This window comes from Peromyscus maniculatus, chromosome 8 (assembly GCF_049852395.1).
Source record: "Peromyscus maniculatus bairdii isolate BWxNUB_F1_BW_parent chromosome 8, HU_Pman_BW_mat_3.1, whole genome shotgun sequence".
NCBI lineage: Eukaryota > Metazoa > Chordata > Mammalia > Rodentia > Cricetidae > Peromyscus > Peromyscus maniculatus.
Genome location: NC_134859.1, coordinates 45,313,089 through 45,384,720, shown reverse-complemented (window position 1 = coordinate 45,384,720; position 71,632 = coordinate 45,313,089). Strand labels below are relative to the sequence as shown.

Here is a 71,632-nt window from a genome sequence, read left to right as displayed (position 1 = left end):
ACAAGGAATTAGGGCAATTTTACATTAATGCTAAGACTTGCTTTGTATGATCTAGTTTGGAGAAAGTTCCACAGATTGGTAAGAAAAATGTGTTCTGCAGGAATTGGATGGAATGCTCTATTGATGGTTGTTAAGTCCATTTCATCTATGATGTCATTCAATTCTAATATTTCCCATTTGGTTTCCATTGGTGAGAGCAGGGTTTGGAAGTCATCCACTGCCATTGTGTTGGAGTTAATTTGTGGTTTTACATTTCATAGTATTTGTTTTGTGAAATTGGGTGAACGCCTTTAGTCCCAGCACTTGGGAGGCAGAAGCAGGTAGATTCCTATGACTGTGAGTTCAAGGCCAGCCTGGTCCACAGAGTGAGTTCCAGGACAGCCAGGACTGTTTCACAGAGAAACCTTGTCTCAGAAAAAGAAGAGAGAGAGAGAGAGAGAGAGAGAGAGAGAGAGAGAGAGAGAGAGAGAGAGAGAGAGAGGAAGAGAAGGGAAATGTGGCGGATAAAGATAAGGATTAAATATTAGATTGAGTTGGGGGGGAAATCTAGTAGATAATAAAAGAGCTTGAAGGGGAAAGCTGGGATGCAGTGAGGGTTCGCAAAGTTTAGGAATTGTTAATTAAAAAGTAAAATCAAGAGGGGACAAGTATAAGAGAGCTAAGGAAAAACAGAAATCAGAGGGGAGCACACGCGCGAGCTATGGTTGGCGTACAGTAAAGAATGCTTCATGGTAAACTGGGTGAAGAAACAGAAGCTACGGTCTTCAACCTGCCCGAGCAGCGTGCAATGAGAGGCAAACCCCATCAAAGCCGGGTGTGGTGGGGTACTCCTTCAGTCCCAGCACTGAGGAGGCAGAGCCAGATCTCCATGAGTTCACAACCAGCCTGACCTCCAGAGTGAGTTCGAGGGCAGCCAGGGCTACACAGAGAAACCCTGTCTTGAAAAAACAAAACAAACAAACAAAAAAAGAAAGAAAGTAAAACCACTGTGAGACGTACATGAAGAGAGGAGGTTAGATAACAGGAAATAAGAAATAAAAATAATACTGACGGAGAAAATTGCCGGCATTGCTGTCCAAAGGTGAAAGGCTAAGGTCTGGATCCCTCTGGCTCTATGTGGCAGACTAGGTGTTCTTGGGGCTCTGGTGTGGTGAAGGGAGGCTCCAGGCTATTTTTCTCTGGGACCCCGGTAGTCAGCCGGGGCCTCTCCAGTGCTGCAGCTCAGGGCTCCGACAGCACGTCCTCTGTTGCTGCTGCCTTTTTTTTTTTAATTTATTTATTTTGGTGGTTGTGGTTTTTCAAGACAATGTTTCTCTGTGTAACAGCCCTGGCTGTTCTGGAACTCACTCTATAGACCAGGCTGGCCTTGAACTCAGAGATCCGCCTGCCTCTGCTTCCCGAGCACTGATGCCTTTTTTTTTTTTTTTAACATGGCTGTTAGTGTACATCAGCACAAGAACCCCACAGCTCTCATCTCAAATGGAATAAGAGTTCCTTCTGGAGCTGTTTTGAGTTACCATGGCCAGGGAACACAGACTTAGGTCACCCCAAATTCCACGTTCCAACATGGAAGCAGTTTCGGGTAGATTTATAGTTTTACAGACTAAAGTCATAAGTCAAGGAAAGTTTAAAGTATGTGAATGGGAACACCAGTACGGTGGCTATCGCGAGAAGGGAGGGGCGTTTCTATTGGTCCAAGATGCCATCTAATGGCATTCTTAGCTTTGGGGTTGGTGAAAGCTAGTGGTCCACTAAGTTTCAAAGGGTTTTTTTTTTTTTTCTTTCTATTATTCACAAGATTTAGTTCGAACACAGTGAGCAAGAAATGGCTGTCTTGAAGGGCTAGAACTAGACACGGTAACTAGCCTCTGGACCTGCAACATTCCAATCTCCCCACAGGACTGAAGTTCTAATCAGTCAGTGAGTCTCCACAGACACAGCTTCTTCTCAGTTTTCCTTCACAGACTTCAGGCCTGCCAGAGAAACTCACAAGTGAACACACCCTCTCTGTCCTGGCTCTTCTTAGGTGACCTACACCTTGCTCTTGGGAAGGTATTGCTGTTTGCCATTTTTTAACATGCTGCACGTGACCTTGAACTGAGCATGCTCGGCACTGTGCCCACCTCGGCTTGTGAGGAGTCTTCTCTACCAGACTTTGTGAGTGCCACCAAGGTCCTTGTTTGGTCAGGGACGGCAGTGCTTTGAGAATTGTCCCCTCACTTCTGGCAGCAAACCTGTCTGGAATCATCTGAGTTTCGCTCCTTTGGACTCCCTCACTTGGGGTTTGGAGAACACGGTGAAAGATCAAGCCAGCATCTCCTCCCCCAAACCTACCAGTCCTGCAGCCACGTTTGCAATGAGAACGACCTAGCTGAACCCAGGACAGAGGACAACCATCAACTTCATCAAAGAATTCCAACAGTTTAAAAATAGCACACACAGCCTCGTGAAATTATGGAGAAAGAACATAAGGAGAATAAATGACTGACCAAGGCCCAAGAAAACAAAAGCATACGGCTGATGGAAATGAGGCAGACAGGGCGCGATGTGAGGCCAGAATTCAATAAGGAAACAGAAACACTGGAGAAGACTCAAGAATTGAAAAACCCAATAGCTCAACTAGAAAACTCAAGTAGAATGAAAAAGCAAAAGATAGAAGATTGGGACCCAAAGATAAAGCAGAGGATCTAGACCAAATAAGCAAGGAATATAAAAAAAAAAAAAATTAAAAGAAAGGAAAGGTACACACTGGAAATGTGGGACACCATGAAAAGACTAAACCTTCGATTATAGGCAGAGATGAGGGAGAATAGCCCCAGGTCAATGGCATAGACCAAATTTTCAGCAAGATCATAGAAAAAAACTTCTTTAAAAATTAATAAATGTAGCGGGGCAGTGGTGGTGCACGCCTTTAATCCCAGCACTTGGGAGGCAGAGCCAGGCAGATCTCTGTGAGTTCGAGGCCAGCCTGGTCTACAGAGTGGGTTCCAGGACAGTCAGGGCTACACAGAGAAATCCTGTCTCAAAAAACCAAATAAATAAATAAATAAATAAATAAATAAATAAATAAATAAATAAATAAATAAATAAATAAATAAATGTATTTAATGTAATGGGTGTTTTGCTGAATGAATGTTTGTCTGCCACATGCATGCCTAGTGCCTGTGGAAGCCAGAAGAGGCATTGGATCTCATAAAACTGGAGTTCTAGACGGTTGTAAACTGCCATGTGGATATTGGGAGTTGAACCTGAGTCTCTGGAGCAGCAGCCAATGTAGACACGCTAATGAGGACGGGGAAAAGTCCAGGAGGCTTCGACTCTGCGCAAAGAGCTACAAGCAAGGAAAGGAATGCTGAGAGATGAAGAGATAGTCTTCCCCAGGGACGAGCACAACCATTGCTTATCCAATGCCAAGTGATCAGCCTGAAAACACACATACAAGTAACATTGTAGGGATGGTTAGAATCAGAAATACATTTGTATATACATATATGCGTATTACAACAATTAGTGGAAGAAGAGGTCATAAATTTGAAAGAAAGCAAGGAGGGGTATATGGGAGGGCTTAGAGGGAGGAAGGGAAAGGGGAAATTATTTAACAATATTATACTCAAAAAATAAAAGAAATAATTTTTAAAAACAAATAAAGGTATAAAAATGAATAAATAAAGGTTTATCTCAAAACAAAGAGCTGACACATCCGGCAATGTTTCAAGCTGTGCTCACTCAGACTCTACAGAGTGATGACTGTGTGGATAATACTCCTAAAAAAAAGTGACAAAATTAGGTAAAATGAAATGTGTGCATCGAAATGCACATGATCGTAAAACTTAAAATCAATTGTGGACAGGTAACAAACAAGACAAGGAAATCTTTTAACCTATAAATGATGCACTTACGGCATGACATCATGTGAATGGCCGAAATGTCAATGGTACAAACTCACATTGAGAACTCCTTCAAGAAAAACTGCAGTCCTGGGAACGAACCAAGCACTCCAGCACTGAGCCAAATGCCCAGCTCCCCCGTCTCAGCCTGTGCTAACAGACCCAGCTCTTAAAGGTACTGAGTGATGATTTTATTCTGTGGAAATGACAGGATACTAAAACACAACTTGAAAAAAACTCCTCTTTTGTAAATGTTCTTTTAATTTTCTATTAATCAGACAATGGTAACACTTTAAAAACCAGTGTCTCATATCAATTTATATAAACATGATGAGGAACTTAGAAAGAGCACCATTAGCATGTTTTTAAATTTTGTATTTGTGTGTAAGTGTGTGCCTGATTGTATGTACAGCATGTACATGCAGACGCTCTTGGAGGCCACATCACCAGATCTCCTGGAGCTGAAATTAGAGGTAGTTGCAAGTCACCATGTGAGTGCTGAGAACAGAGCCTGGATTCTCTGCAAGAGCAGTCAGTACTGATCTCTTTCCAGCCCCATCAACATGTTATTTAAATATAATAGTTTATCACATGCTAACATGTTAGTAATAATGTAATATTCTCTTATTGGAATTTAAATTTCTACTTAAGGTGTTAAAAAGCAATTCATAATTTTTACCTTAGCAAAATAGAACTTGTGTATTTTAATAATTGTTTCATAGCTTAGTGTTCATGAAAGTACAGATAATACAAATAAAGTTTGTGAGATTTTAATTTATACTTTTTATATACACATAGTTCAACACTAATAGGATCCTTAATTATCATTATAATTCTGTGATGATCATTTAGCATTATATTTTCTAAAATTATTTTATGTTTATTATTTTATATTTATTTTGTGCATTAGTGTTTTTCCTGAATGTACATCTACGCACCACATCCATGCCTAGCACAAACAGAGGCCAGAAGAGGGTGTTGAATGCCCTGGAATTGGAGTTTTGAGTAGTTGTGAGCTGCCATATGAGTGCTGAGAATTAGACTCAGGCCCTCTACCAGAGCAACAGGTGCTCTAACCACTGAACCAACTCTCCAGTCTCACACTTCTGTTTTAATATTACATGATTTTAGCACCTGTCAGTTCTGTCCAAATCGTCTCCTTGCTGTTCTGAATTTGGGGGCATGATCATAATCAACCTCTCACTGAGTCTTCTGTTCTAACCTCTGAGCATTCTCCTGGGCTGGGTGCCGCTAGAAGACATGTAATGGGATTTTTATCTCAGTCATATTTTATTTAAAATGCTTTAGTTGAAAGAGTCTTTTAGCTGAGTGGTGGTGGCGCACACCTTTAATCCCAGCACTCAGGAGGCAGAGGCAGGTGGACCTCTGTGAGTTTGAGGCCAGGCTGGTCTACAGAGGGAGTTCCAGGACAGGCACAAAGCTACACAGAGAAACCCTGTCTCGGAAAAACCCAAAAACCATATATATATATATATATATATATATATATATATATATATATATATATATATATATATATATAAAATAAAAACTATAAAAAAATTTCTTGTGAGTGTTGTTTTGGTTTTGATACTGGGTGTGGAGGCTCATATCTTTGATCCTAGCACTTGGGAGGTACAGACAGGTGGATCTCTGTGAGTTCAAGGCCAACCTGGTCCACATAGTTCCAGACCACCCAGAGCTAGTGACATAGTGAGACCTTCTCCCAAAATAAAAAACAAACAAAATAAGGTCTCACTATGTTGCCCAGGCTGGTCTCAAACACTTGGGCTCTCTTCACCCCCCTATGTTGTTCTTTGGGAAAATGGGAAGTTTTTAAAATATAAAATCTCCAGACCGACTCATTTCTTTAAATATAGTGGAAAGGGTGCAGATTCAGTACAGTCTCCTCTTCAGCTCAGGAATGCTTCTCAGAGCTGTTCTGGAAACTTTATCCCATGGGAAATTCATTCGGCAGCCACAGCTGGAAGTGAGCTATGTAAGAACTTCAGGAGCCAGGCGCTGGTGGCACACGCCTTTAATCCCAGCACTCGGGAGGCAGAGCCAGGCAGATCTCTGTGAGTTCGAGGCCAGCCTGGTCTACAGAGCGAGATCCAGGAAAGGCGCAAAGCTACACAGAGAAACCCTGTCTCGAAAAACAAAAAACAAAAACAAACAAACAAAAGCTTAAAAAAAAAAAAAAGAACTTCAGGAATGGATCTGAGATGGAGACCTGGAACTGAACCTCCACAGCAGGAGCCCAGCAGGGCCCAGTCTGCCTGCTCCTTCAGGGCCTGGCCTGGCAGACACCTTAGTCACACCTCACACTCTGCTCCCATAGCCTACTATAACACCTCCCATTCCCAACCCCTCACCCCCAGGAAGAGAAAGAGAGTTAATCACATGAAATGATTTACTTATGAATACAGTCACTGGAGGGGGAAAAAGGTATTTAAAGTCACTTTCCAATCACTCTTCCAGATCAGTTCCTTGAGGGGAATGAACGCTGCCAGCAGGGGGCAAGATGTACAAGGCTGTGCTGATTTCATGCAGCCAGAATGGAGCAGGAGTCTGAACTGTATTTTAACTGCAAACGGAAAGGCTAGTTTAAATTAAATATCAAATTTCAATGCAATTTTTATAGAGTACTAAAATCTCTTGGTTACCAGATGAATTGGGGTGCATTCATCTCACCAGAACACAGCCTGACTTCTGGCAACCTTATGTCTACCAACCTGAAAACACATCTAAGATTGGATAGTCTGTCCAATTTATTCAACTGTATGAAATGTGAAGAAGCTCCCTTTGTCTCACTGTGCCTGTCCCCTCCTCAGCTACTCTAACTGTCTTGGTGCCCTGCAGTGGGGCATGCTGGGACAGACCCCGGCATCTGTGGGACTCACGTTCCAGGTTTTCTATGAAAGGCCTATAAACCGATGGAGTTTCCTTTGTGTTGCAGAAGGTGTCACTGAGTCGTGCAGTTTTGTCAGCTTGCCAGAAATGAGCATTCGGGGGGTTGTCTGCCATGCCTCAGTCTTCCCCCAAATCCTAAGACATACCCAGTGTGAACTCACATAGTATGAAAAGTCTGTGAATGAAAACTCAGTGCTGTTGTGTTGGGCACCAAGTCCCCAGCATACCCAAACCACAGCCAAGGGCACCAAATACAAACGAGACAGAAGCTGGCAAAGAGCAGCGGCCACAGCAGAGGAGCCTGGAACAGCACCTCCACTCAAGGCCTAGCTAGGAAGCCGTGGCCTGTATCCATCCCAGGACGCCCTGAAGTGCCCCTTCCTGATGAAACTGGTAGTGTCAAGTCTGCCCATCCTTGTTAGTAGTAGAAGCAGAAGTACAGACCGGGGGGGGGGGGGGGGGGGGGGGGCTGTGAACTCCGGCCCCAGGGCTGACTGCTCTACTGCACCAGACCCATACGGTCCACTCGTATTGATCTAGTCATGCTAGAAAATCACAATTTCCCCCCATGTCATAAGACTCTTCAGAAGGAAAAAATGACAAATGGAACAATATCGCCTTGAAGAAAGGTCACATGACAGCACACATTTCATTGCTTCGGAATACTTTGGGACCCTATACGAGACAGAAGACTGGAGCACAAAGGGATCAAATCATCTCTAAATTCATGGTAATTTGCATCTGTTTTTTTTTTTTTTTTTCTGATGGTGACTTTGATAGCAAGACTAAATGAGCTATCATCTCAGCTGGGTTCTGGGGAGAAGTGTGCCGCGCTGAGCGGTTGACTTCACAATGAGCAAATGGCCACATTCGCCAACTCATTGACTTCCCAAGCCCTTACTTTAGCAAGTCGTTAATGAGTTGTAAAGCATTTCATATCTGGCTGGGATGGTTTCTAAAGCCACTGGCGATCACAGAATTAATCGTCTCATCTTGCTTCTCAATCCTGAGAAGGATTGTCGCTTGCTGCCTCCTAATATATGGGATATTTACTTGTGAATCTTCGCATGTCACCTGCATCCCAAAGGCACATTGAGCTACAAAATGAGAGTGAGATCCATAAAGGAACCACGAACAAGAGCACCAAGCAAACACAGGCCTGATGAGCAGGATCAGGACATCTACTCACAATGTGCCTTGCCATCCCATAGCCCAGGAGAGGAGAGCAAGAGCTGGCCGGTGGGATTGCATGAGATTAAAAGTCTACGAAAGGAGCAATCAGCAGAGTGGAGAGGTCCTACAGAACAAGAGGGAGTCCTTCTTTGCCAGTGATACATCTGACTGGAGTTTAATATCTAGAATCTATAAAGAACTAAAGAACTAAAACGCCAAAATCAAACCCATAAATCACCTAATCGATAAATGGGTAAATGAATTGGACAGTTCTCAGAAGTAATAAAATGGGCCAATGGATATATAAAAAGATGTTCATTTTATTCCTGCATCCATTAGGAAAATGCAAGTCAAAATTACGTTGAGGTTTCATTGTACCCCAATGGTATGGCTATCATCTGGAAAACAAGCAGCGAACCCTAGTAAGGACAGAGGAGCGAGGAATGCTTACCCATTGCTGGGAGGAACACAGCGCAGTGCTGGCTTGGCCACTGTGGAAGAAGCTAACGACAGAGCTACCAGAGCAGTGCCACCCCTGGATATACAGCTGAAGAATATGAGGGTTGCTACACAGCTCTCTCCCATGTCCTTTACTGGACTTCATACTTAATGCCAATGTTTGGGATCAAGTCAGCTATGACAATACCTGAGCATCTTTCTGTAGACCTGAGTGGCTTGCTATGCCATGGATACTCTGGGAATCCCAAGTCCCTTCTAGGAAACTCTCCTGTCCTACTGGGGACAAAAAGTGGCCTCTGGAGTTTGGCTGGTTCACAGGACCCAGGTGCTTACACATAGGGCTTGGAAAGACTGTGATCAGAGCCCACATTACCTGGTAGCCTCAGGGTGGTCAGACTTGTCGCACAGGTATACATGCCTTCCCTAAGAGCGCTCTGAGGATTTATTAGGTGGCCTACATGATATGTGCTGGGCAGTCCAACAATGGCTATCTACATGCTGGAGAGGATAAGAGCCCAGTAGATACTCAGTCCTAAGGCTGGATGCTTCAGTAGTATCAGTAAAGGCCTGGAGGATTCCAGAGAGTCACTGCTCTTCAGTCCACTTTGGAAAAAAAGCTGATAGAGGCATCAGTAATAGGATAGATGGCCTCATTTGCAAGAAGGAAAGGTCAATAAGCGGGCCCCATTGCTTTCCTGACCTCTTCAGATCTGGACCACTGCCAGAAGATGCTGTCCATGCTATGGAAGGATCTCCTGCCTCCCCAAGGTAATCTTTCCTGGAAGCCCAGGGTCACGCCTCTCAGTTGATTCCAGATGGCAATTAAGATAAACTATCCTACAAGGCCTGGAGCCACAGGGATTTTGTTGGTTTGTTTTGTCTTTTTTTGTTTTTAGTAGGTTCTTACTGTGTAGCTCTGGCTGCCCTAGAACTGGCTATATAGACCAGACTGGCTTCTAACTCACAGAGATCCATCTGCCTCTGCTTCCCAAGTGTTGGGATTAAAAGAGTGTCTCACCACATCCAGAGTGACACATATTTATGATCCCAGCTACTTAGGAAGCTGAGGCAAGAGGCTACGGATTTGAGGCCAACCTGAGTTGTGGAGAGCTCAAGGCTAGCCTGGGCTACTTGCTGAGACTCTATCTCAAAATAAAAGGTGGAAAGAAACTGAGAGAGAATATTTACAATATGGAAGTAGAGGGTAAGCCGTGTAATATTTTAAAAGCTCCTAAAACAGACAGAAAATATAAAAAGTAAGTACGGTGGTTATCAGAATCTCTTTGAGTAGTCACAACTCTGGTGTGGGGTGAGTAGGGAGAGATGGACACTGGGAAGCCTGGTGGAATCTAGTCAGCCACAGAGGAAGCTACTTATTGCCACGGTCTTCATGACAGCTGAGTTATGAAAACAGTGACGTCCCCACCAACAGGCAAGTGGGCAAGAGAAAATGGAGGTCTATTTCAATGGAGTTTGTTTCAAAAGAAAAAGAAAACATTCAGGAAAAGAGAAGGGGACTGGACAACATCATAGTGAGTGAAACCAAAAGACAAGTAAGTTGTATCTTCTCTCCCATGTGGGCCTAGCGGGAAGACAGGGAGGGCACGTACAGCAGACCACGTGCTTGAGTGAAATTACCATTGTAAAACCCATCATGTTGCAGGAGGAAAGTATGCTAGTTAAAAAACAAAACAAAACGAAACTGAAGCACAGGCTGGTCTGAAACTTACTAGGTAGCCCATGCTAGCCTTGAACTCATGGCAATCCTCCTGTCGCAGGCCCTCAAGTGATAAGATTATAGGCAAGAGTCACCCCTACCCAGCTTATAATCTTTTTTTTTTTTTAACACACACACAAACATATTGTCTTAAGTACCAGAGGCCTGTCCAAAGTCTGTTGGCTGAAATCCACATGTTAGAAGCATGTCTCTCAGTAGAGACTGTGTAGAATTCGGTCCTTGCTCTCTCAGCTGCTGGTGGCTGCTGTCTTTCCTTACTTGACTCACCTCCTTCTCTGTCTGCCTCCATCTTAGAAAAACACCTTTGACGGTGCTTAGCTGACCCAGGAACTCACTCACCCTCATCTGAAGAGCATTAGCATTTGGTCACACCCACAAAGTCCCTTTTCCATGGCTGGACACCCACAGGGAGGAGGGCCTGTAGACTTGGACAGCAGTTCTGCAGCTGACCACAACATGTCTTCTCGGACCTTACTTGACTGTGTTGGTGAGGCCTCTTCGCTGATCAGACATGTGTCAATGCTCAAGTGCCGATATGGCGATCCTGAGAAAGTTACAATCGAGAAAAGGCTGCATGGTTTCTGTTCTTTTTCTTTTTTTTTCTTTCTTTCTTTTTTTTTTTTTTTTTTTTTTTTTTTTTGGTTTTTCGAGACAGGGTTTCTCTGTGTAGCTTTGCGCCTTTCCTGGAACTCACTTGGTAGCCCAGGCTGGCCTCAAACTCACAGAGATCCTCCTGCCTCTGCCTCCCAAGTGCTGGGATTAAAGGCGTGCGCCACCGCCGCCCGGCCTTTTTATTTTTTTTCAAATAGAGTAAACTCTCCACCTACTTCTCTCAGGTGGCTTCTTTGAGAACCTGGGGCCTGGCAATACCAGCACATTCCATTTGTGCTGCCCCTTCCCCACCCCCACCCCCAGACAGTGGCTCCCAGTCAGCACTGCTGGGAGGGACACTCAGGTTCATCGGTAGGTCAAAGCTGGTAATTCATGGACACATTATGAGTAGGAAATATAAAGTAGTGTCTCTCCCAGTGGGAACATCTTTCCTCTCTATCCCGGAAGTGATATGAACATGATTAATTTCCCCCCAGGGACCCCAGCTGGGCCTCCAGGAAATGGCATTTCATTAGCTTACAGATGGTATCTGTGGCATCTTCTTCTGTCTACACATGGTCATCCCTCTGTCTGTCATCGTCCCAATCTCATCTGATCTCACTTCACCTTAATCATCTCTTTAAATACTCCAAATACTGAGTTAACACTCTGTGATAACAGGAGGTCATGAACTTGGAGGACACAGTTCAGCCTCCATCCTGAAGCTCTGATGGGCCAGCTCAGGAAAAGCTGGGTGGAAAAGTCCTTGGTTATATAGGTGATAATTTGGATGACGAGAACAGAAAACACAGTGCCAGAAGTCAGGTTCAGGCACAGTCCTGCGATCTAGATGTTCTGGAAAATGACAGTCTGGCACCCGACTCTGTGACCTCAACTTCTGTCCTTCTCACTCAGGACCTCCAAGTGTCAATCCCCAGTCACCATCTCCTGCTCCCCCACACTCTCTCCTTATCTGTCAGCCCCTCTGGTCTCCACGTCTTCTGCTCCACGGTAGACTTGCAGCCCATTATTCAGCCACCATCATCAGAACCCCAGCCCAGTCCTCCTCCAGCAGCCTCTCCTGATGAAAGCTCCAGTTTCTGTCTGATGAGCCTTTACTAGCAGGAGGTTGGGACTCGCTGAAGAAACTCCCACAGGAATGGAGACTGCTGCCAGACTTCAAGTCCCTAGTCAGTCCCAACATCACATACTGATCATTCTTCCATGCACTCATCGGCCTATCCATCCACCCACCCACACATCCATCTATCCCATCCTCCCACCCACACATCCATCTATCCCATCCACCCACCCACACATCCATCTATCCCATCCACCCACCCACACATCCATCTATCCCATCCACCCACCCACACATCCATCTATCCCATCCACCCACTCACACATCATCTATTCCATCCACCCACACATCATCTATTCCACCCACCCACACATCATCTATCCCATCCACCCACCCACACATCATCTATTCCATCCACCCACCCACACATCCATCTATCCCATCCACCCACCCACACATCCATCTATCCCATCCTCCCACCCACACATCCATCTATCCCATCCACCCACACATCCATCTATCCCATCCACCCACACATCCATCTATCCCATCCACCCACCCACACATCCATCTATCCCATCCACCCACACATCCATCTATCCCATCCACCCACCCACCCATCCATCTATCCCATCCTCCCACCCACACATCCATCTATCCCACCCACCCACACATCCATCTATCCCACCCACCCACACATCCATCTATCCCATCCACCCACACATCCATCTATCCCATCCACCCACACATCCATCTATCCCATCCACCCACACATCATCTATCCCACCCACCCACCCACACATCCATCTATCCCATCCACCCACACATCCATCTATCCCATCCACTTACCCACACATCTATCTATCCCATCCACCCACACATCCATCTATCTCATCCACCTACCCTATCCATCCATCTAGCCATTTAGCCATGGACGGCCACTCATTAATTACATATAAGTTTAGTAAGTGCCTTCCACATTAGTCAGAATGCATCAGTGTACAAAATAGATGAAGCCGGCTGCTTCTCGGAGCTCACATCAGAGGCTATGTAAATGTTTTCTATAAACAATGAGATATTAAATATTTTAGGGTTTGCAGCCCATATGGTCTCTCACAAATACTAAATTCTGCCATAGCTGTACAAAGGCAGTCATCTATCCATGGATGAATGAGCATGATTCTATTCTAAAAGACATTAGCATTGAGATTTTGTATCATTTTTATACACCATGATTATGTTTTATTAAAACAGCAGAAAAGGTGGCTGTCCTACCCCCAAGGAATCATGTTATCTACACATCACAAATGCTTTGATTCCAGCCCTTTGTCCCTGAGCCTTCAGGAGTGTTTCAGCACACGAAATAAAGCTATTACCTCATCTCAGTATAAATGTGACTTGTGTTTTCTCTTGCTTAGAAAAAAAAATATGGTGGATCTGACTCCTCTGGTGCCAATCTATTCCCATTTAATTTAGATTCTTAAAAAGAATCTTAAAAAGGCTGTGTTCACACACACACACATACACATACACACACACACACATACACATACACACACACACACACACACACACACACACACACACACACACGCAGGTGGCAGTTTCAATTTTCCATGTTGGATGTTAATGAACTGACTCCAGCAGTTGAAGGAGCCATGTTGCTGATGACGTTGCCAACGGTCGTGACGAGTCGAGACAGCTTCATCACTCGCATTCCAACTCCTTTCCCTTTGATCGGCAAATGTATTTTTGTGAACTCTACCCCAGCAGGTAACGCATACAAAGGAGGAAAAGGCAAACAAAATTGGCAATCCTGATGGAATATTCAATTTTTTATTGGGTCCTTCTACAGAAATTAAAGTTAATCTTTGTATTTTTCCACTGTAACTTGAGTAACCATCCTGTGTCCCCTGCTACCTCATTGCAGAAAAGCTATTTGGACTTGTGCATGCTGGTTAAGGCAGAAGACTTAGCTGTTCTCTTTAAGGGTGTTTATCGGTCCAGGTGCCAAGAACCAAAGACACCACTTGTACATAGTCTTGTACACATTCCAACAACTAGGGGGTTTCAACCCTCTACTGGTTCCAATGGTTCCAAGTGAAATATTTATTTATTTAGGGGTGTGTATGTGTGTGTGTGTGTGTGTGTGTGTGTGTGTGTGTGTGTGTGAGAGAGAGAGAGAGAGAGAGAGAGAGAGAGAGAGAGAGAGAGAGAGAACAAGCTGGGGGGCTGAAAGTGCACATATACAAGGTCAGAGGTCAATATTGGAAGTCTTCCTCAATCTCCCCTCACCTCTTTAGAGAGAGGGTCTGTTGGTGAACCCAGAGCTCACTGATTCATCTAAACTGCCCGGGTGTCGTGTCTCCAACTCCCTGGCATGGGAATTTCAGGTGCCTGCTGCTATGCCCAGCTTTTACATGGGCTGTGGGGATCCGAACTCTGGTCTGCATGCTTGTTTGGCCAACACTTTACTGACTGGACCATCTTTCCTGCCCAACAACTGTACCCCTATGAGTAGAATTTCCACGCATTTCCCCTTAAAAACAAAATAAGCAAAAATAAAACAATGAAGAGTATGAAAAGCTGGTGTGGCTCTTAGCCAAAGAGCCAAAATCCTGATTCCACGTAAGACGTCACTGAAGGTCATTGAAATTGTAAAGCTTTGCCCAGAATTTAGATTCCCAGTAGAGTTCAATAATGATGACACTTGGGAAGGTTGTCCGCCATGCCATTTTCTAAACAGAGGGCCTCATCTCCTAGCCCTTGCAGAGAATGCTCTGTGAAGGCCGAGAACACCATGCACCACCGTCCAAACATAAGTCAACCCGACGTCGACGTCAGCTTTCCCATGCCTTTCATTTGGTGAGTGATCCCAGTTGGCTCCAGGATTTCCCCCGCTGAGGCCAGGAAGCTTTCAAACTGGAAAACATAGACATATGAACATCCAGAGAAACAAACGCACAGATGCACACGTGGAGAAGCAAAGGAACACACACACACACACACACACACACACACGTGCACACAGAAACACACATGTATGAATGACATTGCACAACTTCAGGACCAGTTACCCTGTACTCTTTTGAACTGATGTCATCTGTCGTCCTTGAATGATAACATGCCATCACCTGCCAGCTCTGACTTTTTGAGACCTCTCTGCTGAGACGCTGCTGCTCTGTGCAGCAGGCCCACACATGACCTCTGCACTGTATAACCTCCCTAGGGGAGTGACCCAAGAAGGATGGGGCCCGGGATCTAGGAGTCTATTCTAAATGCTTCTTCTTGTAAATGGCAGGTGCCCAGCCCCTCACTAGTTAATGTCTCTACACAGTAACATAGTGTCGAGAGCCATGGCATTTCAGCCAAGGGCTTTTCCACAGCTGCCGGAGATAAGAATGTTAGTCTTTCTCCATGGCAAAGTTCAACACTTAGAAATCAACGGAGTCTTAAAGAGAAGAGACACTGTTGTGGGGCGGGGCGGGGGAAGCATTTTGTTCATCTTTGTGGGAACACGCTTGCAGGTCTTCCCCAGTGAGGTGTGACACTACCCCCCCCCACACACACACACACTTCCCACTCCAGACGAGTACAACCAGCTCCAGACACTGCTGATTTGATTTGCACACACACCACCTGAGGGGGACGGTGTGTCTAGCTCTGGAGGGTAGAGGATGCTTGCCCACTGCTCTCCTGGGACCGGGACCGGTGAAGGGAAAGGGAGAGACAGGTGTTTGGTCCAGGGAGCCCTATGAGGAACACACTGCAGCCCTGAAGAGGAAATCAGTCTGCATCAGACAACACAAACCAAAACCCTGAGGAAAACCTCAGGACATGGTTTTTACTCTCTCAAGGACATCCGTCCTTTCCAGTTGTCTCCCCTCACCTGTCTTGGCCTCACCCATAACCACCCCTACAACCGTAACACCACCCTACCCAGCCTCCAGACACCGTACGGGCTATGGTTTTCATACTTCTGGTAGATGTATGTAGAAGGCGGGCATGAGGTGAAGGCTCCAGATAGGTAGCTGCTATGACCCAAAACCCTCTCCCCCAAATGCTCCACTGGCTTCCTGCCATTGAGCGGCAGACCCTCACACACTCACACACTCACACCCTCACACCCTCACACACTGTTCACTGCCTCCTCATCAGCCTCCTTACTGACCCCGCTGTGCCTGCCTTCCTTCCTTCCTTCCTTCCTTTCTTCCTTCCTTCCTTCCTTCCTTCCTTCCTTCCTTCCTTCCTTCCTTCCTTCCTTCCTTCCTTCCTTTCTTCTTTTAAAGATAGGAACTCATTATGTAGTCCAGATGGTCTGGAACTCACAGAAAATCCTCCTGCCTCAGCCTTCGAAGTTCTGATATTACCAGCTCAAGCCACTGTGCTCAGGATCTTAATGGGGCCTTTACCTCCGCTGGGCATTCAGCTCCATCCACACCTTTGTCTCGCTAGTCTCCACCCTCACACCTGCTCTCCGGTCTGAAATCCACACCCTGGTGCCTCTACGTGCCAGTTCCATTGGTTCCTTTTTTTTTTTTTTTTTTCTTTCCCCTTTTAAAAAAATCAGGTGCAATTTGCATACGCCCAGTCTTGTGAGCTTCGAAGCATCCACAGACACCCCCTGCACCTCCCCACCTCCTCCTGCACACAAACATATCCTCCGTACCCCAGGCCCTTCCCTACACCTGTGCTCTGAGCCTGGGGCTTTGTATTCTTCAGAATGTCACTTGACGGTCATGTGATGGCACACAGCAGGAAGCCCATTGGGTCTGGCTTCTTTCATTCCACTTTATGGCGTCAAGAACATCCTGTGGTGCCCATTTTTTATTGTTACTCAATAAGATCCCATCATGCAGTGGGCCATGGTCTAGTTAGCCAGGAAGCAGTTAGGGACATGCCAGGGTAAAATACACACATCAACCTGATATGCTAAAAAACATCAAGAAGCTGTAATTATGGAAGATGACCCTGTGCCTTACCTATCCCTATACGCAGGCCAAAGACTCCCTTAACTTTAAGGAAGATGGTGCCTTCCTCCTACCAGGGGAGAGAAGCAATCTTAGGCCCCAAGTCTGGGCCCTGGGGCTGTGTTGGACCTATAGAAACATCCCTCGGCCTCTGCCCACACGCCTCTGGTGAACGACTGTCCTGGAACCCACTGACCCACACCCGCAGTGCAAATTCCATCGTTTTAGACAATTCATCACTATCTGTCTAGAAAGGGGGTATCTTAGTCAGCCTGGGATCCATCCCTAGCTCTACGGAATTACTCAAATGAATTTAAAATGCTGATGCTTTTCTCTTGTAAATCTGTCTTTTGCATATTTGGTTTCTAGAGCCAGAGATGCCACTTCAGGTCACAGATACATAAGGGTCATTATTAGTATCCTCTGTGACTGCTCATCAGCTGAGGGGCTCACCTTACCTCCTAGTCAAAATAGAGCTACCTACCCTAACACCAGCTCAGGCTTGTGTATGGGCATAGCGTTGTTTCTCTTTTCTCTTCAGTAGCCACGGCTCATGGAAAGGCTGAGATGATTTGAAAAGTCAGCCTATGTCTATCTAGATTTATTAAGAAACTGCTGGATTTGGGACATTTTTGCCACATTCATTCTCTCCTGAGCAAGCAGGAGGCTCTGTCGTGGCTGCCGTCACAGGGAGGATGCTGGATGCCCCTGAAGCTGGAAATGGGGTCAGTATCATCTGAGAACACAGCTGTGGACTTCACCTGTCAAGAGTGGCAGGACCTTAGAGGAACCTCTGCAAGGATGTGATGCTGGACACCTACAGCAGCCTGCTGCTCTTGGAGCACCCCACAGTCAAACCTGAGGTGGTCTTCAGGTAGGAGCATGGATTTGAACCATGGAGTGCAGCAGAAGCTTAAGTGTTGAGCCTCTGAGGTTGACAAGACTCCCAAGGTCAAGAGCTAGCCTGAGAAACTCATCAAGATGTCACATTTAAAAAAAAAAAAAAAAAAAAGGAGCCAAGCTTTCTAGTTGAAGTGTGCCTTGTGTGACATCCAAACCCACATCAGTGCAAAACCCGACGAGTGAAGACAGCCACCTCCTAGCTGAGCCTGACATGGCACCAAAAGCCAATAAAGGTCATCAGGCTGAGGAGCACACTGTAGTAAAACAGACTGCTATAGTTCTCCTGACTCTGTGCCAAGATCCACTAAGAAATCCCACAGACCCACATTAGCAGGCATCAAATAACTTACGACAGTGGGAGCTCGCTTGAAATTTAAAAATAAATTGGGCTCAGGATGTGGCACAGTGGCAGTGTGCTTTCAATATTTGTGTCGTGTGTGTACATTTATAAATTCTTCATGTTATCTTTATCTTGGGGATACATACCCATGGGTGATTGTTTGTAAATATAATCAGTCATGGAGAAACTGTAGCCAATTTAGAATTCTCCTTGGGCAAGGACATTTGTTCGATCATGGTGAGTTGAAAAAAAAAAAAAACACTTTGCTAAGAAACAAAGTGCTGATGGGTAACGTACAGTCTTTGAACTCACACTGTTGCTCCAGCCTCACACTGTGGCCCTGGCTGCTGTTAATCTCCATCTTCCTTCATCCTCTTGACTGACTGGATTATGGCCACATGTTACCACACCCAGCCTTAAATTTGTGAAGAATTTTGTTATAACATTGAAATTTAAAATTTTATACCTCAGGATTTCTTTTTAAGCAAAATGTTCATATATGTAAGTCTAATGTTAATTTTAAAATGGAATTATTATTGGACAGTAAAGTAGTCCAACTATAGGCAAATAAAGAAACATAATATAGAAAAAAAACAGAAGGGGGCTGGAGAGATGGCTCAGAGGTTAAGAACACTGGCTGTTCTTCCAGAGGTCCTGAGTTCAATTCCCAGTGCCCACATGGTGGCTCACAACCATCTGTAATGAGATCTGACTCCCTCTTCTGGCCTGCAGGGATACATGCAAACAGAACATCGTATGCATAATAAATAAATAAATCTTTTAAAAAAAAAAAAAAAAGAAAAAAAAAGAAAAAAAACAGAAGGAAGGAAGGAAGGAAGGAAGGAAGGAAGGAAGGAAGGAAGGGAGGGAGGGAGGGAGGAAGGAAGGAAGGAAGGAAGGTCAAGCCAGATGTGGGTGTGGTTCAGTGATAGGGCATGTGTTTAATATGAGCAGGCCTCAGGTTCCACCCCAGAAAGGGAAGGGAAGGGAGGAGAGTAAAAAGAATGGGAGAGGGAAGGGGGGAAGGGAAAGAGGGGAGGGGGCTGTCAAACTGACTTCCAAGGTGGCTGTGCCATTTTTTAATGTCTTAAAATGTCCATCAGATGCCATCATTCTGGCCAAGCCTAGTCCTCATCCACCGGCTCTCAAGCCATTCAGCAGGCAGCCAGACCCTTCAGGACCCCTGGACCCAGCTCCTTAAAATCCCAGCCCCAGGCCCTGTCTACTGCCTCTTAGTCTGGGCCTTGTTGCTGGCTCTCAGTAGTTCAGCTCAGTTGGCCTTCTCTCTGCTCCTCAAACTCACTGAGCACCACCTCAAGGCCACCCTGCCAGGGACATTGGAGCCTGTGCTTAACGAAGTCCTGCGGGTGCTGGGCACTGTTTACCAGCAGTATCTCTGAGTCAGGGCAGGTCACTCTTGAGAGATCTTCACAAGCTGTGTTCTGATCGTCAGCTCCATTTCACAGAGAAGAAGACTGAGGTAGAGAGAAGCTCACTCCCTGGCCTAGGGCACCAGACAGAGGCACTGATGGCAGTGGTACCTTCAATTCTGTCATCCACAGAGCAGAGAGCACACCGATGCCCTGGGCCTTCTTGGGATGCTTCCGAAGAGTGGCTGCATTTGCTGAGGAAGGCAAAGGCCAGTGTGGCAGGCCCTGCTGGCCAACGGTTAGTGAAGAGGTGCAGCTCACCACAAACGGATTCATCAGATGCTGAAACCGTGTTCCAGTAACGTGGGTTTCCCTTGAAAGCCTGGGTACTCTTTTTGACGTAATGTCCTTCAAAGTGTTATTCTAAAAGGATGACACAGGACACAGGACATTTTTAAAGCATTCAGCAGTGAGTTCCTAAACTGGGTCTAGCGATTACCATGCAGCCTGCTCCCCTCCCCTCTACCTCCAGGGCAGCTCCACAAAAGCCTCCTGGCTCTCCAAGGGTCTCATCCTCCCTGCCCCCCATCACGGATGTTCCCCTCCCACCCAGCTAGGAACAACAGCCCACCTCTTCTTCCTGTGGTTCTTTTATATCTCTTATGGGGCACCTTCTGGGTAAAAGGTTTGCTTTCCTGAGTGCTGAGGCACAGCCATGAGTAGGGAGAAGAGAAGCTCCTGCTTTCAAGAGCAACGGCATTCTAGAGAGGTCAAAGCAACCGTGGTATGTGGAGAGCTGAAAGAGACTGAGTACCGGGAATGAAGGTTGGGCCCAGCATGGCGCCCTCACCCTCGGCATCCTGTGTCCTATATAGTATTGATGGAGGCTTGTGGAGTGCCCTCAGGAACCTGAGTGGTATGCATGGGGCCCTGTGGGATACCTTGTGCGGTATCCACAGGGTCCATCTGGGGCCCTCTGGGCCCCTGGTCACCCGCCCTAACCCAGCCCAGCAATCCTGCTTCCTTTTATTCTCTCCTATATGCTCTGGTTTGTGCCCGAGATCCTCCTGGGAATCCCCTCCCCATGCAGTTCAGTCCTCAGCCCTCAGAGGAAGTGTCACTTCCCTGGAGAGGCCTATCTTGGTTCCTCTAACTAGCTAGGCCTCCCTGTTTATGCCCCGACCCCCTAACCTTGCATCGCATTATACTGCACTGCTCTACCCCAGAACACCGGCCCCAGCTGCCCTTCTCAGGAAACCCACCCTAAGTGGACAGGAACCACCATGCTCAGAAACAGAACTCTTGAGGTAGCTATAGCCAAGGGCTGACTATGAAGGTTACAAACCCCAGTGCCCTTGAAGGTGGGATGGCTCCTGGTGACCTTCATACTCTAGAGAGGAGTTGTCAAGCCAGACTTCTCTGGCTGCTGCTGGCCACACACTGCTCTCCTAGTGCCTTCCTACCAATACTGTGTACCTCTTTCCCTGAATCAGAATCCTCACTGCTAGGGGACCTGGACCAGGACGCTAACTCAGCATCTATCTCCTAGATCCCATGAATGGATGATCTGGACAGCAGGAGCTGGACCTGGCTGGTTTCCTGATAGAGATTGGCAGCTTACAAACACTTGTAGGAAGGATGACCGGGACTCTTCACTACTTGTATAGAGAGAACAATGGGCAGAGTGGCAGGTGGACTACAGGACAGAGCCCAGAATCTGGGCTTCTGAGTCCTCATCAGCTTAGAATGAGCCCCTTCTGCATTTCCTGAGGATGAGAATAGATCAAGAGTCCAGAGGCTTCCTAAATCCAAACTCCACCTAGCACAAAGCCTACGCATCCCACCCCAAGCCTACCCTCTGGTTCTGGCTCCAGATTTCAGCCACCTCTGGCCTCAGGCAAGGCCATTCCCTTCTCTAGGTGGCTGGTGGGCAAGCTTGGTCCAGGCTGGGTCCCAAGAGGGGCTGCAGAGCCCTCTCTGTAGATGGGAAGCCTGCAGGTCTCGTGCTCCATCCATTCATGTACAGTAGAGGTGTACTGTACCCACCCCTAGCCCCAGGGACCCAGGGAGAACAAGAGACAAACAATCCGCACCCTGACCAACTTAATAGCCCCAGGAAGGACAGTGAACAAGCCCAGGTATTATAGGGATTAACATGCTCAGAGGCCATTGAGGATGAACCCCACCTCCTGGTCTACTTTAGGATTCACATCCCATTTCTCTGGGAATTCTAGAAGGACAATCAGCTTTGCCACCTTTTAGGATTTAGATTGCCATATGAAAAGGTGAACATATTTGGATTTTGTTGAGGCCCATTAAGGCGAAACTCTTTCCTCCTGTTCAGAAGAATAGAATCTAAATTCTGCGTCTGGCCTAGTGTGGAGACCTGGCAATCTAAGCCTCCCTAAACATCATATACTATGGTTTTCTCCCTTAGGAGTCAATCCAACTGGGCTTGTCAATCACCTAGGCAGGAGTCCACCCAGCCCAAGCCCAGGAAATCTGATTCACCTGGAGACACCTAAGAGAAGGGAAGGACTAATGATCCCCTGATGAGATCACGTCTTTTTCCCTCCCAGAAAGCCCTCCCTAGTGCAAGCTCACAGAGCTTCCACCCTGTAGCACCATGGAGCCCAACAACTTTTGAGGGTTGTTCAGGAAAGCATACCTTTTCTTTTTCCTTCTTTTCTATCTCTTTCTTTCAGATGATGGCCAAAGCCTGGGTGTGCTTTTTCTGGCACTCTGGGCCTCCTCACTCATTCTGGGGAGCTCTTCCCCAACCTCTTTCCCATCATGCATCTGACGATCCACCACGTGACTGCTCCCTGATCTCCACCACTGAACATGCGACCCTCATTTACACAGCATGGCTTCTTCTCCTTCTCCCTTCTCCCGGAGGCTTCTGGCCTTGCACACCCTGTTGCTATTCTCTCAAAATGCTCATAAAATAATCCTCAAGTTCCTTCTGAATCCATTTCTAGTCTAAGAACTGGAAGGCAGGAACCCTAATCTCCCCAGTAACACAGGGAAAGATGGCTGAACAGGGCTGCCAGAGAGGGAGGCTCTGCTGTCTATCATCACTGCTGGGGGAAAAAAGAGGAGGAACTTCACTCACTTGCCAAGATGAGAAAGGGGGGCCAGCCAAGACACTGCCCACCAACTCTGACAACCTGGGCTTTATCTCGTGACCCGGTCATGATGGAAGGAGAGAACTGATCTCTCAAGCTGTCTGTTGACCTCAACACACACACAATGGCAAGTGCATGCACACCACACACACACACACCCACACACATAAATAAATAAATGTAATTTTGAAGTGCTTTAAAAAGAAATCTGAAAAGGAAGCAGTTCATGCAAAGGTCTAATGAACGACAGAGAGGTGAGAAGTCTGGGGCAGATGGGCAGGAGAAGGAGGGAGAGCTGAACGGGAACAGGAAGCAGGGGCCATGCAGGACAAGGTAGAGGGGACCAATTGAGACTTTCCATTCAGTGTGGCAGGAAGCCGGGAGGAGACCACGGTGGGACTGGGTGGAGGGTATATTGCAGTGGAATGGGGTGTGTTCTCAGAGGCCCCTTGTTGTTAAGGAATAAGTGAGAGGCTCTGACGTGGCCCCTCGTGCCGAGGAAGCACCCATGCACAGATCCCTCAAGTCCCAGAGGCCTCCCCCACAGAAGACAGGTGACTTTAGGGCAGACTACTCACCAGGCTGTTCATCGGATGACAAACTTTACTTCCCTGGCCGACAGCAGACCAAGTGTGGAGTGTCTGGGCTGATTGACCCAACATGAAGACAGCTTGGGCTTGAGGCTTAGCTGGATCCCATCTCAAAATAACAGCCCTCCAATGACCTTGGTCAAGTCCTAATCCTCTTGACAAACTTCCTCTAACTCCGAGAAATGATGCCTCTTGGTTGGCCTGCCAGGGCATGGCTGGTATCAACAGAGACTTCCAGGCACTACACTTGAATTCAATAGGTACTCTGTCCTCCTTCATGACCGAGTGCCAGCTACTGCAGTCCCACTTGTCTGAATACAAATCCCAAGGTGGCCCATTTCATCCCTGATAGGACAGGAAAATGAGTTGTCCCTTGACCACAATATTTGGGTACAGCTGTTGTACCTACCTGCTCTGAGCATAGGGCCCAGAGCCCCAGCATAAACCAAAGCCCTTAATGTGAAGCAATGGTTCTTCCCACCTCCCACTCAGTATGTTTGCAAGCTGGCCATTAGCGGTGCCTTTTTAACCGATGGTGAGACTGAAGGTACCTGAGTGCCCTGGCAGTCAAGTGGCCTGAAATCTGACCTAAGGCCCTCCAGGATGCCAAGAAACTGCAAACTCAGAGGACATCAAATGCAAGTGGTATGTAGCAGCCAGGACCAATTGTGAAGCACACCCACAGGCAGGGCCTAGACCTGCTGGCCAGTACTGCTTGTGTAGAGACTGAGGTCACAATCTCTGGCCCCGGCTGGCTTAGATCCTGGTGGAAGAGTTCCTAGCAGAGCTCCAGGGCTACGTGCCTTACCAGACCAAGCCAGCAGCTCTAGAGCCCTGCCCTCCACCCGACTCCTGCAGACTGCGCCATAGGGAAGCGCTGCTGGAATTCCCCATGACCACTGAACCAGGAGCTAGAGAATGCATCGCTCTTCTGCTTACCTGGTACCATCTACACCTGCAGGATGAAGAACTCCTGGGTCTGCGCTGGGGCAGGAGGTTAGAGATCTAGCCACTCATAGAAGCAGTTTGGACAAAAGAAAGGATCCCCTCTGCACAGGCTTTGGCCATGGAGATCCCAGAGTCTGGGCCCTTGGCACTTTCCAGAAAACAAACCGTCAGGGGTCCCACCAACAGCATTTGTCCGCACTCGGTTCTCAGCTCCCAGGCCTCACTTGTGCTGGGGAAGGGCTCCTTTTAGTCCCCACCCCCTCCCTTCCTGCAGAGGAAACAAGGTGGTTGCCCATCTCAGGGCCAGGCTTCCTCTATCCAAAGGAGCTCTGGGAGGGTCCTGGACACACCTGTAGGGATGGAGGGCAGGGCAGTAAGAGCCACAGAATGAGGCAGAGGCAGTGTGTGGAGGGGGTGGGAACTGCCCATGGAAAAGGCTGAAATCCTATCCTGGGGTCTGAGAGGAGGCCACGCTGTCTCTTCTCAGCAACATTGCTGCCATGTCCCACTCTGTCCCTGAAGACGAGCTCCCGCCCCAGGGAGTGCTATGGTCCAGCCTGCAGGGGCCAGAAGATGTGTGAAGGCTCGGCATGTGGCAGAGGCAGGCAGAGGACAATGAGACACACATCTCAACACAGTAGCATTCAAAGAGATCAAAATGCATTTAATGTGGTCTAGTCTCATTGCCTACATCTTTAGATACCACCATGTATTGAAAATAACATGAAAATTCTCCAGTTTCACCATTTAAAATAGATTTAACATTCTGTGACCTCACACAGGGCAGACACCCATACAGGGGCCTCCCCATGGTGTGTCCTTCTGCCCCCAGGCCCTCAGCTGGCAAGGGCCAGGTGGCACAGCACCAGCATGGGCTCAGGGCAGCCGCTTCATTCTGTGCCGCTCTCCCACGGCTGCGCGCAGCAACCACCCCACTGACATTCACAGACACGCACCCTGGGACCTCCACGCACTCACGCAGGTTCGCATGCACAGACGCACCCATGGCCTCCATCAGGACCTGGTGCAGAGGCTTACACCATCAGACTCCTCAAACTGCTGCACACACTTCGTACAGCCTGCAGATCCAGGGCAGGGCAGGGACTCCCGTCGGACTGTGGTTATGTCTGTGGCCAGCACCCAACCTGAGTCGTTCAGGTTAGTGAGCACCAAACCCACCTTACCCCAATAAAATAAAAAACAAACACAAGCACACACATACCTGTGGGCAGACACACACAGACTACCTGTATACAAACACCTGTGTATACCATATCTCTGTATACCAAGACTCACACACAAGGAGACAATCATGTGAGCGCGTCTGTACATGCTTGCACACACACCCTGGCTTCCCTCCTCATGCGCTCCCCAGGGTCCAAGCTTTCCTGCTCGGCACAGGCACACGGCTCCCCCCTCAGTGGCCTCCCCCACTAGGGTGCACTGAAGGGAGTGACTAGTTTGGTCTTTAGCACAAGCAATAAATAAATACAGGGACAGAGAAAAAAAGAGGGCAGGAGAATTGGGAAATGCAGCATCTGCCTGCCTTTGGCAGAGATGAAAGGCAGCCTGAGCTGCTCTCCAGCAGGGCCCAGGGACTGGACCATTCTGGCAGGCCTGGACCTGGGAGGAGGATGGGCCAGAATGAGGAATTGCTTCAGGCCACTGAGATGAGCTAGGAGCAGGCCTCATGGGGCCAGGAGCCCCTCAGACGCTACTCTGGATGCAGGCCCATCTGCTCGGGAATAGCAAAAGATGCCTAGGCTCCCACGGCGGTAGACAGTGGCCAGGACCTGCCCTCCTTCCCTCCCCAACCTTCAGCCTGACAACTGGACAGAGGTGGGTTGAGAGCCAAGCACTCCCATGCTGAACGCACCCTCAGGCCCTAGGGCCAAGGCTAGAAAAGTCAATGATAGTTGAGGGCAGAGGCCAGGCTAAGAACACAAAGGAGCCGAGGCCTCTGGGGCAATCTAGGCAGAATCTTCTAGCCTAGAAATTAGCATGAAATCTTAAGCTGGATGTCTGGAAGCAAGCCCACCTCAGGTCTCCCTGACTGGGCACTGTGGGGAAGACTCCATGGCTTGGGGCCTAGGGGGGAGGAACATCTCCATCACGGGCCCCTAAAGGCTAAACAGAAATTCTTTGTTTTATGACATTTCTCTGGTCATCTCTATGGTGGCCGGGGTCAGGTGGAGGCTGAGGGGTCTTCATCTCTTTCCAGCAGCAGATAACTGGCTGGGGCTGGCTGGGCTACCTCATTCCACCCCAGGAGTGTGGGAGAAAGGGAGGTAGGAACATGGGAACCATGGGACAGGTGGAGCACAGCATCCTGGGAGGGGCTTGTGAGGGCTTCGGGAGTGGAGTTAGGGGCAGCGGGGAAGGATTAGACAAGTCTGATAAACCAAAAATGACTGAAGCCAGACAACCAGAGTGTCTAAGGCACAACTCGAGCTGTGAATCCAGCAGGTGTGGGGCTGACCCACTTCCTGGGAATGTGGGAACTGGACCCCATGCTAATTTCCTGAGTGTCCTTTCCTAAGAAGCACCCACTCTGGTGTTTCCTACTGCCCCTCACTGCAGGGCGTGGAGACCTGGGGCAGAGAGGGAGTGGAGGACAGGGGTGCACACGAAAGGGGGCCTCCCCTGGGTCCTAAAGCCAGCCCTGATGCAGCTGAGGTGCAAAGTCAATCACAAAAGATCAAGCCAGATTCATCCTAGTGGGCCCCCACCCCCAGAGACATCCAGACACTTTATTAGGATCATTAACATGGTCACAAGCCTGATTCATCCTTAAGCATGACAACCTGCAGGGCCCTGGCACACGTGAGGGAGAGACACCAGACCTCCCAGAACCTTCGGGGCACCCCATCCAGCTGCTCTGCCTGGCAGCACTGAGTAGAATTCTAACTGTCCCCACACCACGAAATTTTAAAAATTCAACCACATGTTAGTGTTGTCTTGTGTTTGTTGTTGGTGTTGTTTGTTTGTAAACAGTCTTATCCGAGTTAGAAACCAATGAAGTGTGCATACACAGCTTTCCCCACAGGGCTGGGACCTCTCCTGAGCTGCTTCCGAGGCCTCCAGCAGAGTCCCCCACTCCTGTGGTTCACCTTACCCCCAGAGGACACCCCCTTGCCCATGCATGTCCATCTGAGGCCATGGGCTGTTCATTCTGGTCACCCACTCTCCCTCCAACCTCCCCAAGCTATTGCGAGAAAACATGAGAAGACTAAAGATGCTACTGAGTCTGTGACCCGCAAGGCGTCCGGCTTGCGCTGCTCCAGCCCAGGCCCCCGAGGGACGTGGGACCTAGCGTGGTCAGGATGGTGCCGCACCAAAGTCAAGAGCACTCAGATCTCCGACTCCCGTCTGTAGGGCCGCTGCTCAAGGGCGCCACTGCTGGCCTGCAGCCTGTCAAAGTCATGCTCCGGCTGAGGGCTGCGGCCATCCCGGTCCGTAGCCACCTCGTCCTCCTCATCTCGGCTCAGGAAGGCCAGCTCATTCTCATAGCAGAAAGAGTTGGCACTGGGCAGGAGGAACTTGTTCTCCACCAGGTCCTTAGCGCTGCAGCGGGGCGTAGAGGGCACCTCATAGGTCTTGTGGAAGTGTGAGTAGTCAATCTTGTACTGGTTCTTCTCCTCGAAGAGCACTGGCTCAAAGCGGTGGCCCCACAGGATCTCGTTAGCCAGGTAGGAACTGCGAGCCTGTGTGGTCATGGCTGTGGCCTCGACCATGCCTTCTAGGATGACCACAATCTCAAAGTCATCCGTCTCGAGGTCCTGACGGCTAATGCCGAACAGTGGGCTGGCCTCATCAATCTCGTGCAAGATGGTGATGGGCGACACCAGGAAGATACGGTCCAGGCCCTTGTCGAAGCCCACATCGATGTCAATCTGGTCTAGCGGGATGTACTCACCCTCCTCTGTGACCCTGGGCTTGATGAGCTGGGCCCGTACATGGGCCTCTACGATGTGGCTCTTGCGAAGGTTGCCCACACGCCACATCAGGCAGAGCTTACCATCCCTCAGAGCCACCACAGCGTTATGGCTGAAAAGCAGAGTCTGCGCTCGCTTCTTGGGGCGTGCCATCTTGGCCATGATGGCACCAATCATGAAGGAGTCAATGATACAGCCTACAATGGACTGTGCCACCACCATGAAGACAGCCACCGGGCACTCCTCAGTCACACAGCGGAGCCCGTAGCCAATGGTGGTCTGCGTCTCGATGGAGAAAAGAAAGGCTGCCATGAAGCCGTGGACCTGCAGCACACAGGGTGTACGGCCACGGCCCTCGGAGGGTTCCAGGTCTCCATGGGCAACAGCAATGACCCAGAAGATAATGCCAAACAGCAACCAGGAGGCAAGGAAGGCCAGAGAGAAGATGAGCAGCATGTAGCGCCAGCGGATATCCACACACGTGGTAAACATGTCAGCCAGGTAGCGCTGGGACTTCTCATCCATGTTGGCAAACTCAATGTTGCATTGGCCGTTCTTCTTGACAAAACGGTTGCGGCACCGGCGCCGTGTGTGCACCTTGCCATTGCCAAAACCGTTGGCGCCTGACATGGTAACCAGGTGCAGCCCGTCCTCCTCTGATGACACGATGCTGTAGGGGTTGGCCCGGCTGGCTGCGGTCATCCCGGGGTCTGGTGGACCCTGGCCTGCCCCCAGGCTGACTCCGGGCAGGGGCACTTCTGCAAAAGAGAGGACAGTAGGTCTGTGTGGGCAGGCAGCCAGGGCCCGTGACAGTAACTGGCAGACACAGCCCCCATTTAGTCTCCACAGATCCCCTGTCTCCCCCCACCTCCTTTAAAGCCTGCCCCTCGATCTACCTTCTCAGCTTAGAAAAAAGTGTTCCGGGGCTCCCAGCAGCTCCAGCCAGAAGCCTTGGCTTCCTCGCATCTCTTTTTACTCCTATACCAAGGGCTCTGTTTCCAAATATATTTAAATTTCTCCCACCCTCATAACCCAAGTCCTGGTCACCTCCAGCCTGGACCAAGGCAGGGGCCACCTCACCAACCTCACTTCATCCCAGTTTCCATGGTGAGCACCAGGAGCCTGAAAGGCACCAAGATGAATCCCATCCTTCCTCTACTCACAGCCAGTGAACGAACCCTAGGATCTACAAGGCCTATACAGGAAGTCCCACGGCCTCATTGCCCAGTTGAACACAAACACATATCCCACACACACTACACACATACATGTGTGCATGTGTGTGCTATCCCCTCCATATGCCCCCAACTCACACACTCACACACTCCCCCCCATGCTCCCCTAAGCTCCCCTTCCGACACACAAACATCCTCACATACACACACACACACACACACACACACACACACACACACACTCCCCCATGCTCCCCTAAGCTCCCCCTCCGACACACAAACACACACACACACACACACACACACACACACACACACACACACACAGCAGTGCAACTGTACATCAGACTGCTCCCATACTGTCATGACTGGCCTCCTCATGCCCTAGAAGCAATGCCCACATGATTCTGACCCACACACTGCACACCCCAGCACAGACCCTCATGTAGAATATCAATAGCAACAATCATAATAGCCATGGCACTGGCCTGTTTTTCCCACCAAGACCATCAGCTCCCTCACAGCAGGCCATGTATATCCCTCACTGTCTTATCCCAGGTCTAGAACAGGCAACTTCCCCCATCCCTGCTGAGGACTACGGGTGCACAGACATCACAAATGTCACAAGTGTCACTTGCTTCCATGGCCATCTTTGGCCTCCTGTAGGGAATACTGTATCTCCAGGCCAGCCTAGCACACACTCCTCCCAGAGAAGGCCTGAAGAATGGTACCATAGCCATCAAAGCAAACCCATTTCTCAGGCCCAGGCTTTGCGCATCTCCCATTGATCCACAAGGGCCAGTGCCAGGCTAAGTAAGCCAGGGGCCACAGCACTGCCTGCCCCTGGAGACTCCAGCCTGTCTCAGCTGGGCTGAGCTGAAAGTGGGTGTCCTCTGGTATAGCAGAACATTGATGAGCGGGACATGCTGTACCTCCCCATCACAGGGATACCATGCACCCAAGACCTACCCAATCACACCACAGTTTAGAGCCCAACAAAGCTTTGGAGCCCTCAATCACCAAATGTCCCTAGGAAGACAGAGATCCCAGAAGAAAGGCAGCTGGACACCTAGGGCAGGCTAGATGCTATCAGAGCTTCCTGCCCTTGGACCCTTGAGGGTGGATCTACCCATTTTTCAGACAAGGAGGCTCAGAACAGGAAGACACTTGCCCAGTGCCTGTAGGCAGAGGTAGAAATGCTGGAATTCGACCTCATCCAGACAGCACAACCCTGGCCACATCTACATCAGAGGCTCAGAAGGACGCGGCCTGCAGACTCTGCTACCAAAATAGAGGATTGGGTGGAGAGCATTAGAGGGGCCGATCAGGAGGCACTCCTAGGGTCTACGCCATAAGCCACAGTGCTGCTGAGTCCTGAAGCCTGGCAGACACCAGACACAGCCATGAAGCCTGAGAACCACAGAAAGCCTACTGGGCACGGGGTGACACATATCCAAGACCCTCAAGTCAAGCTCTAACAGCCTTGAAGGTTTCAAAGAGGTGAAGGAACTCCTAACCAAGACATACGGCCATCAGGCAGGAGAGCTGAGATCCAAACCTTGTGTCGAATGCAAAGTTTCCTACCACGTGACCTTAGGCTCTATAGGGCCACCAGCCCTCACTCTGACATCCTCCCCTACAGCTGTTTCAGTCGGCCACCTCACCATGGGTCTGTGTAGCTGAGGCTCGGGGCTGTAATGGTGGATGCTGTTTCTGTCTGGGCCAGGAGGCAGAGAGTTGGCGGGGCTGGGGAACCCGGGGACCATTCTGAGAAGACAGCTCAGTCCCAGATTTCTGAGCCTTCCAGGGGAAGGTGGCCAAGGTTGGGGTACTCAGACGCCGGGGGGAGGCTGCCAGATCCCAGGAGCCAGGCTTGTGTGGCCTAGAGGCCTTGAGGGACGTCCAGCGGGTCATGGTGGCTCTGGCTCCCACTATGAGCAGCAGCCGGCCTGCAGGGAACAGAATCACAGGAATCAACGACTGGGAGGGGAGGGGAGCCCCATCCAGAAGCCTGCTCCAGGAAGGCAGCCTTACATCTGGCCAACCCCCATGTAGTGGCTGAGAGCGCTGCAGCCACTCCTGGAACCACCTAGGCAGCGTCACAGACCTGGGAACTCCCACTTCTGTGGATATTCCACCCAAACCACAGAGAAAAGCAGCTTCGTCAAGTTTATGCCTGTTCCGTACCTTGAGCCAGAACGGATGGAGCGAAGTCCCTTGTCCCCAAATACCCAGAGAAGGTACACAAGCAACAGAAGCAAACAGAGCCCTAGGGTGTGGAAGCCCCTCACTTGGGGGATGGTGAGAACAGACTCAAAAGGAAGACTCGGAAGCAGAGACCAGTGCCACAGACAGGCCGAGGGTCAAGAAGAGACCCCCACACAAAGGCCTGTGCAGCAAGAAGGTACTGAAGATCTCTAAGAAACACGAGGCAGAGTTTCAGTGGGGACATGCAGGCTGGCAGGCTGTTGCTCAATGGCAGCAAAGAGACTAGGAAAGAAAAGCAATGAGATTTGTTTCACTTGAAGAGGTCTAAGCAAGAAAAGAGGCCAGCACTCCGCTTCGTAGGTGGGGAAACTGAGGCCAAAGGAGAAAACAATGCTCAAGCCAACAGTGAGGACCATGTTAGCAAGGCCCGGGCTGGCCAGTGAGGGTCCTGGGCACGGCCAGGAGGGAATGAGGAGACTCAGTGGAGTACAATACCTGAACCAGACAAGGAGAGTTGAAACGTGGCAGCACTCAAAACGAGACCGGGCACAGTGGGCAGCAGAGGGCACAGGACCCGCAGGAAGAAATGACCTGTCCTGGACCTACAGGCCTAAGACCAGCTTCTTGCCCAGGCATCTGCAGGCACAGCCTCTCAGCATCCAGTAAGCTTGGAGCACTGGTCAGGGCCAAGACTGGAGCTTTGAGCAAAAAGAGCTGCCACCTAACCTAGGGTGGGGCCTGGGAGTCACTGGGAGGTACCTCCGGATGGAGCAGGACATCCCATGCCAGTCTCCAAGGCTCTGCGCACCTCAGGTTTCGCTAACATCCGGAAGGAACTGGGACAAGGCTTGGGCCCATATTCCCAGATGTCAGCAGGATACTGACTGCAAAGACACGGACCCTGGGGAAGGAACATCAGGTGAACCCCCTCCCTTGGGCTCCTCCAGAATGAGGAATAAAGGGGCCAAAAGTTATCAATGGCTCTACCTTCCAGATACTCTCCTGAGACTCTAACATGCTCATCCATTTAATCCCTGTAATGACCGTGACGAGTAATCCATTTTCCAGAGAGGAAACTAAAGCTCAGAAAGCTTGAGTCACTTGTCAAGGGACACACAGCCTCTAAGGAGTGGAGTTTCTGTTCTGGAGAGCTGAGATGAAAACATCTATCACCCCAGCTCCCGAGAGCAGACGGGGTGGCATCATATGCCACCCCCAGTTCTCCAGACCCCACAATCCCATTTGGTAATAAAACATACAACACAAACTGTCCCCAAGGCGGCCGTCAACAGCAGACTTTTAAGGGACAGGGTCTTCTTGAAGCTTCCACATCAGAAGACTCGTTGGAGGTCATCTCTGCCGGGAAGGCAAGCAGGTGGCTCGCCTGAGTCCTTTCCTTTCGCCTGGGGAAGACTTCCATGATCAGCCACAGAGCTTTTGCCCACTGTATCCAGGAGCAGCTAATGCAGCCACCACCCATCAGGCTTAGCATGAGAGCTTCCCAGAGGCCTCCCTGCCTCAGTCACAAAGGAAATGGGAGACCAGGCAGGCAGGAGGCACAGGGGTCTCCCTTGTGCCAGGCCCTGCCCAGAAAGCAAACCTGTGGTAGCAGGCAAGAGGAATCCCTTCTTGCAGAGATGGCCCGGACAGACTTGGGGCGCATGACCAGTAAGGAAGCTGGTCTCCTTGGTAAGTGTTAAATTACGTATGGGTGTTCAGGGAGTGGAAAGTTGAGAGGGCTGACATTTCTTTCTCTAAATCTGGGAAGATGATTCCCTGGCCATTCTTCCAAGCCAGACTCCCTGGTCAAATCGTCAGACAACCTTTGCCCTCATCCCCAGCAAACATTCATGGCCAGGGCATACTCTGGACTCCTGCTCCAAGCCTATGCTAGGCTTGAGGGAAGTAATGGCCGGGCCATGCTGGGGTGCGTAAGTCAGGGCTGCTCCCCCACCCCCCAGCCCTCACTGCTTCACAGCCCGTGCCCTGATTCGAGCAGCCACATCGATGTCTCTGCCTGAGAGTTCTCCAGCCATCAGAGCACACTCTGCCCATGAGCAGGGCAGGCTGGGAACCAAACCCACCGGGAGTAGGTGAGCAAACAGCCCCACTCCCTGCCCCTGGCAGGAGCAGGCTCTGAAGCACATGTTCCAAGTGCCACCTTGGCTGGGAGCCCCCAACTGGTTAGATCCCCAGCTTGGTTTAGCTCCAATCGCCTGCTCCCCCGCCCCCAGCAGTAACCCTGTCAACAACACGTTTTTTTACCACCCTGTATCTCTTCCTTCTCGGCCTTGTCTCCGTGCTCGCTGCCCACTGGGATTTCCTCAGCTTGTCTACCATGAAGCTTCTACACTGGTAACTTTGTCCCTTGGACTCTCCTCATGGGGCCTCCAGGGTCTCACACCCGCAAAGTCTCCTTGATCCCCCATGTCCCCTCCAGGATGATCCCACCAGCAAGTGGACGGTATAGCACCTCTTCTCCACGACGCCTCCACCCTCTCTCCTCTCCCACCTGCTCTATGAAGACCTCGGGATTCTGTTTTTGGAGAGAGTGCTTCAAGACAAGGTTTCTCTATGTAGCCCTGGCCATCCTGGAACTCGCTTTGCAGCCCAGGCTGGCCTCGAACTCAGAGATCTGCCTGCCTCTGCCTCCCGAGTGCTGGATTCTCCTGTCCTGGTTTCTACCCATCAGGGTAGAGGAAATGAGAAGTGTTCCCACACAGAGGAAACCGCAAAGGCAAGGGCAAAGACTGAAGGGGCAGGCGAGGAGGTGAGCGTGCCGTGAATGAGCAGACAGACACATGCACAGGTGGGTGGTCAAGCAGATGGACCGACAGACTGGGCTGACAGATGTGGGGGTGTCTGGAGAGGAGTGACCAGATAATGGGTGGTTTGGTGGGTGGATGGATGGTTGAGCAGATGAATAGGAAATGAGTAATGAATGGATGGGATGGACAATTGACAAATTAGAGTGGATGACTGATAGATGGGTGTTCTGGTGGTCAGGTGGGTGTGTGGACAGGGTAGGGTGGGGAGGATCGGTGGGGTGAGGGGTAGGAATCAGGCGAGAGCGGAAGGCGGGGGTGAGAGGACGCAGGTCAGACAGACATAGGGGTGTCTGGAGCTACTGGATGGGTAGCAACAGCTGGCTCAGTGGGCAGAAGAGACCAAGGAGGGGTGAGTGGAGGCACCGGTGAGCAAATCCGTCAATGCATGATGGAGCCACACAAGTACACATCGGGGCCTCACCCTCACCTGGAGTTGCCTCGAAGTTCAATGCCAAGCGGAGGCCACTGTCATTCAAAGTAACCAAGCAGCTGCTGCCATCACTCAACGCCAGCTGGGAGGGGTGGGTGGGGCCTCCAGCGACTCCCAGACCCGACAGTGAGCACCGGCAGGTGCTGCAGCTCTCCTCAGGAGGCTCAGAGGCCACCACTGAACCTGCTAGCTGCCACCCCATACACCTTCACGGCACCACAGCTCCAACCAGGAAACCACTCAGGCTGGACCAGGGCAGAGCAAGAAAAGGCCACCGCTGACGACGGTGAGTGTCATGGTGCTCTCACACACACGGTCTTACAGAACTCACAGGGCCGGAATGACTACCCTCCCCTCTCGAGAGAAGCAGCAGTGTCTCCAGAGTCACGGAGAAGCTTGGGGTGTTATGCCTATGTTCAAGCTACTCCTGCCAGGCTTCCCCAATGCCACCCCCAGGCAGCTGTGGATAGCGTGATAGACAGTATTTCCATGGATGGTGCGTGGGCGAGCGAATGAATGAATGAGTACGGGGGTAAGGTTGGGTGAGCGGCATCGCTGAGCAGATAGGAAAGTGAATGGGAGAATGATAACATGTCAAAGGGGCAGACAGGAACTCGGCCGCGTGTGTGCGCGCACACACTCTACAGTGTCCAGAATCAGTTTTCCATCTGTCAAAGGGGCCCCTACCTCCCAACCCATCTGCCAAGTGGATCTGGGGAGAGGATGATGGGAAGGCTCTCAGAGCTTCTGGCGGCCAGGACCATGAGATGTCGTCACCTCCCCCACCTCCCAGGCAGAGTTCATGGGGACGCCCAGTCGGCTTTGTCACACTGGCTTTTCTGGCTGGGATTAAAGGAATGGCTGGTGAGTCACCCCCACATTCTAAGCCTCTGGGGCAGGTGACCGAAGATGGCAGGTTTGGAGATGCAGAGTTATATTCAAACTGGGGCTCTTCCACTTACAAGTTGTGTGGCCCTCGGGAGCCCCTCCCCCTTTCTGGAGGTCTCTTCCACCCCTCACTCCCATCTTAAGTGACGCCTCGCACCCTCTGTTTGCCTCTCGGCCCTTTTCCTCTAAGAAACCAGGAATCGGGGCCAAATGGCACACAACTGGGAAGGTCCACGGCAGGGACGTCCTGCCTGTGAACTGTGAATGAGTCCACACTGTGCTTGGACCTATGTGCTCTATTCATCACAAGCCAGCCTTGGAGGACGGTTCCTCCCACCCGACATATCGGGAAACCGAGACCAAGAGGTCAGGCCCTATCCCAGTTATTCGGCTCAGAGCTCTGTGCCGAGGAGGTGACGACCTCAGGGCAACAAGAAGCTAAAGAAGGCTCCGGAGAAGAGTCGGGGGTGAGAGCTGCGACTAGTTTGTTCTCCCCACTTCCTGTGGGGGGCCACCTGGCTGGTCCCCGGCTCTCTCAATCTGACTCCTTACTGGGGCTTCCCCCAGACCCACAACTCCAGTCCTAACACTCTCACGATTGTTCCTCTTTAATGAGGAAGCTGGGGCTTATGACAGAGAGGTGACGCGCCCAAGGTCACAGAGCCAGGGGGTGGTGGCCTCAGCTTTATGGATACATGGTCCAGGGCCCCTACCTTACCCTACCCTGCAGCAGCTACAGCAGCCCACCGATAAGCTGACCCCTCCTCGGCTCACCAGGAACACATTCCCAGGAGCCGTCACCAGCCACCACCACTCCCAGATGAGAAGGCTGGGAGTATCGGGCCAGGCCTCTCTAGATCTGAGGGTTGGGCCCTGAACAGTCGCCAGCCAGTGAGGGAAAGACTCAGCTGGCCCAGGCCTCTTCTCATGATCAACCTAAAAAGCAAGGCTCCGGAGCAGGCAGGCACTTCCTGAGGCTCGGGTGACATGCCAGTCTCCAGCCAATATTCCCATGAAACTGAGCATGGCACCGGAAAGTGTGGGCCAGAAAAGGCAGCATGTCAGCAACAATGCCAATTTCTTTTTTCTTTTTTTTAAATCAGAGCTGAGGACTGAACCCAGGGCCTTGCGCTTACCACTAAGCTAAATCTCCAACCCCTAAACTTTTTTTGTTTTTGTTTTTTGAGACAGGGTTTCTCTGTGTAGTTTTGGTGCCCGTCCTGGATCCCACTCTGTAGATCAGGCTGGCTCACAGAGATCTGCCTGGCTCTGCTTCCCGAGTGCTGGGATTAAAGGCATGTGCCACCACCACCCGGCCAGTGCCAATTTCTTGAGGGGCCCTTCCCTGGCTCCAGACTCCACAAACCTCAGCAGGGGTCAGGGGATGAACAGAATCCTAGCTCTCACTCCTGGCATGTGACGGCCACAAAGCAAGTACGGGTCCTCACCAGGGTTCAAGAGTATTGATTGGTTCAGGATGTGACACCCCACCTGGACAGCCGAGAGCAGAGAGGTTCCAGGTGTGTGTCTGGACATCCCTTAGGACACATCCAGCATCTCCCCAGGGTAGACTCAGCCCCCTTGCTCCTCATTACAGGGGCATCTGAACCTCAGTATTCAGCCAGCTCTGACTGAGAGAGCCTGGGAATGAGTGAGACACACTAACCCCAATCAGGCTGTGCTGGATGGCCCGGGGGAGCGGACGGCACCCTGTGAGCCTGAAGTTGAGGCCAGGACTAGAGGTTGTGGCCCCACCATGGTAGGCAACGGGCACCAGATGCCAGGGAATGTTTCTATGATATTTTTATCTTGAGAACATCCTTTGGGAGTTGGGAGACAGAGTGTCCTTGGCTCCAGGCCCCTGGGAGCAGCAAAGGACAGGGACCTCTGGTTACCCTCTGACAGGACAGCAACAATTGCAAGGCCCTGTCCTGGGGTAAGGAGCACCTGGCCAGTATTCGGGTTTCATGGGTCTCTGGGTTCTGTTCCAGCTTGCTGTGTGTCCCAGGGAGGCAGGTCTCTACTCCTCTCTCACGCCCGTTAGTTTCCCACCTTTTCTGGGCCTGTTCAATGCCAGCTCAGAACTGGGAACTTGAAGAAGACCAAGTGGGCCTCTGACTTCACTGGGTGCTTTACCGGCAAGGGATGAAGCCAGGCAGCTAGATAAGAGCCATGCCAGAGCCCTGGGAGCCTGGGGAGGGTCTGGTCCACGGTGGAGAACTCAGGAGCTTCCAGAGGCGTATCATTAAGGCTAGGAGAAGTGCACGGGCACAGGGACTATCCAGGCTGAGACGGCAAAATGGCGGCAGGGGCGGGAGGGAGCCGGAGACGTGTGTGAGCCTCTGAGTCCTCCAGATCTGGAAGCAGATTCCAGCTCTGTTACACTCACAGTGGGCCTTGGCGAGCTCTTCCACCTCTGGACTTCCCTGAGCCTGCCAGCAAACCCCGGGGCCTTCCCACCCAGCGCCCCAGCATCCTCCAGAACCTGGGGCTGAGAAAGTCCGATGGAGCACGCTGCTGCCATCCTAATTACAGGGAAGGTGAATATGTATTGAGAGTGCCAAAGGAAACAGGCCCTGGTCCAAGGTTACACTAACAGATCAACGAAACAGACCAGAGAAGCCTGCATGCCACACCGACAAGCTTAGACTTGATCCCAAGAGTTACACAGATCTCGTGATAGAACCTGAACATTTTAACAGTTCCAGCGATATGGACTGGATTCCTGCCCCTTCCAGGAGAGCCTTGGGCAAGCTGCATCACTTCTCTGAACTCAGTTTTTGTTCCTCCGGTACAGGACTAATAATAGCGCCTGCCTCATGGGGCTGGGATGGGCTCTCAGTGAGTCAGCCCATGGGGATTGCCCACAGGAAAACCTCCTGCCCAATCACTCTGCCCATCACAGCCCAGGAAGCTCGCAGGGCCCTGTAGGGCATGGACCAACCCCCGTCACAGGAAGGAGGATCAGATGGCCGGATGGGTATGAACCCCAAGAGAGAGGCCCAGGGGACAAAGACCTGCCAATGTCTAGTTTCCTTGGTGTCTCTTTTCAAACTTCAACTAATCTAAGTCTCAGACATTTCCTGAGCACCTGGTAGGGGCTTGCACAAAGGAGCAAAAACTTTAAAGAAAGAAGAAGCAACCAGACAGACCAAGGAGAAGCCTGGAGAATTTGAAAACATAAAAATGTATCAGAGCTGGAGAGATGGCTCAGTGGTTAAGAGTCTGCTGTCTTGCACATGATTCAAGTTCAATTCCCAGCGTCCATGTTGGATGGTTCACAACTGCCTATACCCCTAGAGTCAGGGGAACCAACACCCTTTTATGGCTTTTTTTGGCACCAGTATACACACACACACACACACACACACACACACACACACACACACACACACAAATGAATAAATCTTCAAGAACATTAATGTGTTGCTTATCAAACCTATCATAGTAGGACAAAATGCAAGTGATGAATCTCCACTAACTGGTGAATGGTAAGAAAAATGTGGTGTAAACCCACAACGGACTATCACTCAGCTGTAAAGGAAAACAAGGGACCCACAGGAAGTTCCCCATGTGGGAGAAATGGTGCAGGCCCAGGAGGGGACCAGATCTGACTAAGGACCAGGTCCATAGACACATGGGGAGTTCCACCACTCAGTGAAAGCTGCAGACCCAGGCAGAAGTCCTGAGCTGACACAGGAGAAGACCTGACCCCCAGTGGGACTAGTGACAGGATCTCTGGCCCTGAACACCAGACCCACAGAGGGAAATAACACCTCAATTCTACTACGACTTAGTTCTCTCCCGAACATTGCAAATGCCACCACTGAAGAAAAAGGGAGACTTGAATTTATACAAAATACAAGAAAAAAAAGAACTCAACCAATAAACTAGCTTCAGATGGATGAGCAAGTTCCAGCACAGAAACCCAAACGACACAAAAACAGAGATGACACATCTTTCTCAAAGGTCACTAAACCCATAGCAAAGGTCCCCGATAAGAACAATTTGAAAGAACTTCCAGACAAACAATTTTAAAGAATAATTATAATTACATTCAAACAACCTAAAGAAGGCATGGATGTATTCCAAGAGAACAAATGCAAAGAGCTGGATGAAATAAGGAAGTCAATCCAAGATGTAGAAATTGAATTCAAGAGAAAGATAGAACTGCTGAAGAAAAACCAAGCTGAAATTATGTTGGACATTAAAAACTCAATAAGCCAAAATAAAAGCTCAGGAGACAGCCTCAGCAACAGAATGCATCATGGGAAACAGAGCATTGAGGCTGGAAGAGAAGGGGTTAGACCTGAACCATCCAGTAAAGCTCAGTGATAAAGAAAGTAAAACACAAACAGAACACGAGAGGCCTCTGGAGAAGAACCCAGGAAAGACCAAATCTTTGAATGATGAGCATAGAAGAAGGAGAAGAATACCGCACTAACAGCATAGAAAATATTTTCAGTAAAACCAAAGAAGAAAAGTTGCCAAACAGAGAGAGAGGGGTGCCAGCCCCGTTCCCAGAGCAACGAAGAGACAGGGTGAGAGGAGAAACTCCCACGACTAGCACACTAAAATTAAGACAAATGAAAGGTATTGAAAGCTGAAAGAGAGAAGGGTCGAGTCATTTGTGAGGGGAGGTCCATCAGAATAATGCCTGATTAGTGTGGAAACAGTAAAGCCAGAGGAGCCTGGAAAGGTGGATTAGACACTTTGAAAGACCACGACAACTATACCCAGAAAACAATACGAAGAATTAGCAAGATAGGGCTAAAGAATAGCTTGTGTTAGGGGACACCTGCTGCTCACAGTTCAAATCCCAGCACCCATATCAGACAGCTGCCCACTCACTGCCTGTACCTCTACCGCAGGAAGATCTGCGCCCTCTACTGGCCTCCACAGGCACCCACACAGATGTGCACAGACATGCACACAGACACGTACATGTAAATAAATAATAAGAATACATTTTTTTAAAAAAAGAGTTAATGAAACAAATAGCTGGTTCTTTGAGAAAATAAACAAAACTGACAAATCCTTAGCCAAATTAACTAACAGGAGTAAAAGACCCAAATTAATAACATTAAAGATTAAAAGGGAGATATTACAACAGACATCAACGAAATTCAGAGAATCATGAGGATATACTTAAAAATATATACTCTGCCAAGTTAGAAAACTTTTAAGAATGGGCTAATTTCTGACATACCAAAATAAGACCAAGAGGAAATAAATAATCTACGCAGACCTATAACCACTAATGAGATTGGAGCAGTAATAGAAGGTCTCCCGACTAAAAGAAACATTGGGCGGCAGTGGCCCACGCCTTTAATTCCAGCACTCGGAAGGCAGAGCCAGGTGGATCTCGGTGAGTTCAAGGCCAGCCTGGAATACAGAGTGAGATCCAGGACAGGCACCAAAACTAACCCTGTCTCGAAACCGCCCCCCCCCCAAAAAAAAAAAAAGGAAAAGAAAAAATAAACCCAGGAACAGGTGGAGCCACTGCCAAACGCCACCAGAACTAATATCAATCCTGCTCAAATTATTTCATACAATAGAAAAGGAAAGAAGCTTCCAGACTCTTTATGAAGCCAGTATTACTCTGGTGCCAAAACCAGATAAAGACAAAATGAAAATTATAGAAAAATCTCCCTGGTGAACATAGATGTAAAAATCCTAAATAAAAAAACCCATAAACTGGACTGGAGAGATGGCTCAGCCGTTAAAGGCTAGGCTCACAACCAAAAAACCCATAAACCAAATTCAGAATCACATCAAAAAGATCATTCATAGGGCTGCAGAGATGACTCTCCAGCTAAGAGCCCTGGCTGCTTTTCCAGAGGACTGGGGTTAGATTCCCAGCACTGACATGGCAGATCACCTCTGTAACTTCCGTTCCAGGGGATCCAGTGCCCAATTTGGGACTCTGTGGGTACTGGGCACAAATGCAGTGCACAAATGTACGTGCAGGCAAACATCCACACACATAAAATAACTTTTTAATTTTAAAAACAACAGCATGAGCAAGTTGGTCTTACCCCAGTGATGCAGGAATGGTTCAACACAAGAAAATCAATAAATGTGATTCATTGCATAAATGGATTAAATGACAGAAATCATACGGTCATCTCAATAGGCAGAAAAAAAGGCCTTTGGAAAAATCCAACATCCCTTCATGACAAAAGCCACAGAGAGGCTAGAGGCGGAAGAAACGCCTCAATATAATATGAGACACATAGGTGCCAAACCTATGCCAACATCACAGTAAGCGGAGAAAAATACAATGCATCCCCACTAAGACCAGGGACGAGACAAGATGTCCACTGTTCTTCAATAGAGTGTTTGAGTCTCAGCTAGAGCAACATCAAGAAAAGGAAATATAAAATATAACAGGAAGGAAGAAGCAAAAGTCTCCCTGTCTGCAGATATATTATGTACATAAGAAAAAAACTCTGAGAGCTAATAAACATGTTCAGCAAAGAAGCAGGATACAAAATCAGCACAAAAAGATCCTACATGCCAATAATAGACTAAAAAAGAAATCAGAGAAAAATCCCATTCTCAATAGTCACAAAAACAAACAAATAGATAAATAAATTACCTGAGAATAAATCTATTTATTTAGGACATGAAAGACCTCTATGATGAAAATACTAAGGAAGAAATTAAGGAAGACAATAGAGCATCCATTCCATGCTTATGGATTGGAAGAAATGTGAAAATGACCACCATACCAAAAGCACTCTACAGATTCAATATGATGCAAATAAAAATTCTAATGCCATTCTTCACAGACATAAAAAAAAACACAATTCAAAAATCTGCATAGAAGCACAAAAACGTAAAGACTACTGTGGGAGATGTCACAGCATCTGATCAAATTACACTACAGAACCATAGTCATAAAAACAGCATGGTACTGTACAAAGACAGACACATAGATCAATGGAATAGACTTAAGGACTCAGATATAAATCCACACAACTGCAGACACCTTTGATAGCTTTTGGACAAAGATATCAAAAGCACACACTGAAGAAAAGACATCCTCAACAAAAGGTGTTGAGACAGCTGAATTTCAATGGGCAAAAAAGTGAACTCCATTATCATTTTTCACCCTGAACAAAACTCAACTTGAAATGGGTCAAAGCCCTCAGCTTAAGGCCTGATAGCCTGAAACTGCCAGAGGGGAAATCAAGGGATGCTCTTTACCTACCGGCTCAGGAGGAACTTTCTGCACAGGCTGTAAGACCAGCAATATCACGGCATCTCTTGAGGCTAAAAGGCTTCTGTAGCAAAAGGAACTGCCAGTCACATGAAGAGGCAGCCCACAGGATGAAGAAAATGTTTCCAGCTATGCATTTGATTGTATTGTTTTTGAGACAGAGTCTCTCTATGTAGCCCTGGCTAGTCTGGAACTCCCTATGTAAACCAGGCTGGCCTCAGACCTACCTGCCTTTCCAGAGGCAGAGGATTTGTGTCTAGAATAAAGAATTCAAAAAAACTAAACGTTAAGAAAAGAAACAACCCAATGAAAAAATAGGCTAGCCAGATATGCTGTTCATGTTTTTAATCCAGCCCTGGAAGGCAAAGGCAGGAAGAGCTCTGTGAGTTTAGGGCTAGCCTGGTCTAGTAGCAGTTCCAGGGCAGCCTGGACAGGACTGTATAGAGAGACTCTTTCTTAAAACAACAACAGCAAAAAAAAAAATGGCCAAGGAACTGAACAAAAAATTTTCAAAAGGATAAGAAATACACATGGCTAGGAAGCACTTTAAAAAGTACTCAAGCTTCTTAGTAAGCCAGCAGGAAAATGCAAACTTGAATTACTTTAAGATTCCAGAATGGCCACCATCGGGAATCCAAAAGACAACAAATGCTGGCGTGGATGTGGAGAAAGGAGAACTTTATCCACTGTAGTCTCCACTACACAACTAGTGGGAACTAATGGAACCACTCTGGGAGTCATCCTAGAAGGTTTTCAGAAACCAGGAAATAAAACTGTCATGTGACCCAGCTAAGCCTCTCTAGACACAGCCGAAGGACTCTCTATCCTACCACAGAGACACTTGCACGTCCATGGTCATTGCTGCTCTGTTTACAGCAGCTAGGAAATGGAATCAGCCTAGACGTCCATCACCAGGTGGGTGGATAAGAAAAACGTGTTACGTGTGCACAGTGGAATATTAGCTGGCTGTAAAGACAGACGAAACCACGGAAGTTTCAGGGAAAGGGGTGGAACTGTGGAAAATTATACTAGATGAGGTAACTGTGGCACAGAAAGACAAACGTGTGCCTTCTCTCATACTCGGGTCTTAAATCTCTTGTTCTGTGTGTTTGACTTGAAGCACAAGCCAGGAAACTGGGAAGGAGCCCTTGACGGGAGCACAATCAGGAAGGGAGATGGGAGATCATGAGTAGATGAAAGCAAAGAGGTGGAGGCTGGAGGCGTAAGTGGGGAGGGGTATGAGAGTATGAGGAAACCAGGGGTGCAGAGGAAGACCAGCCAAGGGAAAGACGCACGAATAACCACATGGAAGCCTGCTGTCTCATAACCCAAGTGAAAAAATAATCAGAGGGATAGCGGAAAACTCGTGAAATGAAAGGGGAGATGGGGATTGAAGGACCAAGCCAGGACAGGGGTGAGAAAGTGGAGGAGAGAGGGTTAACCCTAAGAATGTATGAAATGGCCTCGTGAAAGCCCACTATTAGTAAGCTAATTTCAAAACACAACTTAAAAAAGAGTTCAAGTGGAATTACCCTGCATGGGTGGAAATGTGCAAGGCATAGGGTAGCTCCCTAGGAGTTATTGGTTGGGAAGGCCCCACAGGTCTTCAAAACAACACAGGCTAGCTGGGCACTATGGTGCACACCTTTAATCTCAACAAAGGCAGGCAGATCTCTGTGAGTTTGAGGCCAGCCTGGTCTGCACAGTGAGTTCTAGGCTAGCCAAGGGCTACAGAGTGAGACCCTATCTCAAAACAAACAAACCCACAAGCCATTGCCATGGCTCTTGGTTATCTCCATAACTACATAGTAAGAAACCACACACTTTGGCTGCAGGGCATAGAGAAACCAACCTTAAACTGACCGGGAAACTTCCTCCCTGCTGGCCAGCTTTCACAGGGCTATAAAGTACTATGCAGGGGTGGGAGAGGGAAAGATATCAGTGGTCTTACCCAGGTCTTACCTTGTGTGATGCAATACCAACCTTCCCAGCAAGATGTGCCTATTGCCGCAGTAGTGGTACAGCTGTTATGGGGTAACTATTTTCTGATGGGATCCGAGGCCTGCTCCACAGGAGGGGATTTCATGCCTGGAACTGAAATCCTGATCAAAAGTCCATAGCTCAGAAGGTCATGGCCCCTAGGGGAGAACCTGCTATTGTTATTTTGCTAAATGGCCATGCTGTCAAATCGCTTTCTATTTATGTTTCTACATATGGACCTGCACTTCTCTCAGTCTTGGTCAGAGAAGCTTCATTATGCAGTGGGCAGCAGTCACTGCAGAGATCAGTAACTGGCCAACAGTGTCAAGAATAAAAGACAGAGTGTTCGACCCTAAGCAGGACACCTACATTACCCCCATACACCAAGCCTCAGGGGACTTCACAAAAGAGGAGGCCAAAATAAAATGGAAGAGCCAAAGGATGGGAAGGAGTGCTTTCTTACAGACATGGCCTGGCTGTCATGAATTCACAGATGCTGTGGTTATCTGCACACAATCAAGCCAAAATCCTAGCACAGAAGAAAGAAGTGACCTCCAGGCCCCACCCTAGACTGAGGAGCCATTGGCAGTGGGTAATTGCTGTGGGAGAGAATCCTTCTTTATTGAGGATGTGGCTGCTGGTTGAATTCCCATACTCCCTATACCCATGGGCATATGAGCAGCACTAAATGGACTTAGTAAATTTTATATATATCAAAAAAGACATGAAGTTGAGAGGGGAGTTGTTGAGAAAGGTACAGAAGGAATTGGGGGGTGGATAAAGGTGGATATGGTCATATTTCATTGTATACATGTATGAAATTCTCAAGAATAAAGAAAAATTCATGAAATTTGCAGGTAAATGAATGGAATTTGGAAAATTATACTCTCAAGTTTATCCAGGCCCAGAAAGACAAACACCACATGTTCTCTCCCTGGTTTCAAACCCTTTTGTTTTGTATATTTCACTGGAAGGTTATGTGATGGCCAACAAACCAGAAACAGGCCTAGTTGAGCGGGGGTGGGGGTGGGGGGATGGGGGGTGGGGGGTGTGTGGGGGGCAACACATTCATGGAGGGAGACAGTCAAATATAGGCAAAAGGAAAGTACAGAGTGGGGATACAGGGTTGTTCAGACATGGGGTGGGGGTGGGGAACAAGGAAGTGAGGTTAACCCACGTGAAAGGTACCTGAAAGAGCTGTCTAGAAGCACACAAGCTCGCCACTCAAGTGAGAAACAGTAACAGTACCTACCTCGCATGGTTTCAATGAGCTCTTAGTGAGTCAGCACATGGGGATTGCCAGAGGACACCCCGCTACCAACCCAACACACCTGAGGGAGATAAAACACAGGTAACAAGAAATCAGAGGAGAAAGTCCTCCAGGTGGAAGTGGGGTTGGTGACGGGAGAGTACAGGGAGTGGGTGAGTCGAGACCAAAGATGCATGAGTTTTGGAAAAAAAAAATCCATGAGTTTGTAAGCTTAGTAAAAATAGATAATATTTTTAAAAGAGTTTAAACACTGGTTAGCTGAACAATTCTGCTCCCAGAAGACACGGGTTATGAAATGGTCCAGTATTTCCTCACTGCGTCCCTGCCCCTCCCTTTGGGAATGGCAATGTATATTCTGTGCCACTGTATGTGCAAGTATATCATGTGCTTTTTTTTTTACAGGTTTAAAATTAAGAGGCCGCCTTGAGTCTCTGAAGAAACTTTATACTTTGTGCTTTTACACTGTCTTAAGACTATGGAGACTTTTGAAGTTGGACTAAATGCATTTTGCATTATGATATGTCCAAAAGACTATGAGAACCAAGGAGTAGAATATAATGGTTTGAATGATAAAAGCCTCTATAAGCTCATATGTTTGAATACTTCTTCTCCAGTTGATAGAATTCTTTGGGAAGGATTAGGAACTCTTGGGAGGTGTGGCCTTGTTGGAGGAGGTGCATCACTCGGGACAGGCTTTGAGGTTTCCAATGACTCCCAATGTGCTTTTGCTCTCTATCTCTCTTTCTCTGTCTCTCTCTCTTTCTCTGTCTCTCTCTGTCTCTCTGTCTCTCTCTCTCTGTCTCTCTGTCTCTCTCTCTTTGTCTCTCTGTCTCTCTCTCTCTCTCTCCCTCCCTCCTTCCCTCCCTACATCCTTTCCTCTGTCCTCTGGTTGTATCTCAAGATACAAGCTCTCAGTTACTGCTCCAGCGCCATGCCATGCCTGCTGTCATGCTCCCCACCTTGATGGTTATAGACTCACCCTCTGAAACTGTAAGCCCAATAAACTTCTCTCAGTTGCCTTGGTCATGGCGTCTCTTCCCAGCAACAGAAAAGTAACTAAGACAATAAGTAATTGTGATTGATCAGCTGTGGATGAGATGTCTATGTCAACCTCCCTCATCCGAGGCTCAAGAAACTTTGTCCAGGAGTAGGCAGAAAGCATGTAAGAGCCAAAGGATGGAGAGGAGAGCTGTAAAATGCTATCTTTATGACATGACATGGATGGTGCTCACAGCTGCTCGGGGGTCGAGAGTCACTTGGTGGAGATATGTCTGCTAGTAGGTTGTCCATCTCCAGTGTGCACATGGGCAACACTAACTGGACTAGAGGGATGATTAATAATAAGGATGATGATGATGATAATGATGGTGATGATGGTGATGATGATGGTGATGACGAAGAATAGAAGACAAGAAGTTGGGAGGGGAGGTAAATACAATCAAAGTACATCATATACATGCACAAAGTCTTCAAAGCATGAATGCTAAATATTCCTTTTTAAGAAATGATTTTGCTTAGTAGATAGAGTACACAGAGTTGGGCCCAGATACCAGTGAGGCTCACATGATTTGTAGTGTCTCAAAACCCACATGACACCGTCTCCAAGAGGCCCTTCACAGCACAATGCCCTTCTCTGCTGGTCAGAGCTCAGTGAATCCTTCAGACTCAGAGATGCCTTCTCCTTGCAGTCTTCCAAGGTTTCCCAGCTCACCTGCTACCCTTCCAAAGCACCCTGCACGTCTCTCAGGCCTTGTACTCTGGGCCTTGCTTCTGCTCAGTGTATCAGAAAGTTCCAGGTGGGTGGCCAAGCAGGCTTGAGAGAGGAAGAAATAAGGCAGAGACACATGAGAAGGGGGCAGACCAGACAGAGGCCCCGAGGCTGAGCGGTGGCCTGGTGGGTCCCAGGCATCTGAAGGGTAGTAGCCAAAGTTGAGCACGCTGGAGAGACAGGAGAGAAGCTGACAGCACAAAGGACAACAGGGTGAGGAGGCAGTGGCTCAGGTGGGCAGTCTCGCCCAGTGACACAGAGCTTGCTGGCTTCCCCGTCCTCACGTCCGAAAGCAATTAATACTCCTTGTCCCAGAGCGACACGTGAGATGGCTGCTTCCTCCTCCTCCCTGGTCATGTGCTCACTTCCCTACCCAAGGCCCTTCCGTCTCTGTTCCTCACTCCCACAGGCCCTTCATCACCCAGCCCCGTCACTAGGGACCAGGCCAGCCTAAGTTTCTGAAGCTACTATACCAGGCCAGGGCCTCCCCTGGGGATGCGGCCTGAGCCTGACTCCCCTGAGGGACCCCAACATGAGGCCTGGGAGGCAAAAGGTGGGGTTAGGAAGGTGGACTCTGTCCTATGCCAATAATGCCGCTGAGGGTTGCATTTAACACAGCAGCAGAATTCTTCTCATGCCACATTCTTTCCATGCCCACTGTCCAGCCTCGGGGCATCTGGCTGGCTGGCCGTCCACTTCCACAGATACTCTCTTCCCACACTCTCATCTTCAGACATGTCTGCCTGGTCTCTAGAACGCCCTCACCCACGCCTGGAGTTACTCAGATTCTTCTTCCATACTGTTAGCTGACCTCCTGAGGAACCAAGAGTAAGGAGAAATGTCCCCCAAAGTCAATTTAAGCATGCCTAGCACCAAGTTTTCCTCCACTTTAATCCTTACACACACACACACACACACACACACACACACACACACACACACACGGCTACCTGGTGTGGCGGTTAATCTTGTCAACTTCACTGGTTTTAGAATCACCATGGAAACACACCTCTGGGTGTGTCCAGATGTTTCTAGAAACATTTGGTTGAATAGGGAAGACCCACACTGAATGAATGCAGCATCATCCCACTGCTGGGTCCTAGATTAGGTAAGAGGAGAAAGCAAGCTGTGGACCAGCATACACCTCTCCGCTTCCTGACGACCCAATGCGACCATCTCACACTCCCGCCACCATCCCAGCATACACCTCTCCACTTCCTGACGACCCAATGCGACCATCTCACACTCCCGCCACCATCCCCTCCAGTCATGATGGACTGCATTCTCCCACTGTGAACATTTCCTCCTCCAGGTTGCCCTTGATAGGCAATTTGTCATGGCACCAAGAAAAGTAACTAATTCACCTGACTACACTCAGTCAGGATCTCTCTATTGCTCTGCCTCCAAGCCCTGAGGACAAAGGACAGAAAAGTGTGTGGCCCCATCTGTGGTGGATGGGGTAGCCCTTCCCATAGCTCCCTTCTGGCCCCAGCACTGACAGCTGAGGCAGTACCAGGCAGTTCCTATCCCCATCTACAGATACCATTTCAATAAGGATCTCACTGCTTCTAGTTACCTTTGTAGCAAAAGCATCCTGAATAAGTGGATGGCAAATGCACCCAGCTGGTGAACAGTGTCCCACACTGCTAGAGGCAAAGGGTTGGGACCAAAGCCAATCCATGAGCCCACAGGGCAGTCTGGGACCCACGTCTGTCCTGTTGGCTCATCCCTTCACCTGTTGACCCTGAAGACATGTTTTTGAGGGCTAGACCTACACAGGGCGTACCAAGAATAGAGTGGAAGGTTCAGTCCTCTTGATGTTGGGGGAGGGGGGAGGGTCCAGAATAAAGCCATCAGTGCACAAGACAAGGCTTCAGGAGGTGCTAGATGGCCACCCAGGGTGGAGAGAGCCGGGATATGAGACAGGAAGTGGGGCTCCAGGCAGACGGTAAAGCGAACAAAGACTCTGAGGCGAAGGTGGGCTGGCTGCACAGTACGAGGAAGAGCGAGGGTGGACGGAGGTTAGGGGCCCCTTGGGAGGGCAGCTGGGTGCCCTGCCTTTGGACACATGAACCATCCTCAGTCGCCCAGATCAAATCCACAGTTGGGGTCCAGCTTGCTCACCTCCACCTCAGAGTCCTTCCCAGGCCGGGGGCCCAAGAAAGAACACGAAACTGAGGAGCCTTCCAGGAGGCAAGAAGGGGGTATCCACAGCACTTTGTCTAGTCACGGTATGGGGCTGCTCTTGACGGCTGAGTTAAAAATGAGACTCGGGAACTTCACCCCTCCCAGGTGAAAAAGGGGTCCCCTCATGATGTTCTAATTTCACACCTACCTGTCACCCAGCTTCTTGACACTACTGTGCTTTCTAACCCCAGTGAAGTGATTCTGTGCATCAGAGTGCAATGCATGCCACCACCCTTTTACAGAGACGGGAACTCAGCTCAGAGAGGGCAAGCACCATGCCCACAGCCAGCCAGCTGGTCAGTCCTTGGCATGGCAAGGGTAGGGATTCGGGGCTCCAGAGCTGCAAGGACAGAGGTGCAGAGTCACTGGCAGAAATCCTGGCCACAGGCTTGGCTTAGTACCACGTCCTACAGGAAGCCTTCCGGACTGTGTGCCTCTCAGCAAGGGCCTAGGTAGCTAACTGGTGCCATGAGGAGGCAGAGGCTGCCAAGCCCCTGAGTTGGTGCCTCAGGACCTGGAATGTGCATGAGGATGTGACTGTACCCACCCTGTGATCAGACCATGATCTTGTGAAATTAGCCTCTAGGCATAAATCAATCGAAACAAAATGGTATGGGAATTGTAATCTTGTGGCTTTTGTGGATTTTTCCTTTAAAAGTACCCATGTGGCTGCAGTAGGATGCGACTCTTGCTCTCAGGACAAGAGTAGCCCGTCTGTACAGTCGCTTCAATAAACCTCGTGCTGTTTGCATCAACTGGACCGGAGTCTGGGTTCTTGGGGCGCCCACTCGAGAAGGTAGTACCCTGGGTCTGGGGTCTATCAGTGTCCACCCCCTGCTGCCCCAGCCCATAAGCATAGAGCTCAAGGAAGTGGTCAATTTGTGGGGAGCAGGGGTTTCACCAGCAGGTCTCAGTCGTGAGAGCCCCGGGGAAAGTCTGCTCCTGCTCGGCTCAGGAGAGTGAGAGCTTCACTCTTCACGACTGCCTGGGCCTCCCAGCAGCCTTGAGAGCCCCTCCAAAAGGGAAAGCTCCATCCGGAGAGAGGCACCCGGGCACTAAGCAGGCTAGTCATTTCATACCCCGGCTAGGCATCTGGATGAAGTCACCAAGGCACACTGCTGGAGCAGCTAGTGAGGCTCACACGTGAGTAAGTCTGCCTTCCTACCAGCTCCACCTTCAGGTAAGATGCTAGGTGGGGTGGGGAGGGGTGGGGGGGGGTGTAACTCTTTCTATATCTGCTCCTGGTTGCACCCTCCTGTAGCCTGCTGTAGCCTGCTCACTTCCACCTCAAAGGCATGATATATGTGATTAACCTTTGCCACCTCAGTGTTCACATCTTTAAAATGGGCATATTGCCCCCTTAGCACAGCAGTTGGAGGATTAATGGCATTGCTCTGTGCTCAGTGCCCAGAGCAGATTTGAGAGCTCAGCAGGTAGCACACACAGAGAGCTCACACCACCGCTGATATGTGGCATCTTTTTTTTTTTTTTCCCAAGACAGGGTTTCTCTGCGTAGCTTTGCGCCTTTCCTGGATCTCACTCTGTAGCCCAGGCTGGCCTCGAACTCACAGAGATTCGCCTGCCTCTGCTTCCTGAGTGCTGGGATTAAAGGCGTGCCTCACCACTACCCGGCTATACATGGCATCTTTACTGACATATAGCCTGAGGCATGGTGCACGTTCTTCTAGAACATTCCTCAAGATCAGGACAAGGGCTTGAGTGCAAGAAGTTTATTCGGGAGTTGGTTGGGAAGCACACACAGGGAATTTGAGCCAGGAGAGGATGGCAGCATGGTCCGTGGCCCCAAGGGGGCACCAGACGCCAAGCCTAGGAAGACCCTCGGAGGACCTCCAGGGTGCTGTAGGTGTCAGGGGCTGTGATCCGGCCGAATTCCGAGTGAGCTGCCACAAGCCAGCACACTCACCCCACAGCTGTGCAGGCAGGCAGCTGTGGTGCTGGAAGAGGCGCAGGGTGGAACCGGGAAGTATTTGGCACAGTTGGCCAGCAGCTCTTGCCTCATACAGAGGTCAACATGTCTGTGGGCAGCTGTCACCCGTGTGTGCAGTGTGTCTGTGTTCCTGTGTGCATGCCTTCCCGGAGATCTGGTCACACCGGTGGTGCTGTGCACACCCGGACTCTGGGTCTGCTCTTGCACGTGCGTGTACACAGGCATGGACAGACACACACACACACACACACACACACACACACACACACACACACCTCGTTCAGGGTTAGGCAGTAGGGTGGATGCACACACCCAACCTGAGCAATGCTGCAGGGTGGGAGAGATGGTCTGGTCACCATGGCAACGGGCAGTATCTAGCTAGTCTGGGACAGCTCTGGTTCAAAAGAAAAAAGGAAAAAAAAAAATCCAAGCATTGAACACAAAATGAGGCAGCATGAAGGAAAGGAATTGGGGGTAGGGGTGTCCTCCCAGCAGCCCCAGGCCAAGTGGGCCTCGCCGAGTCCCTGGGTATAGAGTCCTTCAGAGGCTTGGGAAGCCCACTCAGGGGATAGGCAACAGAGGAAAGTGCCCTAGGGTAATGCTGCCGGAGGTGAGGGGGGGACATGCTCCCAGGGTTCCTGAGCCTCCGAAGGCAGTTGGCACTCTGTAAACACAGGCATGCTGGGCCATGCCCACACAAAAGTCACCAGCTCCGACAATTAACGCACTAATTGCGCATGCTGTCCACAGCCAGTGCATTAGCCCAGATCATGTGGTGATTTATTCACGAGCTTCCATCTCCTGTCTGTCCCCCGCTCGCTCGTAGCCTCAGCTGCCTCTTCTGGGTGAGGAGGCTGGGACAGAGGCAGACGCTTCCCTGGCCTTGCTTTAGAACCCTGCATGCTGTTTATGTTCCATCAGATAAGAGTGCTCAGGATGAGACCCGCCACCACAAGCCACTCCCTGCAGACAGTGGCAGCTGTAACCTCCAGTCTTGCAGCGACAGCTGGGAAATGCCTCTTCTTGTGTCTGAGGGAACTGGGGTTCAGAGGTGGTCCCTGCCCAAGAGCCCATGCTTGGAATCTTCAACACAAGAACAGAAATTTCCCCAGGCCGCGACCCTCTGTGCAGAGCATGGCCCGCAGGGGAGAGTCTGCTGTTAACCTCACCTGATAAAGAGGAAACTGATGTTCAGAGACGTCAAGGGACTCACCCGGGGCTAGAGAGCCCCAAAGAGACAGAGCAGTGGCTTTAGAGTCAGGGTCCTGAAGACCCCATCATTCAGCCTCCCTAGCTCGGTTCTGAGTAGTCCTGTGGGGTTATAATACTTTAAAGATGGGGAAACGGAAGCTCAGAGAACTAGAGAGAGACTTTGCTTGGGAATCACACAGCTAGGAAAGGAAGTAGACGTGTGATTTTGATGGACAATGTGCTCCCGTTCAGGGCCTGGGTAGCCGCCCGAACTGTGACCCCAGGGCTAGAGTCTCCAAAACACCTGCCTGCAGAATCTAGGGAGCTGCTCCAGAGGAATTGAGAATGACTCAGGAGACTCAGGGGGACTGCTGCCTGAGCCACCACCAGGGACGGTGGCCTCCCCTGTGAAGTCACCTGCCTCTGTGTACAGTTTATCCACCAGCCCTGGAGGAAGACAAGACAAGTGGGAAGGACCCATGAATCAGAGCAGCAACCTCGCATGGAAATCACAGTGACCATCCTCAAAAGCAGGGCCCCTCACTCAGGCCAGCACAGGCTCTCTGCACATCAACGTTAGCTTATAGGGGCATTCTGAGTGCCCCGCCCCCCACATGTTCCCTAGAGCATCCTGCTGGCTTTTCTGGAGACCAGTGGGAATGCCTGGCCACTCTCACAGGGCTAGAGTGGCCTTGCCTGTGAGGACTAACTCCCCTGTGAGGGCTGAGGCAGCCATGAGATCTAACCACCACGTACACTGTTCACAGAGCAGGAGGCAGGCTTTGAAGATCAACCCTGGAACTCCCTGGCTGTGTAGTCTTAGGTCCCTAGACACCTTCTCTGAGCCTGGGTTCCTGGTGTCTGCTGAAAATTTCTCCCAGGGACCTGACAGACAGAAGTTTGGGTTTTGGAGCCCACATTAGGGCAGTGGGCACCTCTGAGGGCTCTACCTCCCAGGGCTCTAGAGCAGCTACAAGCCAGGCCTGGCATAGACCTGGGTACAGCAGTAGGCACCTGGGGCTGGCTACTTAGGCCCACAGCCTAGCTGTTCCTGGGCCACACAGCAAGAGAGGGCAGACCACACTCTGGAGATGGTCTTACCCACTCCTTAGAGCAGCTTCAACCGCTCCCCAGCCTCCACCAGACCCCAAATGCTCTCTTCCTCTTTGGGCTAGTTCCCAGCTTTTGCTCCAAGCTCTGCCTTTTGGTCAGGGTAAGATCTTGGGCAGGTCACTGTACTTTCCTGCCTCTGCTTCCCCCCTTGTAACAAGCGGCAATTGGCCATGACTGTAGTGAGGACCGCCAGGTTCCTAAGTTTAGTGTTGAGCCTGGCGAAGAGAAATATCGCCATCTTTACCCCGGTTACCATCATTTCTGTCTGCACACTGGGGACACACACTTTGCTGCAGGCCTAACGGTGTAAAAAGTTTCTGGAGAAACAGATGGACGCTTGCTGGCGGCTCCCCCTTGACAACAGGAGCCCCCACAGCACACACCTCCTGGCTCTTGCTGGGCCATCCCTCCCAGAATGTCCACAGCCAGCCCACAGTCTTCGCCCTTCCCACCATTCAGCCTCCAGCTGAGCTTCTGGAACTGACTCCTTAGTCACCAGCACAGCGAAGGCACGGCAGGGGCTCCCTGAAGGTTTACAAAACAATAATCTAGAGATTGTCCCAATTCCCCCACCAAAGCCTTAACGAGCAGCGTGATCCTGGAGGTGAGGCAGAGGCAGGCCGATCTCTGTGAGCTGGAGGCCAGTCTGGTTTGCAGAGCGAGTTCCAGGACGGCCAGGGCTGCACAGAGAAAAGCTGTCTTGAAAAACCAAACAAAAAAAAGCAGGATGAGACAGGCATCGTACTTTTACAAACAAGAAAACTGGTTATGAGGAAACACCTGCAGGTACTGGAGAGCTGGAACAGACTACAGTCCTGACCTCAGCCCCTTCTCTACCCCAGCACAGTAAGCAGGGCAGCAAAGGCCATCATTGGTCACTAGCAGTGGCCACACTGAGGATGGTAACCCTGAGCTTGGAGAAACCACATTCCAGGGATCAAGGCCTTCAGTGAAGCCCTGGGAGACAGTCCTCTGACTAAGGTCCCATTGTTCAATGTGGGAGTAGAGACAGATCCAGAAACTAAACTGTATACCCCCAGCCACTGAGGCCTCATCTGTGAGGTGAGTTCTGAAGGATGTGGTTGTTCAGGCCCAGTGCCTTGAACAGAACAATACTCAGTCATCAGCTGTGAAATGGCAAGGTAGAGGCCCCTCAGAGCCCATGTCCACCAGATCCCATTGAACCCCACAGGGGGACTATAGTCCTGGGGCTAGATGAACGACCAGTGGACAGTGCTGGGTCCACAAGAAAAACCCTGGAGCAAAGGGAAGAACCTGGACAAAGAAGGAGCTGCTGACAGGAAGTAGGAAGGGCCCATGAAGGAAGAGGTTCCCATTCAGGGGAACCTGAGTTCCACGAGAGGTGTGTGACAGGAAAGGCCACGTTCAGGGAGAGACCACCGTCAGGGAAGATGCTGAGGACGGGTGTAGATAAACAACAGTAGTCCTGGGGTATAACCAACCACGGGAGCAATCTGTGGGCCCTGAACCTGGGCTCTGAGGGATGGATCCTTTAACCCTGGCTCAAGAGAGCATCAGAGGCCCCAGGAACTCCTTTAAGCCTCTGGGAGCCTGTGTCCTCCTAGGGATAGGAAGAGAGTCCCAGCATCCTTCAGGGTTGTGATGTAGACGCAATGTGTCAGCACACCAACTTCTAGTCATGCAGGCTTCCACTCTGCAGGCTTTCTGAGCCCAGAAGAGCGGGGTATAGCTGGGGTAGGAATGAGCTGGAAAGCCTGGACACTGGAGACAGAGGTGCAGACTTGCAGAGAAGACACAAAAGGCTCCAGAGACATATGGACTTGGGGTTACAGGCCTGGTCTCAGAGGAACAGCTCTGTCCAAATAGGGGGCTACCACGGCAGGGCAGAAGTTACATGGGGTCAGAAAGCCAGGGGGGGTGCCTCAGATTCATAAGCACTGGCCACGCTACCTTCTCCTCCTACAGCTGTCTGTGCATACAGCACCCTACCCTCCCAGCCTCCTAAGTTCAGATGCATTGATGTGTAGTCACAGCACCCACCCTAGTCACAGCACCCACCGCTCACAGAACCGTCAAGCCCTTGTGTCCATCTACATCTATGCCCATCACACAGAGTCAGCCATGTAGGGAGCCTGACCCGATTAGCGCTGCCTATCTAAGGCCACCGCCGTCTGAGTTCACTGATCCGGGGTCCCCTGCTTGAGGCTGCCGGATTGTGAAGAAGGCATGTTTCACTGGCCGTCCTCCCAACCCACATCAGCACCCCCAGGCCGAGGGGAGACAGGTGGCTTGGAGTCCCTCCAAATCCAGCCTATGGCACTGCCCTGGGGGAGGAGGCTCCTGCCAGTCCTCAAGCCAAATGGGCTGAAAGAGGGTGGGGACCAGCTAGGAGGTACGCCCGCCCCCCCAAACAGCTGCAGCCGAAGGTGGAGTCCAGAGAGAAAAGCCCTGTGGGGCATCTGTCCATCTGTCATTTCCTTGGCATCCCATTACAGCAGCCAGACCAGCCTTCCCTGGAGAGCCCAGGCCTTGGAGTTGGCACTACCCAGGGCACACATGCAAAGAGGATGACCCAGTCTGCAGACCCAACGGAGAACGGCCCTCCTGCTCTGTCCCTGCTCCGCCCTTACTGCTCCAGGGTCAACCACCTCTGGCCTCCCCCCCCCCTTCTCTCAGACACCCTTCAGCTCACTCCTTGACCTCACAGTCTCTGCTCACACAGAGGCCGTGGTCATTCTCCCCTCAACACACAAGTTCCATGGAGCAGGACTGCTTTGTCATCCAGTGTCCTGGGGCCATAGACTCTGGGTCGCCTCTGGAAAGACTCCTTCCTAACAAGTTGAGAGAGAATCCAGTGGTGAAAGAGAACCTTGGACATAGCAATGGATTTAGATAGCCAGAGGGGACCAGGCCCTGCGGACAAGAGGGTGATAATCCGTCTATAGGAAAAGGCGGGGAACAGAAAATGGGCCGTCTGTGGCTGCCCATAGCAGACCGCAGCTGTGCTTAGGGGCCTTGTAGACTCTTATTCTCTGCAAGTCCCAGGGGACGTGGGTGGCCATCGACTAAGAATTCCTTTGCCTAGAGCCCAGAGATGGCCCTCAAGAGTACTCTAAGGGCCTTCCTGGGCTAAACGCTCCCCTGGGAACACAGGTGCCACCACAGGCCTCATGAAGCCAGGAGCCAGAGACATTCACCTGGGAGCCTCTCAGTGGCCACAGGAGTCTGTGGATACAGCTGCTTCTCCACAGGACCTGGGATCTCTAAAGCCAAATGGAGGGATGGAGGGATGGATGGATGGATGGATGGATGGATGGATGGATGGATGCCTCCTAAGTACCAGATTTTTAAACTATAGATTTATATGTGGTACAGGGTATATACGTGACTCCATATGGCAACTCAATGTGGGTCACAAAAAAATTGGCAACAATAAATATTTTGAACATGCGATGATCAAAACTCAATTCGAAGTCAGCATGTCATGAGTCCCATGTGTTTTAGGCCGTGCTTTCCCATGATGCCTTGCACAACATCACTGCAGCCTTGATTCTGAACACTTCATGTCCACTCTGCACTGGGCCACACAACACCAACAAACACTGCCTGAAACACTTTGGCTCAAATGTATGCTGGGAACTGCAGTGTTTTTAGTGTGCACACAGTGTTCTAACCTTACAGAAACATAAAAGAAAATAACACTTTTATGTTTTCTCAATATATTTCTCAGCATAGAATTCTGGATTGTACGGTGACTTGAATGAGAAATGACCCTCCTAGGTTCATGTTTGAACACGTGGCCCCCCCTTGGTGGTGGTGTCTGGATAGGTTATGGAAATTTCAGTAGGCGGAGCCTTGCTGGACATACAATATTGGGAGTGGGCCCGTAGGGTTTACAACCTCACCCTACTCCCTGCTCTCCCTGTCTCTCCCTGTCTCTCTGTCTCTTTGTCTCTCTGTCTCTGTCTCTGTCTCTGCTTCCTGTTCTGCTGCCATGCTGTGCCTTCCCCATCACTGTGGACTCGAGCTCTCTAAAAATGTAAGCCAAACAAACTCTCTCTTCCTTAAGTTGCTTTGGTCATGGTATTTTATCACAGCAACAGAGAAGTGGCTAATAGAGATTGTACTGTGCTATATGTTTTTTATTTATAATCTATATCACACGTGTTTTATATATATATATAACATATACATGTGTGCATGTGCTATATGCTATATAAGATCAATAATGTTTGGTTTTTAAAAGCTGTCACCAGGCAGGGCTGCAGAGAGGACTCAGCAGTTAAAGAGCACTGGCTGCTCTTACAGAGAACCTGGGTTCCGTTCCCAGCCCCCAAACGGTGGCTTACAACTGTCTATAACTGCAGTTTCAAGGGTTTGATGCCCTTTTCTGGCCTCCCAGGGTATCAGGCACACATGTGGTGCACAGACATACATACATACATGCACACATACATACATGCATACATACAGGCAAAACACTCATAGACATACAATAAAAATAAGTAAATCTTTTTTTAAAAAATTGTTGCCAGGTGTGGTCAAGCACACCTTTAATCCCTGAACTCAGGAGGTAGTATCAGATAGCTCTCTGTGAGTTGGAGGCTACCCTGGTCTATAGTGAGTTCCAGGCCAGTCAGGGTTGCATAACGAGACCCTGTTTCAAATAAAATGCTGTTTGAATTTCATTTTTTTAAAAAAAGTTCAATGGATTTTAGCTTGAGATCAGAGCAGAATTTTCAGCCATTCCTGAAATGACCTTTAGGGTCATACTTGGGCCGTTTTGCACCATGTACTTATGCAAAAAGGCATCCTCACCCCACTGACACTTAGAAAATCAAAGCATCTATCAATTCTGAAAAATGTTGAAGATACTCTGTGTCCTAGAGTATCCAATTCAGCTAAGATTTAGTTATTTATGTAAAAACTAGTATGTCCAGCTCATTAGTGTGCAAATTTGTTTTAATCTTTATTAAATGAAGAAATTACACAAATATCAAAGAGTTGCTTTAAAAAAAATTTCTTAGCCAGGCAGTGGCGGCGCACGCCTTTAATCCCAGCACTTGGGAGGCAGAGGCAAGTGGATCTCTGTGAGTTCAAGACCAGCCTGGGCTACATAGTGAGTTCCAGGACAGCCAGAGCTACCAAAAAAAAAAAAACAAACCCTGTCTTGAAAAACAAACAAACCAACAAACAAAAATTAAAATAAACAAATAAATTTACGATTTACTACCAGTAAATGTTTGATTAAGCTATCTTATATACCCCTATACCCAGGGTCACATGAAAATGTCTTGGGTAAAAGTGATCACAAGCGGGAAGGAAAGCTTGAAGGAACTCTGTCCATAAGCAGCACAGCCTCCACCCCACGGCATTCCAGAGCAACAGATGACATTTGTGAATAAATTTTTGAAAAGTCTGCTGTGCCCATCTTCTGTACCCGCGTAGTCTGGGAGCACAGCTGTGAAGGCCAATGGCTCCCAGGACATGGAGCAAATGGAGAAGTTGGTGTCGGTTCAACCATGTGAAAGCAGATATAGGAGGCACTCTGAGAACCTGCATGCCTGCCGCAGGATCCCCGCTCCAAAGGACCCGAGCAATGGTCTGCCTGTCCTCCAACCAGGTCCAGAGCAAGAATGAAGCCGACTGGACCAGCCCACATTCAGAAGTTGAAATCACCAGGCTATAGAAATCTTCAGGTCACTCAGGCTGAGTATGAGTCCTGACAGCGTCTCCTCTCCTTGAAGCCTCAGTTTCTCTACCTATGAAATGGTCCTCTACCCTCGGCCATCTAGAATTTTAAAGCAGCTATAAGGTGTGGCCAAGCACTCATCTGGAACAATCAGTGTGAAAGGGAGATTTTGCCCTATTTTTTGGAGTGCCGAAGTGATGTTTAGCGAGACGACGCTAGCTTCAAGCCACACAGAAAGGGACAGCCCCCACTTAAATCTGGGCCAATAAGCTTATGGCGCTTATGGCCAGCACTACTGCTCCCAGCCAAGCATGATTCTTAGACATCTCCTGAGAGAAGATCTCAGGCCAGGCATCTCCCACCAGCCCACAGCACTCTTAGGACACTGGGGCTTCTCTTCATGGCTTTGGGGTGTTGGCTGACATCTGGGCTGGCCATCTGCCTCCCTAAACCTCATCCCTCAATTGTCCAGGACACTTTGAGAATTAAATGAGATAATTTCTGGAAGGCACTGAGCACAGTGCCCAGCACCAAAAGATCTGGTAACAGTCAATTCATTGTTATCTGTAGATGCCAAATCTCAAACTCTTCTCAAGAAACACTGGCATCCTGTGTCATGCCAGAGCCACCCCCTCAAATATTCCCATGGGAAGGGCCATGGACACCGGCATCATCAATTTAGCACATCCACAGAGACAGGCCTGGTGGCAGACAAGGGAATAGTTTGGGCCACAGGTCCAATGACATTGAGCTTCTGGAGAAACCCAGGTGCTATGGATGCCACCCTTTAGCTCTGGTCACACAGAATGATGGAGATGGGCTGGTCATCGAACCTTGGTTTTGGAGTCTGCAGAGGAGCAGCAGTTCCCTGTACTTCGGGTCAGCTGTGAAGGCCCAGAAGAACCAGAAGAGATACACTGTGGTAGACGCTAACCATCTGACTCACCGACCAACCAGTGGGGTAGGATGGAGATCTGAGAACACTCTCCCCAAAGGAGCTGGACTCTGGGCATGAGCTACAGGAAGATGCCAGCCTGGACAACGTCACACATTTAAACCAAGGGAGAGGAAAGTCTCTGCTGTCAAAAGTTGTATTGTCAAACAGGGGCATCAGATGGCTATGGCACGCACACACAAGGTCTGCGGAGGTGGCCCTAAACTAGTGGGACACCATGGAGGGCTCTCAAAATCACAGAGACATATCCCCTTCAACCTAGCTGAGCCGTTCCCAGAATTTACTTAGAGGACCCAGGCCCAGCGACAGCTAGGGCCGGACAGAGAGAGCCAGGAAGTTAATACATCAGAATAAGCAAGTCAGCTAAGCAGAAACGCAGTCTCCAGCCTGAAAGCCCAGGCAAATCCCAAAACCATCTTGTCATAGAAAGTAACATCTGGGCTGGAGAGATGGCTCGGTAGTTAAGAGCACTGTCTGCTCTTCTAGAGGACCCAGGTTCAATTCCCAGCACCCACCACATGGCAGCTCACAGCTGTCTGTAACTCCAGCTCGGGGGCGGGGGGGGGGGGGGGCGGGTTTAACACCCTCACACAGGCTACTTGCAGGCAAAACACCAATCCACATTTTAAAAAAAATTAATCGCCAGGGGGTGGTGGCGCATGCCTTTAATTCCAGCACTCGGGCGGGAGGCAGAGCCAGGTGGATCTCTGTGAGTTTGAGGCCAGCCTGGTCTACAGAGCGAGATCCAGGAAAGGCACAAAGCTACACAGAGAAACCCTGTCTCAAAAAACCAAAAATAAAATAAAACAAATCATTAAAAAAAAAAAGAAAGAAACATCTCCCACACCCTTCCATGTTCGCCAGGCTGTATGTGAACGCAGATTGCTCAAAACCACTCCAGAACGAAAAGGACCACTACCATCTCTGTGCCCCAGAGGGGAGACTGGACACAGTAGCAGAGCCCATCTGCCAAAGGCTCACACATGGGAAGTAACAGAAACTAAAAAAGAACCCTAATACTACGTGTTTCCAAAGGATATGGCCCCAAAAGTACATCTTTTCTTTCTTTTTAAATGGTGGTGGTTGTGTGGTGTATGTGTGTGTGCACGTGTGTACTATGTCACACATGTGGAGGTCAAAGGACAAATTTCAGTCATCAGTTCTGTTCTTCCGCCTTTATATGGATTCTGGGAGTTGAGCTCAGGTCATTAGGCTTACATGGCAAGTGCCTTATGGGCTGGCTGATCGATCTTGTTGGCCTGGATTTTTTTTTTTCTTTTTTTTTGGTTTTTTTGAGACAGGGTTTCTCTGTGTAGTTTTGGTGCCTTTCCTGGATCTCCCTCTGTAGACCAGGCTGGCCTTGAACTCACAAAGATCCGCCTGCCTCTGCCTCCCAAGTGCTGGGATTAAAGGCGTGTGCCACCACTGCCTGGCAATTTTTTTTTTTTTTCTAGAGCTGAGGACCAAACCCAGGGCCTTGCAATTGCTAGGCAAGTGCTCTGCCACTGAGCTAAATCCCCAACCCCTGTATTTTGTTTTTTTTAAGATTTTATTTTTCTGATGCTGGAGGAGAATTTGCCTGCCATGTATGAGGCCCTAGGTTCTGTTCCCAGTTGAAGGGGGGGGGAGCGGAGAGGGGGAGGGGGAGAGGAGAGGGAGGGGGAGGGAGAGAGATTTGAATGACAAAGAAAATTCTGTATCACAAAAACTTAGCTTGCACAAAATTATTAAATATAATGTATTCATATTCAGATTCTGTATATAAGTTTTAGATGAAACAAACACACAGATTTCGTGTACAGGCTTGGGTCGCCTCCCCAAGATATCTCATCACATATATTCTAAAACCTGAAAAACAATTCTGAAATTCTGAAAATTCAACGCAGGTTGAATTCCAGCCTTCTGGATAAGAGACTCACACCATATTGTTTCAACTCCCAATACAGCCGCACTGAACCATTTCGGGGTCTTGTGCTCCCTATTGCTACCACTTCTGCCTTCTCCCAGACTCATCCCTGCCCCAGACAGAACGCCAGCTATGTGGAAACAACTGCCTTCTTGGCTCCAGTGTTCCCATTTTACAGAGGCAGAGTCTGAGGCATGGGTTCACGCAAAGGCTCCCAGAACTCCTGATCGCTATCACACCCCTGTCCCCCAAATCCATTCCCTATCAACCTGTACCTGTGTAGGGTGTTTTTTGCCCAGCTACAGCTGAGCTGAAGGCCAGCAGGAGGCATCTGGGTCAGGAGAGGACAGAGCCTGGTACTGTGGATCCGGGCATTTGCTACAAGGTTAAGCCCTGGACCCCTACTGGCTATGGCTACACTGGCCAGACCCAGGTTCAGCTCACATTTAGCAAAGCAAAGAGAGGGGATGTGGGTATGTTCTGTCACACAGGCCTGGGGGCCTGGGCCACTCTAGGACTACCACAGGAGCTCTGGGGACACTCCTGGTGGTTCTCAGGTTCCCTAGGGCTCAGGGAAGGGCCTGGCTGCTTCGACCAAACAGGTGTTGCCGACAGCTTGAGACCCAGCGGGTAACTTGTTGGCACAGCCAAACCTCCGGCTGCACAGTGGAGGGGGTGACGAGGAGAGGAAGCCGCCCTGCCCTGCCCTGACCACAGAGCCAAGTACAAAGGGCAGGAGAGGATGATGTCTTGAGAGAAGGGGAACTCTAGTGCCCATTTCACAAAAGGGAAAACTGAGGCTTAGAGCAGAAGAGCGGTCCGTGGTCATTATCACCTCTCCAGGAACCAGGGAAGCATACAATTGCTAAGCATGGTCTTCCTTCACCTCAAACCAAGATTCAAGAATGGCAGAGGACCAAGCAAGTGGTGGGCACCCAGAGGCAGAGTTCACAGCAGAGATGGTCCTCCCTCAGGCAGAAGGCTGACCCCGCCTGAAGACCACGGTGGCCCTTTCTCTGGAAGTTCAAGAAAAGGGCAGACAGGGAAGCGGGGACGTCCCCCCTTCAAGGAAAAGTGTTGGGCACTTCCTCCCTTCAGGTCCAAGCAAGGTTTGCTCTGTCCTGAGGGAGCTGGCCAGCCCTAAGAGCCAGAGCACTGATAGATTAGATCTCACAGAGGCTTAGGGGACCAGACAGCTAGAGGGGAGCTGAGCTATTGGGGGATTAAAACACACAGGCCTCACACTCTTTGAACCAGAATTCTGGGGATCTAGATGGACTAAACTCCCTGGGATCCCAGGAAGGAGGTCTCCAGCAAGGACCGAGAGCCTCTCTGGGGGTTAAGCTGCTCCAATTCTGCAATTCCAGGTTCTCTGCCTCAGACCGGTAAAACTTCACAAAGAACCCGTGATGTGTGAACTCAATGGCTCTGTGAGTTCAAAGGCTCCACAACCAGGATCCACAGACTCGGTGACTCAGCCCTCATCTTGGAGACAGGAATGGAACCCTGGGCCCAGTGGGCACTGGGCACCACATGGCCAGGATCCTGATGCAGGGAGCCAGGGGATACATGGGTGGGGGCTGGGGAGAGGAAGGGAGAAAGAGCTACATTTACAGAAGCACTGAGAAAGACAGTCACCAGAAAACACGAAGCAGTTTGGGGGGAGAGAAGGCAGGACCGAGAAGGGATTCATTTTCTACTCTTACTATTTAATTGTACCATGCAACATCCCCGTAATTAAAGACTGTAATAATTAACAAAGGAATATGACCAAGTCCATGATTTCTTCCTTGCTTGTCTGTTTTATACTCCCCCACCTTCAGAGCGATCAGCCCCGTGGGTGCCCCCGCAAAGGGAGGACTTGGGTACATCCACGGCCCCAGCCTCCCAGCACAGGGCAAAGCACGTGCGTGCGCCCAAAGCTATTTGTTGAAAGTATAAATGATGCTAAAATTTGACATCCTCAGGGCCTGCGTCATAGCACTTGACAAGTCAAGACCTCTAGGATTCTCTGAGAAGGGGAGGGATGGAAGAGAAAGAAAAGAGATGCCCAGAGCTGGACCAGAGAGCAGTGATTATGAGAAGGGGTCGCCTCTCTGACAGCAGGTGGCCAGGTCACCCTGAGCTTGCCCTAGCCCTCCCAGGTCAATTTCTACCAAGTTGAAATGGAACCTCCCCCTCCTGCTAGAGACTCCAGAGCCTCAGGGGCCAACAATGCCTGTGCCTTCCATGTGACCTCGCCAGGCCAGGCCAAGCCCCCACAGGCTTCCACGTCCTCTCACAGGCCTGAGTGGAAGGCTAGCCTTGGCCTGGAACCAGAAGCCCAGAGGCAGAGGTCGGGGCAGGGGGGTGGCGCGGCTGCTGCCACCCAGAACGCCAGCTGCTGGCAGTGATTTATTTTTGCTTTAAGTGCTGAAGAATTGCAGAGCTGGAGCAGCCAGCTTAGAGGGGCCTGAGCTGCAGCTGGAAGGAGGAGGAGGTACGCAGGGGTGAGGGCATGCCTCTGGCCTGGGCCCCATAGCTCCTCTAGACCTCTTCACTGTCCTCTCAGACTTACCAGCTCATATAACCCAGCACCCCAGCTTCCCTTCACCCCCACCCCCACCCCATCACCAAGTCTCCATACAGCTAAAAAGAGGCCATGGAGGGCAGAGATACCCGGCTCACTTCCAAAGGGCTATGAGACCCTTCTCTGGCCTCAGGGGATCCACACCCACAATGGGGATGCCATGTTACCCCTACCAGAATACCCCGCCTCTGGAAGGAAGCAGGAAGAGCTGCCCAGGGCTCTAGTTCAACCTTGACTTGGTCCCTTTGTCTCCAGGTGAGCCTCAAAAGACAGGACTCCAAACCCCACTCACTCAGTCACCAAAGAGGCTGCAAGCTCGGCCTTTTCAGAAGCCATAGAGACATCCAGAGAAAGGAAAGGCCACATGCTGACCACAAGAAAACATCAGGTTTTCTCCCAACAGACACTCCTAAAGTTGATCACTGTAAACTTGAGAAGCTAAACATATATAAAAACATGGAGGCCATGTTCAAGAGACTGGAATAGTAAAGCAAGACAGACAGACTGCCCAAACACCAGCGGCCAAAGGGAGTCAGCGTGTCTCTTGCCACTGGTCAGGGCCGGGCTGGACAGGAAGGCAGGTAGCAAGACCCACCATCTAAGAGACCAGCCAGGAGCCCAAAGCTACCCCTCCTGGCCTCAGGGTGCTCACACTTACGATGAGGCTAACTACTCCCATAGTATTATGGGGTGGGGATATTCTTAGTTAGGGGCAGCCAGGCTCAGCCAGGGAGACTGTGTGCAGAAAGGCTCCAGCCAGACAGGTCCAGACCCTGCTCCTCCTGCTCAGCCACAGGATGCCAGGGCAGGGAGCTCAGAGCGAAGCTCCGGATCCCAGCTCAGCCTCGAACTCCGCAACAAGCTCGGAATTATGCTGGCACCTCCCTCGGTTCTGAGTGCTCACCTGCAGACAGATGGACCACAGTTGCCACTACGAGGAGAACACAGCATGGCACGCCGCACACAGCTGAGACCACACAGCCACCCCCTGTACGGACCGAACACCTGCTGCCCACTGGCTATCGCCACGGGCCCCAGGGGCACAGCTGCGGGACAACAGGACCAAACCCCTGAACTCGTTTACAGCCCGAGACAATAGAGAAAATAGAAAAATAAAACACTCGAGGCAGATGGCTCTGAGTTCTATAGAGAGAAAGCAGTGGAGGCGGGGGTGGGGGGGGGCAGCATGGCTTTGTGGCTGTGATGGGGGGCGGCGGCCTGCAGGGAAGAAGTGGCGTTTGGGGCAGCACATGAATGTGGAAAGGGAAGAGTCGTGTACAGATCTGGGAAGGAGTGGTCCAGACAGGGAATGGTACGTGCGTGCGTGGGCCCTGGTGGATGTAGGACAGGCCTGGCCTGTTGAAAGCATGGCAAGGAGGTCAGGGAGAGAAGCAGAAGTTAGGAGCGTGCCGTGAGGCCAGACGGGAACCACTGAAGGGCTGCCACCCAGGGCAGGTCAAGCCCACAGCAGGTACTCAAGCAACATGGCCTGCCACTCCGTACCTTTTACTGTTTATCCTCCAGCCCTCTCCAAGTCTGAGTTCTTCAAGGTGATCAGGCCTCAGGTGAGGAGCAGAGAGGACCCCTCAGTGGCCCAAAGCCCGGAGGGGATGTTAGGAAGCTTCCAAACCAAACCCACAAGGCTACACCCACCAACTCAAGAAGCAGCCGATACCCACCAAGAGTAAAGCCGCTCCTGGGGCACCCGAAACAGGCATTCCTATGTCTGCCAGCCAGGCTTGTGTCTGGTACTGTAGGCCTAAAGGCTAATGGAGGTGCAGGACCAGGGTCTCCTAGGTCCCCAGAGCCTCACCTTGCCTCTGTCGTCACCTCAGAGGCCACGCAGAACAACTTGAGCTTTAGGATATCATGGTGGCTGAGAGGTCATAAAGACCAGCCCAGAGGAGGAGGCCAGCCTCTGAGGCCACGTCCGTGGGAACCCCACTTCTCTCTATCCAGTTTCTCATGTGGCCAAAGGATGACTGGGCTGCAATGAGATTCCCAAGGCTTAGGCACCAAATGTTCACAGCTCTCCTTCATGGGGTCCCCTCTGAAGACTCCCAGTCTTGCTGAGTCTACCCTGCTCTTAGAGGCACGTTCAAAGGCTCTCTTCCCCTCCTCCACTCTGGGTAACCCAGGGCTTCTGGTCTTCCGTCTCACTTCATGGATGCAACACTGAGGCCACGAGAAACATGGCACCCCCATGTGCCCGCAAACCAAATCTTCCCTACACAAACTTACTTATTGAACAGTCACTTTACTGTCTCTGCATGCTTAGACACTCCAGACCTCACACCCACTCCGGCTCACGCCATGTCACAGGAAGGCCACCACTGAGGCCTCAGGGAACATTTACGGAACGCTAACTTTACGCCAGGCCCTTCACTGGGTCCCAGAGAAGCGGCTTCCTGGGAGCCAGGAAGGCAGGTGGGCCCTAGAGCTTAGTGGAAACTGCCTGGGGGTGGAGACCAGGCCAGCACACAAATGCCCCCAGAAAAATGTGTCTGTAAGTGGCAGGAAGTGCACCCTGTCCCTAGGAGAGCCCGAGGCTCTGGGTCAGAAGCACACAGGCTACACAGAAGCTCCACGGCCTCCTGGCCTCCACTCCCATCCGTATAATGGAGCCAATACAGCCCTCCACACTGGCAGGCCATTAGCAAATTAAATTAGCTGGTCCAGCTCTGGGCCCTCAGTTCCTTCCTGGGGCCAGTTCCTCTGGAAAAGCCCCATCATCACCACTACCCTGAAGCATCAACGGCCCTGTCTGAAGCCCCGTTCCAGATAGCTCCCTTCGTTCTTGCTTTCTCCACTGTCTTCCCCTGCTGCCTGTCCCCCTCACCCACTGCTCCCCAGCAACCCTCCCAAGGGGTGGGCTCAGCCGGCCCCTCCTGCTGTCTGGGAGCTGCCCCTTGTCTGCCTCTCCTCTGTGTCAGTCTCTGGCAGGGCTCCAATGACAGGCCAGAGGGGAGGGGCAAAAGGGCCCATGTTTCACTCCCAGCAAAGCCCTGGCCAAGGCCCAGCCACAGGGACCAGCTGCATCTGTTGCAGGAAGGGTCTTGCCCAGAGCAGGAGTTAGGAGCAGAGGACCGAGGACCGAGAAGAACTATTTCTCAAGCCTTGCAGTATACCAGCAGACCCTGCCCCGGGGGCTGGCAAGGACCACAGGGATGGCTGGGAGTGATGATGCAGTCACTTCCACCCTAGCTATGTGCCAAGGCCTTTGGGTGCCATGACTGGTCGTGCCAACTATGGCCCCAGGCACTGGAGGCCTGGCTGAGCCAGAGGAAACTGTCTGCGGGCTGCACTGGCCTGTGTCGCAGAGCCTAGAGGGGCCACCATGACCAGTGTTGTTACTATTATCGCTGCCATTGTTAGTTCACTGCGAGAGGGCCACTTAGTGCTACCTGGTCCTTCCTGGGGCAGAGCAGAGACAGGGTAGTCCTGGCAGAAATGCCTTCTGATTTGAGGAAAACAAAACAAGCCTTCTGCTTGGGCCTAACATGTTGCGTGGCTCTGGAAGCAGCCGCGGTGAATACCTCTCCCGGTTCCCCACAGTCTCCTGAACCTCTCCTCCCCCTAGACACACACCTACAGGGGGCCCCTGCCTAGGGAGCCTGGTGGCAGAGGACTCATCTACCAGTCCATGGTGCCCACCCAACCCAGGAGAGAGGAGACTAGTTAGGTAATCAAGGGCTTGAAGTTCACACATGCCAGCCTGTGCCAAGACTGCCTTTACAAGGGCTTTCTGCATGCATAGAGCAGTGTCCCAGTGGAGAGGATGGCCCTGCTCTGCTAATACATCAGAACCACCTACCTTGTCCCCAAGAATGTCCGAGACTCTCCCCATCCCCACTGTGCTGAGGCTGGTCCAGTAGGCCATGTGCACACAGCCATGCATTTATTCTCACAAGTGGCTCCACCTATCCAGGGTCACCTGCTATCATAGAGAACTTTGTGTCCCCTGGCTAGTTGGAGGGACCTCTTGAACACAGTGGATGGTTTTACTGAGAAGTCTCTTTGGGGTCCCCCCCTACAGGCCCTGGGGGCGGGGGGACTCTTCTGGGAATACAGAGGAATGGGTCTTCAAGGAGGAGCCTGGTACTCAGATCTGCCTTCCCAACCTGACTCTCTCCTGTCACATGGGCAGATTTTGGTGAGGGGGTCTCAAATCAGCCACCTGGTGCAGTGCCAGGCTGGAGTCTAGTCAGGAGGGACAGCAGCCAGGGCAGGCTTTTGTTCATCTCTCAAAGAAGGTGTAAAGGCCGGGAGGCTAAGCCTTCTGGGTTCCCACCTTGGAGGAGGCGGCAGCTGATTTCAGTGGTATGTGGGCGCCTAGGCAAGCCGGAGAGCTGAAGTCGCCTAACCAGGGCTCAGGAGGCGGATGCGAGGGCCAGAAAGTCCCCAGATCTTTACTGCCGGCTTCAGGCTTGGGTGCAGGTAGTGAGGAAGAACTAGAAAGGGCCAAAGACAGTACCACACTCTGGGAATTGGCAGAATGGCAGCCTCAAATCCCACCAGGTCCACGCAGTAGGGAGGCAGAACCTCCCAGAACTAGAGGCCTTCACCAAAGAGACACTTTCCTGGGAGCTCCATTCCCAGCACCAGTTCTAAGGTATTCAGACGACATGTGCACGAACCTAGCAGGGACACTCTTAAGGGCCTCGGCTCTCCTAGAAGCTCTCTAGGGCTCTCCACTCCAGCTGCCTCCTTCAAAGGGTCTAGTTCCCTACAGGACACCAGAACAGACCTGTGCGTCCAGGAGAGACACCTCTGCCCTGAGCCCCTGTTGGTTTCTCAAGACCGACATTAAGAAGCAAAAGATGCCCCCTGGACTCGCAGGCTGACTGGATGGTGAAGAACCACATCCAGAATATTTTTACTCCATGACAGCACAGGCGGTAGGAAAGAAATGACTCCAAAGATCCAGGTCTTAGCAGGGAGCGTTCTCTGGTCGAGCCTGTGAACCCACTCCATACCCCATCTTGATCACAGGTCTCTCGGGTAAGGTCACGCCTAGGACCGATGCCCGCGCGCAGAAGTGGCTCCGCCCTCTGCCTTGCAAGCCCCCTCAATCAAGCCAGCCGAGGAGGGGGATCGAGAGCTCCTCAAAGTTTCTGAGAGTGCCCCCCCCCCACCTCACCCCGCAACACACACACCCGGGGACAGAGGTTAGCCCGGAGCAAAGTTCCCTGGTGGCTGTAGCCCGAAACATGGCAGTGGAAGAAAAGCTCGCTGTCAGCATTTCATCTGGTGGTTCACCACGGACCGGAGAGGAAAAAAAGAAAAGGAACGGAAGGAGCCCTTCTGCCTCACCTTTCCTGTTGCTGCACCACCCCGCGCTCACCCGGGGCGGGAAGCTGCCTGATGAGAGCTGGGGCCGGGCGGGTGGGCCGTGCGCCCGCGGCCGCCTTCTTACCTCGGTCAGTGGCCGGGGCGCGGCGCGTCCCGCGTCCTCCAAGCTCCGCGCGGCCGTTCCCGGTCCCGGCCGCCGCTGCGCTGGCTGCATTGCCACCGTTGCCGCCGCCGCCTCAGCGCAGCCCCTGGGAGCGCTCCACGCCGAGGGGCGCGTCGCTCCCGGACGCCGGGCGCCACCAGCCAGCCATGGGTCGGGGGCGCACGCCCAGACGGCGCCCCCAGCCCCGCGGCGTTCGCTCCGGGCTCGCCACTGGCTTCTGTCGCTCAGTCCCGCGACAAGCACTGCCGACCCACCCCCTCCCCCGCCGCAGTTATCTGATCCCCGGGCAGGGCCGGGCGCGCTCCCCTGCACCGGGTGTGGGTGTCCTGCACCTCCCAGCGGGCTTCGACCGCACAGGGCCCCCTCCCCCGGCGACCGTTCCCAGGGAGGCGGTGGCAGCGCAGTCGCGGCGTGGCCGGGGGAAGACGGGGAACGAGGAATGGAGGGCGAGGAGGCGGCGGGAGGCAGAAGCTCTGCGCGCACCCAGCTCCGCGCCCGGCTGCCACAGTAGCCCAGCTCGGCAACTCCTCCAACTCTCCGCCAAAAGCACGCCCGCCCTGCGCCGCGGCGCCGCTGATCCCGCCCACCACCGCCCTGGTCTGGCCCGATGGCCCCTCCTGGCCCCAGCTGCCCCCCACACGCATCAGCCACTTGCGCACTGGGGCGCGCGCGCGAACACAAACGCGCGCACGCGCGTGGCACACACACACACACACACACACACACACACATCTTTTCGGGGACACGCGCACACACAGGTGCATGGCGAGCATATACTCAGACTACACGCACAAGCAAGGGAATCTGGACCGGCTGCACACAGCAGGATACCAAGC

General features: G+C 50.6%; 1 protein-coding gene across 3 annotated transcripts; it reads right to left on the bottom strand.

Annotated features, from left to right (window-relative positions):
- Positions 1–24,734: 24,734 nt before the first annotated feature.
- Positions 24,735–70,905, bottom strand: Kcnj12 (potassium inwardly rectifying channel subfamily J member 12). 3 transcript variants are annotated; one of them, XM_006973585.3, is made up of 2 exons: positions 70,758–70,905; positions 24,735–28,784 (listed from the first exon to the last, which is right to left on the bottom strand). In XM_006973585.3, the coding sequence occupies exon 2, from the start codon at positions 28,726–28,728 to the stop codon at positions 27,442–27,444; it is 1,287 nt and encodes a 428-aa protein (XP_006973647.1). In that variant the 5' UTR covers positions 28,729–28,784; positions 70,758–70,905; the 3' UTR covers positions 24,735–27,441. The 3 variants fall into 3 exon arrangements, with proteins under 3 accessions (XP_006973647.1, XP_076398626.1, XP_042140082.1); XM_076542511.1 differs by lacking the exon at positions 70,758–70,905 and adding an exon at positions 34,665–34,774; XM_042284148.2 differs by lacking the exon at positions 70,758–70,905 and adding an exon at positions 30,866–34,644.
- Between the last annotated feature and the right edge of the window lie 727 nt (positions 70,906–71,632).

Bases quoted from the DNA above. Each gene is read 5' to 3' on its own strand.
- Kcnj12 (XM_042284148.2), bottom strand. From the start codon at position 31,115: ATGACCCGCTGGACGTCCCTCAAGGCCTCTAGGCCACACAAGCCTGGC. The intron at 28,785-30,865 runs GTGAGGTGGCCG...TCTCTTTTGCAG, and splicing joins CTCAGCTACACAGACCCATG to AAGTGCCCCTGCCCGGAGTC.